Source organism: Vitis vinifera, chromosome 13 (genome assembly GCF_030704535.1).
Source record: "Vitis vinifera cultivar Pinot Noir 40024 chromosome 13, ASM3070453v1".
NCBI classification, from domain to species: domain Eukaryota; kingdom Viridiplantae; phylum Streptophyta; class Magnoliopsida; order Vitales; family Vitaceae; genus Vitis; species Vitis vinifera.
The window spans coordinates 26,059,940-26,132,028 of record NC_081817.1 but is presented as its reverse complement, the minus strand read 5'-3'; the positions used below and the strand labels follow the sequence as shown (position 1 = coordinate 26,132,028).

The 72,089-nt window shown below is 33.9% G+C and overlaps 5 protein-coding genes across 5 annotated transcripts; all 5 read right to left on the bottom strand.

The window, feature by feature from the left end:
- Positions 1-26,645: 26,645 nt before the first annotated feature.
- LOC100265450 (uncharacterized) lies at positions 26,646-27,383 on the bottom strand. The gene is made up of 2 exons (XM_002268691.4): positions 27,062-27,383; positions 26,646-26,671 (listed from the first exon to the last, which is right to left on the bottom strand). Exons 1-2 carry the CDS (start codon positions 27,381-27,383, stop codon positions 26,646-26,648), a joined length of 348 nt encoding a protein of 115 aa, XP_002268727.1.
- Positions 27,384-29,160: 1,777 nt separating this feature from the next.
- LOC100244776 (uncharacterized) lies at positions 29,161-29,870 on the bottom strand. The gene is made up of 2 exons (XM_002267873.4): positions 29,500-29,870; positions 29,161-29,356 (listed from the first exon to the last, which is right to left on the bottom strand). Exons 1-2 carry the CDS (start codon positions 29,819-29,821, stop codon positions 29,331-29,333), a joined length of 348 nt encoding a protein of 115 aa, XP_002267909.1. The 5' UTR covers positions 29,822-29,870; the 3' UTR covers positions 29,161-29,330.
- A 14,492-nt stretch (positions 29,871-44,362) lies between these two features.
- Positions 44,363-45,233, bottom strand: LOC100249909 (uncharacterized). Its single transcript, XM_002267782.5, has 2 exons — positions 44,875-45,233; positions 44,363-44,548 (listed from the first exon to the last, which is right to left on the bottom strand). Exons 1-2 carry the CDS (start codon positions 45,185-45,187, stop codon positions 44,535-44,537), a joined length of 327 nt encoding a protein of 108 aa, XP_002267818.1. The 5' UTR covers positions 45,188-45,233; the 3' UTR covers positions 44,363-44,534.
- Positions 45,234-47,460: 2,227 nt separating this feature from the next.
- Positions 47,461-49,848, bottom strand: LOC100253388 (sugar transport protein 8). The gene is made up of 4 exons (XM_002268575.5): positions 49,647-49,848; positions 49,066-49,385; positions 48,178-48,804; positions 47,461-48,072 (listed from the first exon to the last, which is right to left on the bottom strand). The coding sequence occupies exons 1-4, from the start codon at positions 49,762-49,764 to the stop codon at positions 47,617-47,619; spliced, it is 1,521 nt and encodes a 506-aa protein (XP_002268611.2). The 5' UTR covers positions 49,765-49,848; the 3' UTR covers positions 47,461-47,616.
- A 7,825-nt stretch (positions 49,849-57,673) lies between these two features.
- HT19 (putative hexose transporter) lies at positions 57,674-59,956 on the bottom strand. The gene is made up of 4 exons (XM_002268531.5): positions 59,770-59,956; positions 59,189-59,508; positions 58,301-58,927; positions 57,674-58,195 (listed from the first exon to the last, which is right to left on the bottom strand). Exons 1-4 carry the CDS (start codon positions 59,885-59,887, stop codon positions 57,740-57,742), a joined length of 1,521 nt encoding a protein of 506 aa, XP_002268567.2. The 5' UTR covers positions 59,888-59,956; the 3' UTR covers positions 57,674-57,739.
- Positions 59,957-72,089: the final 12,133 nt, after the last annotated feature.

Here is a 72,089-nt window from a genome sequence, read left to right as displayed (position 1 = left end):
CTCAGCAGGCGAGCAAAAACAAGCATGCCCCGGAGCCCCAATCAACAAGAAACAAAGTGATAAAGAGAGGAAGCAAAACATGGAGATATAATATGAACCTAGCTCTATTTTATGGGTAATCAAAGGAGCTAGGGGCAGGTATCATAAACAAGGGACAGAAGCATGTTTTCTTTTATCCATATCAAGTTCATGAATGAAGCCATGCGTCAAATATTTGCAGGGAAAGCCCAGGGAGCCAAAGAAAAAATAAACAGAGCATATATGTACACAAACAACCTTAGCAAAACAAATCAGTAGTCTTTGATGCCCAAACCAATCAACAGAGAATAAAACGTACCTAGGAATCTGGAGACTTTCCTCTGCGTGACAGCAAAGGCACCACTTCCTCGAAGGAAACTCCTCTAGCTTCCTCCTAAGGAATTCCCCGTATAGCTTACTTTGTTTCCCCCCCTTTTCTTTTTTTTTTCAGACCCTCTGTTGGTGTCTTCTTCAGCAAGCCAACCCTCCATTTCCTGTTCATCACATCAGCAAGCATGGGCTTGCAACCACTCCCCTGGCTGCCCACGTCTCTTGCCGTGTCTATGAAGCTGTTCTCTTTGCAGAAAGGGGTCCCCCCCACTCCTCACTGAATTCCACTCCCGGATCCCTCTTGAAATGCCACCTTGCTTCAACTTATCAAAATAATAAAATGAGGTAATAATGATAAAAATCATATCATTGAACCAATACACTTGGTTTAAAACAGGGGGTCTACATAATGACCAAGCATATTTTGTTTCAATGACCAAGTATACCTTGTTCAATGTTGAAACGTTCAAGCATTCCACACGATATCTTGGAAATCGACCCTTAATGCCCATGAACCATGGTTTAATTATAAACGGTAAACCTAACAATAAAAGGTTATGTAGTAAGAAATTAAGTTAGTTCACATGTTTTATCGCATTACTTTTTCTTTCAATCTTTAGTCTTTCACTTCTAAGGGTATATCCTTTTAGGTAATTGAAGGATTTAAGTAATTTGTTAATATTAAAATTGAAGTATAACATTATACTTAAAGGGTGTTTGATAAAACTTAACATTTAATACTTATCGACTTACGATAATTTTAAGTTAAATTATATTGAAGTTATTAAGTCATATTAAGCCATTCAACTAATTTAATAAAATTAATTTTAACTTTAAATTAAATATTAGATTACTTTACATAATATATTTAATATGTTTAATAACTTAAATTAAGTATTTAAGTTGATTTATCAAACATCTTTTTAGTTTAAGCAATTATAAAGACATCAATTGTATCTCTAATGAATCTAATTTATTTATATGGTTAAAAGAACAATTAATCAAATCATATTAATTTTTAATCACTAAAAAGTCATATCATATTAGCTAAATAAGATTGCTAAGAGCCAAAGTTGGCACTATATTATGATAGATTTGTCATGCAGTGCATGCATTAATTTCTTTTGATAGAATCAAAAAGTAAATGGTACCATATCGGGATGATGCCAAATAATGAGTTATATTTTTTCAAACTTAATTCTTTAAAATGATATTTCTACGAAACATAATATATAAATATCTTTTATTAAATATTCTTTTATATCTTGTCAAAAATTTCGACAATAACGACAATATACTTATTACCATATTCTAAATCAATCAATTGATAAATCAAAAGAAAACTATTGATGCAATTTTCGAAAAGGAAAACAACAAAATTCATAATCCATAGGTGCAATTCTTCTTTATGGGCCCATTATATTCCCTTAGCTTCTAAGATAATTCATCATAGTGGGCCCTTTTAAGACCGACCACCCTCTCTAGGCATTTCCTTTGTCTCCACTATAGCTAGACATTATCCCATGTGTTTCATGTTGTTACTCCCTTTAAAATAATTGTTATGGTGTTTAGAGATTTTTGATGATTATACGGTAAATTTAAAATTAATTTTTAAAATATAGTATATTAAAAAACATTTCTAAATCTATGACACTTTTTACTATTTTGAAAGGTGTTTCTTGAAAAGATATTTTCTATCATTTTTATATCAATGATACATGTTAAAAAAAATTGAATTTACATTGAAGATGTCTCTTTGCATAATTTTTCTATCAATAACACATGTTAAAAAAAATTTGAATTTATATTAAAAGTGTCTTTTTAAAAGACACCTTTTATAATTCTATAAAATTGAATTTATATTAAAAGTGTCTTTTAAAAAGACACTTTTTACAATTTTCATATAAGTTGTATAGTAAAAAAAATGAGTTTATACTAAAGATGTCTTCTGAAGAGGCACTTTCTATAATTTTATATAATTAAATTTATATCAAAGGTGTCTCTTGAAGAGATACCTTCAACAATTATTGTATCAGTCATCCATTAAAATAATTGAATTTATACTAAAAGTGTATTTTTAAAAAACACCTTCCACAATTTTATAAAATTAAATTTATATTGAAAAGTTTTCTTCAAGAAACATTTTTAATATAAATTTAATTTTTTCGATAGGTGACTAAAAAAAAATTGTGGAAAGTGTTTCTTTAAAAGATACATTTAGTATAAATTTAATTTTGTGGAATTGTAGAAATGCCTTCAATGTAAATTCAAATTTTTTTTTTCACTGTGTGACTTATATGAAAATTGTGGAAGATATTTCTTCAAGAGACACCTTTAATATAAATTTGATTTTATAGCATTGTGGAAAGAATATTTCTTTAGTATAAATTCAATTTTTTTAACGTGTATGACTAATAAAAAAATTATGAAAAAGTGTTTTTTTGAAAAGACACCTTTAACATAAATTCAATTTTATGAAATTATGGAATATGTCTTTTGAAGAGACATTTTTAATATAAATTCAAATTTTTATTTTTAATATGTATCGATGATATGAAAAATATGAAAGATGTCTCTTCAAGAAACACTTTTTAAAGTGACAAAAAATGCTGTAAATTTATTAATAGTTTTGTAACTATCATATTTTAAGAATTTTTTTTTCAAAGTACCATTTTTTAAGAATTATTTTTTAAAATAACGGTACAAGTTAAAAAAGCCTTGGTATTCAGCAGTTGTTGGTATTGACTAAAAAAATCATTTGTAAGATATTTTTGTAGGTATCATATCTTTAAAATCTCCATCTACAGATTTCTATGATTTGAAGTAGTTTTCAAAATATTGAGATATGATGTCTTTTTTGTCATTGTTAGAGAATCTTCATCTCCCATAGCTTCCTGGACTACCTCTCCACAAATCTTGACTGAAAGTCCGCTGAAATCTCTCTCTCAGTTCCACCAGATTTCTCCTTGTAATACAAGGAGCAACAAATGTATATCTCTATATGTAGTATCTGATGTAAATAACCTTTTCTTGAGTGTATAACAATCAAATTCAGATCAAATTAAACTTCTCATGGTATTGGAGCCCTTACTCCAACGGGCTTGATCCTTTAGTTTTTTCCTTTTTTTTCTCTTCCTTTCACAAACGGCCTTTGTGTCTTCCACCAATCATCCTCCCTCTCTTGTTGCTGCTGTTCCTTCAAATCCCGCACATAATTTAATGAAAGTCAATGTTGCTGCTCAATCAATATTGCTGCTCAATTGCCCTTCAAACTCAAGACCCTCAACCATTTTCCTTGGAAAGCTCAGTTCACTGCCTTATTCTTTGGTTTGGGTCTCCTCAGATATCTTGATGGCACATTCCCGTGCTCCTCTTTGACAATTGTTCAACATGGTCAAACAGTTCCCAACCTGGATCATCTCCTGTGGCGTTGACAAGATCAACTCATTCTCCATGCCACTCGAAAGTGGAATGAAGCTGTCATTCCACTCGAAAACCACTATCAAAACCATTTTGTTTTTTTATTTATATCAAAATATGAATTGATTATCTATAAAAAGCATTTATGGTAGAAAGAAACTTTTATTAAGAATTAGTCACTTTCAAAAAGCTCTAATATATTGAAATAATTTTCGAGAACTAAATGTGTTGAATTATATATATTGCATTTAATCACATCGAATTAACAAATGCTAATCCTAAGAATTTATAAAACATCTTTATTTATAAGTAGATTGGATTTCAAACACACATGAATTAAAAAAAGGGAAATAAGAGAAAAAAATTACTAATAAGAGAATAAATTTGTTCTTACTATTTCTTTATTCTCAGCTCAAAAACTAGCTACAAATTTATGGTGATATATAAAATAGATATGAAGATAACATAGAGGGTATCAACATCTTTTTGCTTGAAGATTTAATAGGTAAAAGGGGGCATTCAAAAGGAAGCGACTCTACACAAAGAAGCGGCTTCAACGTGTCATAATGTCTAAAGAGATTAATTCATAAAATAAAAATAAAGATTATGGCGGTGTTTATTTATTTTTAATTAATTTCAAATAGAACTTCAAATTAAATAGTGCTTAATATGATTAAGGATTAAGTTGCCTTGTTTTTTTTAATGTTTTATTTATATTAAGTATTAAAAAAAGTAAATAAAAACTAATATGTTTCTTTTAACATTCAGAAAGAGTTAAATGTTTTGATTTTTTTCATTTAACAAAAGTATTTTAAAAATAAGTAATAAGTTAATAAAAAGTATTAAGAAGTAAATAAAAACTAATATGTTTATTTTAATATTCAGTAAAAGTCAAATGTTTTGATTTTTTCCATTTAAGAAAAATATTTTAAAAATAAGTAATAAATTAATAAAAAATAAAAAACAAACAATTTAAAACATAAAAATAAATTGCTTTAAGCAAAAAGTTAAAAAGACGAACTACCACTACGGCATTGGAGATCATATGATTAACGTTGCAAATGATATTTCTACCTTCAAGGTAGTCGACAATTTCTACGAATTATGCTCTTCTTCTCTTTCCCATTTTAGATAAGTCTACTTCTTTGTAATGGTTAAGTGAAACATAGATTTCTTCTTAAATTTGAAAATTTTAAGTCCCTATAGCATTAACAGAAGCAAACTTCTCATTGTTTGACTGGTTTGTCAAAATCCAAAGGACTCATCAACATATGGAGTAGAAATGGCTTGAGATTTTGCAAATGTTGTATCAATTTATTTATGTTGTATTTTTCAATTTATGATGTACTTCTTATAATATGGTGAACCAAGAAGTACTAAGGTGCTTCATAATAATATAATTATAATTTTGACTTGGGTGTTCAGTACTTAGTGTGAGAGTGGCCATTATTTTTCATTATTTTTAATTTTTTAAATCAATTATGATATCTTAATAAAAAAAATTAAAATGTGTTAAAATAGCGTTACAATATATTTTCAAGCATGAATACTTAAAAAATTAATTGTAACATATATTATTAAAATACATGTACAAATTCATAATCTTCTTGTCTAATAATAAATTATATTGTTTTCATAATAATTTCAAGAGTTTTCTTAAAAATGTTGCTTCATTTTTTGTATTTTTTTTATAATTCTTACCTTATCAATAAAATAAAATATAGATAATATTAGTTTTATTAACTAATAACCTTGCACCTAGCTAGACCATATTTAGCATTAATAAAAAGAGTAAGAAAAGATAGATTTTGCCACTCATAAATTTACTAACATCCAAATTTCAAAATTTTGCATTAAACCAATGACAATTATGAATTTTTACAATTTGTTGGTTCTTACTTCCACATTTGGTGTTTGGTTTTGAGTTTGTTTGACAATGATGTTAGGAAGGTTTTTGGCCTAAGAAGTATATATATTTTTTTAAAAGTATTTACCAAAGTTAAGAAACACTTTTAAAAATCTGAAAAACCACTTGTAGTGTTTTATGGGAAAACATTTGATTGATGATTTTCCTAAAAACAATTTTAGAGAGGACATTTTCATTAAAAATATTTCGAATAAAAATACTGCCAAATGCACTCTTAAGAGGTTTGCTGTAGACCTCTAAGACATAGACTACGTACCTTGTGCATGTTGATTAGGTTTTCCATGACCGAAGATATGTGCTAGCAAATGTAGGGAATGTCGGCCCTTCCAATGGGGGCACAACATCCTTGTGACGGCCTAGCTTTTGGCCCTACCTTTTGAACATAGGGCAAACTCACCTTAAGGGCCTGATAGTCACATTGGCTGGAGACCATGGTGCTACAGGAGAATAAGATTCCGACAACAAAAAGGAAAGCCAAGTGATGAGACCAATGTTGGTAACTGTCATCACTCTCGTGTGTGTGTGTGTGTTTTGGTGTGAACTGCATGGGGATTATATAGGGTTTTAGGGGGCACTTAGCATGGTGCCTTTGCTTTTTATGCCTATGTTTCATGGACTGCATGAGGGCACTTTTTGTGCCAAAATTAAGAGGATTAGGAAGGTATACATATGAAGCATTTTGTTAGGTTTTTGAAAGGGAAAAAACATGAATGTTTGGATTTTTGAAGAAGAAAATGTTATTAACCATGGAAGTCAGATGTGAATTCCTCATGCTAAGAACTAAATTTTGAGTCAAATTAATTTGCCTAATCATTGCCAAAATATACAATAAATACATCAAAATAACTCTCGTTACATTAACAATCTGAACTTTATTTTTCTGTTGCTTCAAAGATCAATTATTGTTCTAAAATTGATTCATCAAAATTTCAAAAGTCGAGTTTAATAGAGCCGATACAAAGAAAATTCAATCTGCATGTCGACTAAATTCCAATGACATGTAAGATTCCGGCAAGAACAAGGGAAGCCAAAGTGATGAAACCAATGTAACTGCCATTACTCTTCTTCTAAGACCGTCTTTTTTCTCCCTCAAATTATTGTGGTTTTGGTGTGAATTGCATGGGATTATATGACTTCTCTTCACACTCTGCATTGTACGTTTCTTTTTATGTGCATGTGCCATGAATCGAATGAGGATTGTTTAATTTGGTACCCTCTGAAAAGGGCCAAGTCACATGCTTTGCCAAAAATGGAAACAGTCGTGTGAAGATTTACAAGAATTTTGTGGGCATTTTATTAGGGTTTTAAAGGAACAAAAAGTATGTTTGGATTGTATGAAAAGAAAATTTTATTACCAATAGGACTGAGAAGCCACATCCACATATGTCAACAAGTAAGTCTGATCCAAACAGATCTCATTTAATTTTGAGAACTCATACTAACATGTAGATTTATGAGCTTTCAGAACATTCTGGCTAGATCAAGTCTCTAGTGATCATAAAGATGAAAGAGGAAACTACATAAATTTATATGCTAGTATACTAGCTTATATATAGCTCTGCATTATCCCTCGTCTTCTGCTCAAATTGCTGGTGGCACGGTGTAACCTGAGTTGCATACAACAAGAAACATTAAGCAACCGAGTCTCGGAAAATTGTTTATTTCACTTGTATTACTTGACAGAGTAAGTAGTGGATCCATTGTGATAACCAAACACACCTAAACGAACCTCCTAACCTCCTTTCTCACAGTTGGAACTGAACAACTGTGTAACAAATCAAAACCACCTCATGTAGCTGTATATAAATACGTTTGTAATCTTGATTCTTACCTAATGAAAAATGGTTGAGTTCATTCTCTTCTTCTGCACATTTCTTCAAAGGTTATCATGGTATCAGATCTACTCAATCGTCTGAGCTTCAGCTGCCATCTTCAACACCCAACCCAGTCTCTCTGCAATCCCTCAATCATGCCCTTCTTATCAAGCTTGACCATAACAACTACATCCTCTGGAAGACCCAGATGGAAAATGTATTTTTCGCCAATGGCTTTGAAGAGTTCATCGAAGGAACCAAGCCATGCCCATCCAAGGAATTACCCACGGGAGAAATCAACCCTGAATTTGTGCAGTGGAGGTGTTTCGATCGAATGGTTCTTAGCTGGTTGTATTCCACTCTTACACCAAGCATCATGAGCCAAATCGTTGGGCACCAAACATCCCATGATGCTTGGATGGCTCTACAAAGGATCTTTTCTGCTTCAAGCAAAGCCCGTATTATGCAGCTTCGCCTTGAGTTCCAAACGGCCAAGAAAAGAGCTGATTCTATGCTAGAATACATTCTCCGCATTAAGACCATTTCTGATAATCTTGCTGCTATAGGGGAGCCTATCAAGGACAGAGATCATATCCTTCAGCTTCTTGGTGGCTTGGGACCCGAATACAATTCAATTGTGGCTTCCTTGACAGCCCGAGAGGATGATTTTTCTCTCCACTCTGTGCACAACATTCTTCTTACTCATGAGTAGAGGCTAAATCATCAACATACACCACCCACTGACCTGCATTTTGCTGCCCACATGGCCGCCATACCTAACTCAGTTCCACCTCAAACCTTTTCCAATTCTCATTCCCGGCACCACCCCAGACCTCCTCATCAAATAAGAAACCAACATAAAACACCAAGAAACCAACACCAAGGATCACCAGCTCCTAATAGAAATCCTAACAGACCATCTGCTCATCCCAGACCTCCTCATCTGCCTACTCGCCCACAATGTCAATTATGTGGCAAATTTGGACATACTGCTATGAAGTGTTATCACCGTTTTGACATCACCTACCAAGTCAACAATGGTGCCTCATCTTCAAAGGATTCTTCTCAGTTCCAGGCCATGTTTGCTGCTGCACCAGAACATCAAGATTCCTGGTTCTTTGACACCGGAGCTACCCACCACCTTACCTATTCTGCTCAGACCCTCTCCCATGTGCAACCATATTCCGGTGCTGACCAAGTCACCATTGGTGATGGTCAATCTTTACCTATTCACAACACAGGTAACAAACTCTTTCCTTTTCTTTCCAAGGTTTTCTGTTTAAATCAAGTTCTTCATGTCCCTCAACTCTCTACAAACCTCATCAGTGTTTCAAAATTTTGCACTAATAATGCTGTTTTTTTTGAGTTTCATTCAACATATTTCATTGTCAAAGATCAGGTCACCAAGAAGATACTACTCCAGGGCTACCTTAAAGATGGACTATATGAGTTTCCTTCATCCTCTTCCACTCGTGCATTTCTGTCTACAAGCTCAGATCCTACTGGTTCACTTTGGCATTCCCGACTTGGTCATCCTGCAACTCCCATTCTTTCTAAGGCTTTAGCCTTTTGTATTCCTCCTGTTTCTTTTCAGCTTAATAAAATGCTTCTGTGTACAATTTGTCCTTTGGCTAAATCTCATACTTTACCTTTTTCATTGTCTTCTTCTCATGTAACTCAACCCTTAGCTCTTATTCACACAGACTTATGGGTCCTGCCCCTCATCCCTTAACAACAGGTGCTTGGTATTTCTTAATTTTCATTAATGATTATTCCAGGTATACCTGGATTTATTTTCTCTCAATCAAGGACCAAGCCCTACCCACTTTCATTAGTTTTCATAAAATGGTTGAAAACCAGCTAACTACATCCATCAAATGCATTCAGTCTGACAATGGTGGGGAATTCCTAGCTTTCAAACCCTACATTGACGCTCATGGTATTGTTCATCAATTTTCCTGCCCACATACACCTCAGCAAAACGGTCGTGCAGAAAGAAAAATACGCCACCTTGTTGAAACCGGTCTGGTTCTTCTCATACAAGGCTCCATACCTTCCAAATATTGGTCCTATGCTTTTCAAACAACAATATATCTCATCAATATCCTACTAGCTAAACTCCTTAATTTTCAGTCCCCTCTTCAAGTTCTTTTCCATAAAATTCCCAATTATTGTCACCTCAAGGTCTTCAGATGTTTATGTTTTCCCTCCTTACGCCCTTACACTCAGCACAAACTCTCCTCTAGGTCCACTGCCTGTGTGTTCCTTGGTTATGCATCAAATCATAAGGGATACATATGCTTTGATGTCTCCTCTGGCCGTGTCTACATCTCCAGAAGTGTCATCTTTCATGAGACTTCATTCCCTTTCCAAACGTTACTTTCTAGCTCTTCTTCATTTTCTCAATCTAGCTTTTCTACTCCTGCTTTAATTTCTCAACCTAGCCCATCTACACCTCCTTCCATTTCTCAGCCTAGTTCATCTACACCTACTTTATTTCCTCAGCCCAACTCATATACACTTTCTTCACCTCCCACTTGCAACCCCACTACCAACACTACTTCAATTCCCACTAATTCAGAGTCTCTCCCTCCATTACTTCAGGTCCCATTTGCAACCAATTCATCTTCTATACCTTCTTCTTCCTCTCCTTTACCCTTCAACACTCATCCAATGGTAACCCGGGCAAAGTCCGGAATTTATAAGAAAAAGTCTTTTCTTATACAACAGACAGGAAAACCTCGCACCTACAGTCAAACATCTCAGAGTGATCCTTGGGTTCAGGCCATGAACCATGAATATCAAGCCCTCATCCGCAACTGCACTTGGAGCTTAGTCCATCCACCTCAATCAGCACACATTGTTGGCTGCCGATGGATATACAAATTGAAATATCGACCTGATGGTTCAGTGGAAAGACACAAAGCTAGGTTGGTTGCTCAAGGTTTCACCCAAACTCCGGGAGTGGATTATTTTGACACCTTTAGCCCTGTTGTGAAGCCTTGCACTATCAGTCTCATTCTTGCCTTGGCAGTCTCATTTCAATGGCCGGTTAGACAACTTGATGTGGAAAATGCTTTCCTTAATGGAGAGCTCCAAGAAGAAGTGTTTATGGCTCAACCTCAAGGGTTTGTTCACCCTCGCTATCCTCACTATGTTTGCAAATTACATAAGGCACTTTATGGCCTGAAACAGGCCCCTAGAGCTTGGTTTCATAAGCTTCGGGTCGTCTCAGTTGATTATGGGTTTCAGCCCTCACGTGCTAACATGTCCCTCTTCATTTATCACACTGCTTTAGAGGTGCTTATTCTCCTTGTATACGTAGATGACATTTTGGTCATTGGAAGCAGTCAGAAACTGATCTCTCACTTCATCTCCTATCTCCATGATAAGTTTGCACTCAGAGATCTTGACCCTCTATCATATTTCTTAGGTATTCAGGCTCACCGTCAAGGCTCAATCTTGTACCTCAATCAACAAAAGTATATTACAGATTTGCTCAGCCGCACTCACATGGAGAACTCCAAACTTGCACCCATACCAAGTAGCCTTGGACGCACACTCTCTCAGTCGAATGGTGTGCCTCAACCAGACCCCTCTGAATATCGTCGAACAGTAGGGGCTCTGCAATATGTCACTCTAACAAGGCCTGATATTGCCTTTGTCGTAAACAAAGCATGTCAGTTCATGTCTAAGCCCTCCGATGTCCACTGGCTTGCTATCAAACGAATTCTCTGATATTTAAAAGGAACACTTAATCTTGGTCTTCAGTTTCAACCAATCACTTCTATGGAACTTCAGGGATATAGTGATGCTGACTGGGCATCTTGTCCCAATGATCGTAGTAGCACCAACGACTACTATGTCTTCCCTGTTGAAGACTGATTCAAAGTGGCTGTTGGCATATTCCTATTCTTATGGTTGAGTTAGTCAAATAAGGAGCTTGTTGCTAAAATCGAGTTAGTGGGTGTAGTGGGTCAAGTATTAGTGGTGTAGTGGGGCAGATTGTGTCCTCTTTGTTTTTTTATAAATAGACATGTTTGCTGTAGTGGAATTAATGACTGCAATAAAATATCCAGAAGCATTTTCTTTGGTCTGGTGAAGCTCTGTTTTTTAGAGTTAAAGAGCTCTATTTTTTCCTTGCTATTGTTTTGCCTTGTTTTTTGTCCAACAATTTTTGGTATCAGAGCAGCCAGGTTCCTTCTGAACTGGGCGAATAATGGCAACAACCAACGGCAGTATGGTGAGTGTGTCTCAACCAGCAATTCCCATTTTCAAAGGTGAGTGCTATGAGTTTTGGAGCATCAAAATGAAGACTTTATTCAAGTCTCAAGATCTGTGGGACTTGGTTGAAAATGGCTATCCTTATCCGGATGAAGAAGCTAGGTTGAAAGAAAATACGAAGAAGGACTCCAAGGCATTGTTCTTTATTCAACAGGCTGTACATGAATCAATCTTCTCAAAGATTGCAGCAGCAACCACAGCAAAAGAGGCGTGGACAACCTTGAAAACTGCATTTTAGGGTTCCTCTAAAGTGATCACGGTGAAGCTCCAGTCCTTGCGCCGTGACTTTGAAACCTTGCACATGAAAAATGGAGAGTCAGTGCAAGATTTTTTGTCAAGAGTTGCTACTATAGTTAATCAAATGAGGTCGTATGGTGAAGATATTCTTGATCAAACTGTCGTAGCAAAGGTGTTAAGGAGTTTAACGCCTAAGTTTGATCATGTAGTTGCAGCCATTGAGGAGTCTAAGGATTTGTCAACCTATTCATTTGATGAGCTCATGGGATCCTTGCAATCTCATGAAGTGAGGCTGTCCAGAACAGAGGAGAAGAATGAAGAAAAGGCTTTTTACACGAAGGGGGAGACATCAGATCAGAAGAATGAAGGCAGAGAAGCTACTGGTAGAGGACGTGGCAGAGGAGGTGCTCATGGAAGAGGTGGTCGTGGCAGAGGCCGAGGTGATGCATAAGGTGACCAAAGGCAGTCAACTGAGAAGAGCAGAAACAAGAGTAATATCTAGTGCTACTACTGCAAGCGGTTTGGACATGTTCAAGCTGAATGTTGGAAGAAAGAAAGGCAAGAAAAACAAGCTAACTATGTCGAGCAAGAGGAAGATCAAGTCAAGTTGTTCATGGCCTATAATGAAGAGGTAGTATCTTCCAACAATATTTGGTTTTTGGATAGTGGATGTTCTAACCACATGACAGGGATAAAGTCACTCTTTAAGGAGCTGGATGAATCACACAAGTTGAAGGTGAAACTTGGTGATGACAAACAAGTGCAAGTGGAAGGCAAGGGGATCGTGGCAGTGAACAATGGTCATGGTAATGTAAAGCTCCTTTACAATGTGTACTTTATTCCTAGTTTGACTCAAAACTTGTTAAGTGTGAGGCAACTTATGGTTAGTGGATACTCCATTTTGTTTGATGGTGCTACTTGTGTGATCAAAGATAAAAAGTCTGATCAAATAATAGTTGATGTTCGTATGGCCGCAAACAAGTTGTTTCCTCTTGAAGTGTCAAGTATAGAAAAGCATGCTCTTGTTGTTAAAGAGACTAGTGAGTCTAATCTGTGGCACTTAAGGTATGGTCATCTAAATGTCAAAGGGTTGAAGTTACTAAGTAAAAAGGAAATGGTGTTTGGACTACCTAAAATTGACTCGGTGAATGTGTGTGAGGGCTGTATTTATGGGAAACAAAGCAAGAAACCATTCCCTAAGGGAAGGTCAAGGAGGGCATCTAGTTGTCTTGAGATTATACATGCTGATCTATGTGGTCCTATGCAAACTGCTTCATTTGGTGGCAATAGATATTTTTTGTTGTTTACAGATGATCATAGCAAGATGAGTTGGGTGTATTTTCTTCAATCAAAGGCAGAGACTTTTGAGACCTTCAAGAAGTTCAAAGCATTTGTAGGGAAGCAGAGTGGCAAGTGCATTAAGGTGCTGCGGACTGACAGAGGTGGAGAGTTCTTATCAAATGATTTTAAAGTGTTTTGTGAAGAGGAAGGCTTGCATAGAGAGCTGACTACTTCTTATTCACCAGAGCAAAACGGTGTGGCTGAGAGGAAGAATAGAACGGTGGTTGAGATTGCTAGAAGCATGATGAAGGCCAAGAACCTTTCAAACCATTTTTGGGCAGAAGGAGTTGCTACAGCTGTATACTTGCTGAATATTTCTCAAACCAAGGCAGTGTTGAATAGAATTCCATATGAAGCTTGGTATGGGAGGAAACCTTGGGTAAGCCATTTAAAGGTTTTTTGTAGTGTTGCCTATACGTTGATTGACTCACATAACTGTAGTAAGCTTGATGAAAAATCAGCAAAGTGCATCTTTATTGGTTATTGCTCTCAATCAAAAGGATATAAGCTATATAACCCTGTTAGTGGTAAGATAATTGTTAGCAGGAATGTGGTGTTTGATGAAAAGGCTAGCTGGACTTGGCGTGTAAGTGAAGACGGTGCTCTTGTGGAGATTTCAAGTGAAAGTGAAGTGGCACAGAGTGAAGATCAGCAGCCTTCTGTTCAGATTCCAGCAAGTCCAACTCCCTCTCATTCACCTAGTTCCCCAAATTTGAGTAGCAGCAGTTCTTCACAATCTTCAGAGGAAGCCCCTCCAAGGAAATTCAGATCTTTAAGGGACATCTATGAGACTACACAAGTCTTGTTTGTAGCTGATCCAACAACCTTTGAAGAAGCAGTGGAGAAGGAAGAATGGTGCAGTGCTATGAAAGAAGAGATAGCTGCCATTGAGAAGAATGAGACTTGGGAACTGGTGGAGCTTCCTGAAGACAAGAATGTGATAGGTGTTAAATGGGTTTTCAGAACCAAGTACTTAGCAGATGGTAGTATACAAAAGCACAAGGCACGGTTAGTGGCAAAGGGCTATGCACAACAACATGGAGTTGATTATGATGACACCTTCTCACCAGTTGCACGGTTTGAAACAATAAGGACCTTATTAGCCTTAGCTGCTCATATGCATTGGTGTGTTTATCAGTTTGATGTCAAGTCTGCTTTTCTTAATGGAGAGCTAGTAGAGGAGGTGTATGTATCTCAGCCTGAAGGCTTCATAGTTCCTGGTAAAGAAGAGCACGTGTATAGACTAAAGAAGGCCCTTTATGGGTTGAAACAAGCCCCACGAGCATGGTACAGTAAGATAGATTCTTACTTTGTTGAGAATGGCTTTGAAAGGAGCAAGAGTGAGCCAAATCTTTACCTGAAAAGGCAAGGTAAAAATGATCTTCTTATTATTTGTCTTTATGTAGATGACATGATCTATATGGGTTCATCCTCTTCTCTTATTAATGAGTTTAAAGCCTGTATGAAGAAGAAGTTTGAGATGTCAGACCTAGGGCTGTTGCATTTCTTTCTTGGTTTAGAGGTAAAACAAGTAGAGGATGGAGTCTTTGTTTCACAAAGAAAGTATGCTGTTGATTTGCTTAAGAAGTTCAATATGTTAAATTGCAAAGTAGTAGCTACTCCTATGAATTCAAATGAGAAGTTGCAAGCTGAAGATGGCACTGAAAGAGATGATGCTAGGATGTTTAGAAGTCTGGTTGGAGGCCTCATTTATCTGACACATACACGGCCAGATATAGCTTTTGCAGTTGGGGTGATCTCCAGATTTATGCATTGTCCTTCAAAGCAACATCTTGGAGCTGCAAAGAGATTGTTGCGATACATTGCTGGAACATATGATTTCGGGATATGGTATGGTCATGTTCAAGAGTTCAAATTGGTTGGCTACACTGATAGTGATTGGGCAGGGTGCTTAGAGGATAGAAAAAGCACTTCAGGCTATATGTTTTCTCTTGGGTCAGGTGCAGTCTGTTGGAGTTCAAAGAAGCAAGCAGTGACAGCCTTGTCCTCTTCTGAAGCTGAGTATACAGCTGCAACCTCATCCGCATGCCAGGCAGTGTGGTTGAGGCGAATTCTTGCTGATATTAATCAAGAACATGAGGAGCCAACTGTAATTTACTGTGACAACAAAGCTGCCATAGCAATGACCAAGAATCCAACCTACCATGGAAGGACAAAACATGTTGATATTCGAGTTCATTTCATAAGAGATCTTGTGGTTGAAGGTAAAGTTGTTTTGCAGTATTGTAACACCAATGAGCAGGTAGCGGATGTGCTGACAAAAACATTATCTAGAGACAAGCATGTCTACTTCAGAAGCAAGCTTGGAGTTTGCAACTTTGAATCAAGGGGGAGTGTTGAAGACTGATTCAAAGTGGCTGTTGGCATATTCCTATTCTTATGGTTGAGTTAGTCAAATAAGGAGCTTGTTGCTAAAATCGAGTTAGTGGGTGTAGTGGGTCAAGTGTTAGTGGTGTAGTGGGGCATATTGTGTCCTCTTTGTTTTTTTATAAATAGACATGTTTGCTGTAGTGGAATTAATGACTGCAATAAAATATCCAGAAGCATTTTCTTTGGTCTGGTGAAGCTCTGTTTTTTAGAGTTAAAGAGCTCTATTTTTTCCTTGCTATTGTTTTGTCTTGTTTTTTGTCCAACATTCCCGACTCAAATCTTATCTCCTGGTCCTCCTCCAAACAACGCTTGGTCTCCAAGAGCAGTGCCGAATCTGAATATAGAGGGTTAGTCTCCCTCACGGCTGAGTTGGTGTGGATTCAGTCACTTCTTCAAGAACTTTGCTTACCCACCTCTCCACCCATCTTATGGTGTGATAACCAGAGTGCATCTCATCTCGCTGCTAATCCAGTCTTCCACTCTCGATCTAAACACATAGAATTGGACCTGCATTTCATTCGAGATAAAGTTCTACGCCAAGAGCTTCATATCTGCTATGTGCCTTCAAGTGACTAGCTTGCTGATATACTAACCAAACACATACCTATTTCCCAATTTTGTAGTCTCCGTAGCAAGCTCACAGTCACCAACCCGCCTCTGAGCTTGAGGGGGGATGATAACCAAACACACCCTAAACAAATCTCCTAACCTCCTTTCTCACAGTTGGAACTGAGCAACTGTGTAACAGATTGCAACTGTGTAACAAATCAAAACCACCTCATGTAGCTGTATATAAATATGTTTGTAATCTTGATTCTTACCTAATGAAAAATAGTTGAGTTCATTCTCTTCTTCTGCACATTTCTTCAAAGGTTATCACATTGATCCAAACAAGACTCTGCAGGCCTCACCATGAAATTTGGTTTTAGAACTTCTACGTAATGGAAGTCAAAACAGTTCTTTATTTTGAACCCCACACAAACAAAAATGGAAAACTTTAGTAAGAGTCCTTCCAAACAAATTTTTTGAAAATTAATTTTCTTATTTCAAAAATAAGATGTTGTGGTGAATTATCCAATTTATTTTCTAAAAAAAAAAGGAGAATTTTCTTTTGAGATACAGACAAACTATTCGTAATACTGAGTTTGGTAGAAAAATGAAGAATGTCTGTGCTGTAGGAGATTTTGTGTTTGTATATCCTTACTTCCACATTTTGTTCCGAGCTCAAGAGGTTTACCACAGGCTTGCAAGACAATGGCTACTTTCTCCAAGCTGACAGTGTTGCTGATGCTTGGAGGTAGGTTCTGGCAGACGCATGGAACGTCCACCATCTGGACAACATTGTAGCATCCCATAGAGGGTGGAGTTTTGGGACCGGGCTTTTGAAGATATTGCATGCATTGTGCTACCAGACTCCTCAAGTCTTCTTTGCAATCTTGGCCAGAGACAACATTGTTACCGGAAAATAAGATTCCGACCACAATGAAGAGAGCTAGAGTCATGAAACTAATTTTGAAAACTGCCATTTCTCTTTGTGGCTTTTTCTATGAAACGGTGGTATTGATATGGGTTGGATGAACATTTATATAGAGATTTTGGGAGACAATTTGCATTTGTTTGGTATCTAGAATGAGGAATGAGATTCCATATTTTGATTACATCTTTATTGAATTTGGTAATTTCAATTATTGTATTTGGATGCATCTAGGAATTAAGGTTGAACTGATAATTTATTTCCATTTCAATATTAAGTAAAAATGGGAATAAAAAATGAAAAAAGAAATAAATTGTCAATAAGATTTAAAATAATTTTTATTTTAAAAAAAATCTCATATTATACATATTATACATAGTTTTGATTTAGATCCATTAGATAGGTCTATACACAAGTCTCATTTAGTTGACTTTGACCACACATGTAAATGGAAACACATAATATCTCTTTAAAAAATGACAAAAATTGAAGTTTGTTATTTAATTGATTTATTTGTATTTTGCAGTTGACTTCAGTCTTGACTTGTCGACAACATATATCTAGGTTTATAATAGAGTGGGAGATGGATCCTCACATTTGCCCTTATGTTATTCGATTTGGATTTTACGTTGCATATCGTATTGGACGCATTACATTAGATTGGGACTGATTACTAGTCTTATTGAGAAATGGCGTCCTAAGACACACATTTCACCTATCTGTTGGGGAGATGACCATTAGGTCACAAGATGTTGTCATCTTAGGAATTCATATTCACATGCCTCTCATCATTGGTACATGTGACTTAAATTGGTTACTGTTATGTTGCGAGATTTTAGGTGTGACCCCACTTGCACATGAGATTAGAGGGTCAACAATATTGACACGATGGCTATGTCATCAATTATCTCATCCACCGAGATATTCAAATGATGCACACATTAGAATGACATGCACGAGCTTTCATACTAGCATTACTTGGTTTAACATTATTTATAGACAAGAAGGGTACACATGTTCATGGGTTATCTTTTACTACTTAGAGACTTAACTAAGACACTATGTATAGTTGGGGAAGTGTAGTCCTAGCACACCTATATAAGGAGTAGTGTTGGGTGAGTTTGGAGGTGCCATCGATATTGCTAGATGTGTTACACTATTGTAGGTATCTAATTGTTCACATTAGATACACTATTGCTGGTTGTGTTATACTATTGCTAGTGTTATCTAATTGTTCACATTAGATAAGAATTTCTAGCTAGTTGCTTCAAGTTTATAATTTAAGTAACATTACTAATGTTATATTTTATCCAATTATGGTCTTGGTAGACACTCCACGTGGGTCGACCTGATTTTGGTCAACCACCAGCCCTTTCAGAAGCTCAACATTTAGATCATGATGTAGCCTATGATTTACTAACCAAGGGTCCTATTGGGGTACGCCACAGATTATTAGATGAGGACTAGAGATTATAGGATGAGGCAATAATAAGATAAGACTTCGGCACTTGATTTATTGGGATGTAGGTGTAGAGTACTTTTATCATGGGCTCATAAGCCATCACGTGTGTTGACATTTTATTAAGACCAATTAGATGCATAGACCCATGACTAGGTACATATAAAATGTATTGTGTTATTGTTAACCACATAAGCATTAAGATTATTGATGTCGAATGTTAATATTTAAAGGTTTTATGGGTGTCTTACATGGGAGACTTGGTTGCCCATCTTCTAGTGATTTCTTTAGCAAATCAAGAGATTTGGTGGATGATGTCACCTTTTATTTGCTTTAACACTGTCGAGTGGCATCGCCTGAAGTGAGTATTGTCACAGTTTGGCCTTTAACAAGAGATACCCACATCTTGTTTGATAAAGCATTCCGTGGGCATGCAAGGATGCATAAGTATCCCATGCATAGTATATTACCTTATGGGCTAGTCGTGTGGAACGTATTGCAATGAAACCACCTATGACTAGTACTAGGGAGTTCTATGATCCATATATGGAGTGGTATTGACATATTACATGACGTTTGATCATACCCCCTCTCCATAGGGATTAAATGAGGTACCATAGTACAATAGCAACCGCTCAGTTGCTGGTAAGATTTTTTGACTTAGAAATGGTTTCTCAAATTATAATTAATAGAAAATCATCTTCCTAGTAGATTTGATAAGGTTACTTTAGTTGCATTAGGTGACATTCACCAGATTGTTACTGATATTTTGCATGTTATTGGAGAGGAACATTGAATATGTTCAATCCATAAGTCATCTACATCATCAGGCCCATCCATGAGACCACCTATCATAACCACTATTGTTAGGATGTAGTCAATTAGAGGCCAAGGGAGAGGTGGTAGGCGAGATGGTGGCTGGGCTAGATGGTAGCCTCAATTGCTAGGAATATTTGGATTTCTCTATTCCCTATCCTTGGATCTCGTAGGGTGCATGCAAACTATCCTAATATGGACCTACATTTTTCATGGGTGTTCCCACTCGATGACGAGATTCATTTTCTTAGTGAAAAACTGATTTTTATAAATTGGAATCACCACTTATTTTTATTTATTTTTAAAATGGAAAATAAAATAAGAAATAATACCCTAAAAAAAAATGACTCTTTATTTTTGGAAAAACATGTCTTTAAGAACTCAAGTCTAGGTTCGGAGGTTAAACTACCTATCAAGAAGGTACCATAAAGGTAGTACCCCTTTAAACCCTGAAAATAGGTCACGACTGACTAGGTTAAGATACAATTAATCAATAAATCAAGGATACTAAGGATATCAAAGGTATATCTAAAGTCAAACAACATGCTATACACATCCAAATGATCATACCAAAGCAATCAGTGACATGAGAGAAAAATATAAGCATACTTGAGCTGCATCCCAAAGCGCTTTTATGGAAATATCAAGGTTAGTTTGACAAATAGTACAATATACAACATGCATTCTATCCATTCAAGAAAACCAAGCAATGATCAAAGTAGACAAGATGATATCAAGGCAAATTCATACATTAGATAATTCACAAACAAGGTTTGCATATTTAAACAATTATAAAGATAAAATAGGTGGGAAACATACTTGGATAGCATAAATAACTACAAGATGCTTCCATAAGACTAAATAGGTTAGGGCAAATATAGTGATAAATAAAATGATACCAAACTCTAATATAGATGATACTTATATAGAGCTCAAATAAGATGGCATGAATTCAATAAAATAACAACTATCACCTAGGGCTTGCAATACAATTCATTATTGAAGCTAAAGTAAGGCACAAGAGAACTAGAAATACCAAAATTAACTCTTAAGTCAAAGCATGCAAGCATGCAGCAAGTGGTCAGAACAGTGCATCCACATGAAAAATCCTAAATAAATATCTAGAAGCACTATTTCATCATGGAAAAAATTAGACAAAATCCTCATTATGTATATATTATAGAAAAAAAAGCTAATGTCGTAACAAGATATGTCAACTAACACTAGATGAAATAATAAGTAAAACACTATGCACAAATTTTAGCATGCAGTCAGAACAAAAAGCTTTACAAAAAAAATCATAAAAAATATCTAGAATGAGAATTTAATCATAAAAACTTTGAAGGAACATCTCTTATATGTCTATATTAACACCCAAGTGACCAAAAAATTCATAGAAAGGTCCAAAACATGACAAAATTCAATAGCATGCTTAAACTAATTTTTTTTTAACCAATATAGAAGTGTGGTAAAATCAATAAAAAAAATCATAAAATATGTTTAGAATGTCTAATTTACAAGAAAAATGTTGTCAAGGCCAAAAGGCACATGAATCAAATTTAAAAACAAGAAAAGTGCCCCTTGGTTCAAAATTGGGGTAGTGTAGTGGATGAGATAAGGGAAAATTATATCTTTCAATTGAAAAAACATTTTTCAATATTTTGTGTCTAAAATCAATTTTAGGAAGTCCAGAATCTAGAAAAAAATAGTAAAACAAATTTTCAAAGTTATCTAATAATTTTAAAAACACAAAAGTTGTTCAACTGTCTAGAACCGAGCAAAACTGGGACATGATAAAAGATTAATTCATAACTTTTATTTGAAAAGTGTTTTTTTAAACTCAAACAAACTTCTAAAATTAAGTTAAAGGAGTTTAAAATATATAAAACCACTAGAAAATTTTTATAGCTAGGTATTCCAAGTAAGCCAAATCAAAATTTTAATTCAAATGCATAGTAAACCGAATAGGTTGGCAATAAAAAATTTTAAAAATATGATTTTTGTGTTGGGGCCTCATCAAATTCCCAATTGATATATACAAACCTAGCTTACACAATCCCAACCTTGCATGAGAATTGATAAACTTGTCAAAGTTGAGAATTATCCCATCCATTTGGGACTACAAGTTTGGATTCATGTTTTACTCAAAACAAAATTTTATTGAAAATCAAAGAAATGTGCAGACCGATCAAAACATGGTCGCATGTTTTGTAAGACAAAGATTTTTGAACCTAAGGGCTCTAAGTGAATTTTTGAAATAGGTTTTCAAAGGGGTCTTTTGAGAAAAGATTTTCTTTATTTCTAAAAGGGAAGAGTTGCATTTTTAAACAACAAAACACAAGGATCACAAAGTAAGCAAACTATGAGAAAAACAAAATCGCAAAGTGAAATTTTTGACAACCAACCATATAGTGAGAATAGAGACCGATCCTCATGATTTTCCGAAGGCCTTAGAAAAATCAAATTAAACGAAGGATCGCTAAAGCAACAAGCAAAGCATTTTAGATTAAATACACTAACAAGACATCGTTTCATGAACTATCCACTAGGATTCTAAAAAAACATATAAACTAAGATAAGGTCAAGAAAGAACTAACATAAAACCAACCAAACACCTAAACATGCGAATATAGTAACACGAAGACGTAGAATTCCAATCAAACACATGACATGGGCAAAACAACATAAGAATTAACTAAAATTTTGGATAGCACATGAACTAAACTACGATCTAAACTACGATCAATCAAGAGTTGGAAGTAACAAACATAAAACATGAAAATAATAATATGAGATCAATTAACTAGAATTTTGAAAAGCATATAAACCGAATAGGATGGATCAAAGACTAAAATTAACTATTTTCTAAAACATGAATATCATGAAATGAGATCAATCAAATTAATAAACTAAAATTCCAAAAAAAAAAAAAAAACTCAAGCTAAATAAAATGAATCAAAAACTAAAGTTTAACAATTTTAAAATTAAAATATCATAACATGGAATCAAACAAAATAAAAACTTCTAAACTAACTAAAATGAAGTAAACTAAATCAAAACAAATTTTAAAATAAGAGCTTTATCACATGACATCAATTAATCTAATGAACTAAACTTAAAAAAGTACCTAAACTAAACAAAATGAATGAAACTAGATCAAGACAAATTAAGAAAAAAAGAACTTTACCGCATGGAATCAATTAATCTAAAATTATAAAAAACTTATAAACTAACTAAAATGAATTAAACGAAATCAAAACAAATTTTAGAAAAAGGAACCTTATCACATGGAATTGATTCATCTAATGAACTAAAATTATTAAAGCATCTTAAGTAACTAAAACAAATCAAACTAGATCAAAACAAATTTTTAAAAAAAGAACCTTATCACATGGAATCAATTAATATGAAATTATAAAAACATCTAAACTAACTAAAATGAATTAAACTAAATATATATATATATATATATATATATATATTTAAAAAGAAACGTTATCACATGGAATCAATTAATCTAATTAACTAAAATTATAAAAAATTCTAAGCTAACTAAGATGAATTAAAACTAAATCAAGATAGGATTAAAAAAATGAACTTTATCACATAGAAGCAATTAATCTAATGAACTAAAATTATAAAAACATTTAAACTAAACAAGATGAATCAAAACTAAGTAAATAAAATTTTAACTTACTAAAATAATACAACGAATTAAACTTTCAAATCTATGACTTTTCAAACTAACATAATGAAGAATAAAAAATAAACTAAATAAAGCTCTAACCTTTCAAACTAAAACAAAGAATCGATATTAGTTCAAAACAAAGATTACGACTTCTGAATCTAAACCAATGAATCTAAATTAAATTAAAGAAAGTTCCAATTAATCTTAAAAAAATCCAAGATTAATTCAAGATCATATTAGTATGGAATTCAACAAGAAATTATTTATTTAAATATGAAGGCTCAAAATCCAGACAACTTTAAAAGAATGGAATTAAAAAGATCTATCCAAGAAGATTGATAGTAAGAAGACTCAAGAGGAAGATTGTCAATTATAGCAAATAAGAGTTTCTCATCAATGGTAAGAAGTAGAACCCCTTGCCATATTAATTTCCTCGAGCAAAAGGTTACGGGAGAGTACTACGGTGACCACCACTTATGACTATGATCAACTTGGAATATCAATTACATACTTACTTGATCTGCATACCAATTACATGATTGATTGACTACTAACTTGACATAAAAACACAAACTTAGTGGAAAGAAACAAGTATAAAAACAAATTGATTAACTTGCCTGGTAACCATTTTGGATCCTACATTATGAAAATGTAGAAAAGTTAATGTATGATGTTTTATGATAACAGTGTCATGCCTAGAGCCCATTTAGGAACTAATAACATTTTTTCTATGTCAACTTGGACGATGAACTCTACAAATAGTTGAATGAAAAACAAAAAAAAGTAAAGACAAGATAGCTTTATCCAATAAAAAAATTTGTCTTACCACTAATATTTTTATCAGTGTGAAGAATTTGAAGAATTTTTTAGCTCCTATAAGTACTTTATAATTTGAAAATTAGTAATTTTTATGCTAATTTATGAATGAAATCAGACATATATAATTAAAAGATAAGAGTATGTTTGATATTGATTCTAGGAGGGTAGAATTTTTTTTTAATGTTGAAACTATTTTCCTTATAAAAAATAAACATTTGACATTTTAAAAATCATGTTTTGAAAATCTAAGATATTTTTGAATTAACACTTGGTTGGTATTTATTTCGAAAAAAGATTTTTTATTTTTATTTTTATGAATATATTGTTGGAAACCACTATAAAAACCATTTTTTATTTATATTAAAATATGAATTGATTATCTATAAAACGCATTCATGATAGAAGTGTTATTAATAAAAGCAATAACAACAAAAAGACACTTTTATTGAGAATTAATCATTTTCAAAGGACTAATCAACATATGGGGCATACATGACTTGAGATTTTGCAAATGTTAAATAATTTTTTAAATATGAATTAATTCCTTAGTTGTGTTTTTCAATTTATGATTTACCTCTTGTCATATGGTGAACCAAGAACACTAAGGTGGTTCATGATAATATAATTATAATTTTGATTTGGATGTTCAGTACTTAAGTGTAAGAATGGCCATTATTTTTCATATTTTATTTTCTATTTGGTTACCATCAATTATGATTTCCTGAAACAAAATTAAAATTTGTTACCATCTGGATCACAAGAAAAACATGGAATGGATAAAAGAAAATTTAATTTACCTAAACTTAATTTAATTTAATTTGTTACTCTCTCTCTCTCTCTCTCTCTCTCTATATATATATATATATATATATATATATATATATATATTGTATCATGGACTAACTAATTTCTATTAATAAATTTTTGAATAAAGATAACTAATACGTATAATGTTTATTTTACCAAACGTAGCTCCTTTGAAACAATATTGTTATGATATATTTTCAAGCACAAATACTTAAAAAAGATGTTTATAACCTATATTATCGAAACAATAATCATGAAATATGTGCAAATTCATAATCTTCTTGTCTAATAATAAATTATATTATTTTCATAATAATTTCAAAAGTTTTCTTAAGAATGTTTCTTCATTTTTTGTGATTGATTTTTATAATTCTTACATTATCAATAAAATAAAATTTAGATAATATTAATTTTATTAACTAATACCTTGCACCTAGACTATATTTAGTATTAATAAAAAGAGTAAGAAAAGATAGATCTTGCCTCTCATCAATTTACTAACATCCAAATTACAAAATTTTGCATTAAACCAATGAAGGTTATGAATTTTAAAACTATTCAAACATTAACTTTTTGTTTGGTTCCTTGAAAGTACAAGGAAAAGAAACTATCCCAACAACTTTTTCATGGACAACCAAACAATAATTTATCTCGCATATTTTTCTTGTCTTATATATTTCCTCTCTATTTTCACTCCAAAATTTCAAACAACTATCTATTGCCTTAAAATAGTGAAACAACTATCTATTGCCTTAAAGGAGACTTTTACAGCAGCATCTAGATTCATGACCTTTATTTCATATCATTTCCAGTAGAAACAAGTTTCCACTCCTACAAGATCGAAGTGGAAGTCACATATTTATTTACCATATATGATAATCGCTCACGACCCTGCTTTTTCACTTGGCGTCTTCTAAACTTGTGGAGGAACTGTGAAACCTGGAAATATCTATCTTCTTATCTATCTATCTATCTATCTATCTATCTATCTATCTATCTATCTATCTATCTATATATATATATATATATATATATATATATTATGTTTTGTCAAAAACAACCAAGAAATTTGTTTGTTCTTACTTCCACATTTGGTGCCTGGCATAAGAGGTTTGCGGCAGAACTTCAAGACATAGACCACCTTATCCATACTGATCAGGTTTTCCATGGCCGGAGTTATGTGCTGGAAAATGCAGGGAATTCAGGGCCTGATAGTCACATTGGCTGGCGACCATGGTGCTACTGGAGAATAAGATCCCGACAACAAGAAAAGGCAAAGTGATGAAACCAATGTGTGTGTGTGTGTGTTTTTTTTTTCTCTCAAATGGTATGGTTTTGGTGTGAACTGCATGGAGATTATATAGGGTTTTAGGGGACACTTTGCATGGTGCCTTTGCTTTTTATGTGCATGTGCCATGAATGGAATGGGGACACTTTAATTTGGTACCCGGCCCTCTGAAAAAGGCCAAGTCACATGTTCTGCCAAAAATGGAAAAAGTCGTGAAGATTTACAAGAATTTTGTGGGCATGTTATTAGAGTTTTGAAGGAACAAAAAGTATGTTTGGATTGTATGAAAGAAAGTTTTATTACCAACAGGACTGAGATGTGACATCCTTAGTCTAATCCAAACAGATCTCATTTGATTTTGAGAAACTCATACAAGATCAAAGCAAGAGAGCCAAAGGATTCTTTACTAACATGTAGATTTATGAGCTTTCAGAACATTCCCGCTAGATCAAGTCTCTAGCGAGAAAGATGAAAGAGGAAACTACACAAATTTATTTGCTAGTATAACTCTGCATTTTCCCTTGTCTTCTTCTCAAACTGCTGGTGGCACGGTGTAATCTGAAAGTTGCATACAACAAGAGACATTAAGCAAATGAGTCTCGAAAAATTGTCCATTAATTTCACTTGCTTTACTTAAAAGAGTAAGTAGTGGATCCATTGATCCAAACAAGACTCTATAGGCCTCACCATAAAATTTGGTTTTAGTACTTCTACTTCAAAAATTTCTTGCCAAATTGGTAATGAAAATCAAAACAGCTCTTCATTTTGAACCCCACAGAAAAAGGGAAAACTTTAGTAAGACTCCTTCCAAATAAATTTTTGAAAATTTCTTTTCTTTCCTAAAAAACAGAATTTTCTTTTAAGATAAAAACTATACTATTTGTAATACTGAGTTTGGTAGAAAAATGAATGTCTTCTGCAGGAGATTTTGTATTTGTATATACTTACTTCCACATTTGGTTCCAGGCTCAAGAGGTTTGCCACAGGCTCGCAAGACAAAAGCTACTTTCTCCAGGCTGACAATGTCGCCGACGACTGGAGGCAGGTGCTGGCAGACGCATGGAATGTCCACTGTGTTGATAGCGTTGCAGCATCCCTCAGAGGGTGGAGTTTTCGGACCGGGCTTTTGAACATATTGCAAGCATTGTTCTACCAGACTCCCAAAGTCTCCTTTGCAAACTTGGTCGGAATCAACATTGTTAAGGGAAAATAAGATTCCGGCCCCTATGAAGAAAGCCAGAGTCATGAAACTCATTTTGAAAACTGCCATTTCTCTCAGTGGTTTTTTCTATGAACCGGTGGTTTTGGTATGGGTTAGATGACTGTTTATATAGAGATTTTGGAGGACAGTTAGCATTCTCACAGGCCGTGTTTGGTACATGGGAATAAGGAAAAAGAAAGATATTTTGTTTCCATTGTTATTCTCCTAGTATAAGAATGAATTTAGTAATTCCAATTATGCACATAGGAGTGTAATGTTATAATAGCAAAAATAGGAATAAAAAATGAAACAAAGAAATAGATAAATGTTAAATGTTAAATGTTAATAATATTCATATATATGATTTAAAATAATTTTTATTTTAAAAAATCTCACATTAATTGTATTTATTTGGAAATAACTTTTTATTTTCATTTAAAAAAATCATTGAGAGAATTTTTTTTTTGTGCTAAATAATAAAAACCTATTTGGGCATGTGATTTAAAAACAAAGTAAAATAGATAGATATTATTATGATTTTTTTATTAGAGAAAATGAATTTCAAATCAAGTGAGACTTTGTATTGAATTTATTAATAAATGTAATAATTTTAAAAATTAATTTAAAACTAAAAAATATATGTATAATGAATATAAAAAATAATAGACATAATTACTATTTTAAATTCTTTAATAAATCTTGTAATTATTAAGAATAATTTGAAATTAAAAAAATTGATTAATTAATTATAGATTAACTAAAATAATCTAGAATGTCATCTTCATAATTGATCAATAATTAATTCTATGCATATAATGAAAATTTTGGCTAATTATATCTTAAAAAATTAAATTTTAGTTGTTTTTACATTCATTTAAAATGAAATAATTTCATAAATGATTAATTTTGAATAATTATTATTATTATTTTTAAAATAAATAAATTATGCTTTTATAAGATGTTAATATCCATATTTTTTTAATATTTATAAAATCATTTAAATAGTATTAGAAATTATTAATTTTGAATTATTATTATTTATTTTTTAACAAAATAAATCAATTAATTTTAATATCTATATTTTTATAATTTTTATAAAAAAATTACAACATATGATTTATTATATTATTAATATTCATATTTTATTAAAAATATTTATTTTAAATTTATTTGTAAATTAACATTTGTTTTTCTTTTTAATAAGATAAAAATTAAATATAGTTTACATTATATAAATTGAATTTACAATTTGTGTTTTTTACAAAATAAAAATAAAAAATTATTTTTAAAAAGAACTTATCTGATAAAGCCTTTAATTTTAACTTTTTTGAAAAATATTTTTAAAATAACTTGCACTGGGGAATCAAAAATATTTTTAAAAAACAATTTGTGTGAACTGCATTTTGGTGTGAATTGCTGGCAATAACAAGGGAAGCCAAAGTGATGAAACCAATGTAACTGCCTTTACTCTTCTTCTAAAAGTGTCTTTTTTGGTGTAAGGATTATATGACTTTTCGTCACACTCTGCATTGTACGTTTCCTTTTATGTGCATGTGCCATGAATGGAATGAGGACACTTTAATTTGGTACCTTCTGAAAAGGGCAAGTCATATGCTGTGCCAAAAATGGAGAAAGTCGTGAAGATTTACAAGAATTTTGTGGGCATTTCATTAGAGTTTTGAAGGAACAAAAAGTATGTTTGGATTGTGTCCATAGAAAATTTTATTACCAATAGGACTGAGATGTGATATCCTCATGATCATTTGTTAACAAGTCTGAGTCTTGGGGGATCATGATCAATCCTTGTATCCAAACACTCATTTGATTTTGAGAAACTCATACAAGATCAAACCAAGAGAGCCAAAGGATTCTTTACTAACATGTAGATTTATGAGCTTTCAGAACATTCCCCCCAGATCAAGTCTCTAGTGACATAAGATGAAAGAGGGAACTACACAAATTTATTTACTAGTGTACTAGCTTATATGTATCTCTGCATTTTCACTCGTCTTCTTCTCAAACTGCTGGTGGCACCGTGTAACCTGCAAGTTACATAGAAAAAAATCAATGTCCAAAAATATGTCCATTTCACATGCATAAAATATGGGATTAGTACTTCTACTTCAAAATTTTCTTGTCAAATTGGTAATGAAAATCTGCTGCACGATATTTTGTATATACTTACTTCCACATTTGGTTCCGGGCTTAAGGGGTTTGCCGCAGACTCGCAAGACAAAGGCTACTTTCTCCAGGCTGACAGTGCCGCCGACCCCTGGAGGCAGGTGCTGGCAGGCGCATGGAACGTCCACCGTCCTGACAGCATTGCAGCATCCCTTAGAGGGTGGAGTTTTCGGACCGGGCTTTTGAACATATGGCATGCATTGTGCTGCCAGATTCCTGAAGTCTCCTCTGCAACCTTGGCCGGAGACAACATTGATACCCGAAAATAAGATTCCGGCCACAATGAAGAGAGCCAGAGTCATGAAACTGACTTTGAAAACTGCCATTTCTCTCTGTGGTTTTTTCTATGAAGCGGTGGTTTTGGCATGGGTTGGGTGACTGTTTATATAGAGATTTTGGGGGGACAGTTTGCATTCAAAGTTAACGTTTTCTGCACTTGTCATGCATTGCATGAAGCAGTTTTTATTACGCCCCTTGAGGAAAAAGGTGGTGGAAGTTTTGGGCCCATTGAATTTAAGATCTTTTTGGTATCGAAACAAAGAAAAATATCATGGTACTAAATGGATATTATACCAAATATGTAATTTGGTCCATTTAAGTGTATGCTAAAACATGAAATATTGAATAATGATACGAATACATTGAGCTTCAAATACAAAAGAAATGAGATAAGATTAAAAAAAAAAAAAAGTGTACATACAAAGCAATAAGACTATTTACAAAATACAAAATAAGGAAACTTTTATTAAACACTTTGACATTTTGAAATTAGTTGGATATTGAAAACTACCTTTTCAACACTCCCGAATAACCCAAGGCATGTCTCGAAAATTAATAACAAAATCTAAATTCTAAGAATTTAGTAGCATTTTTTTTAATCTTCAAAACATTGTGTACAATTTGAGGGCAAAATCTTTGATGATGGGATTTTCAAGATGGTAGTTTTTCTCTTTGTGGTTGCTTGAAGTTTTAATGCAAACAATATTAGTTTAATTAAGAGTACAAAGATATCCATACAAATATATACGAGGTTTTGACGTAATTTAGGAAGCCATATTTTTATCCACGAGTGAGAGAGAATCATTCCACTATATCATAGAAAATACTAGAGAGGATAAAAACCATATAGAACTATTAGGTTTCTAAAACATATCATGTTTCTCCATTTCTTGTATCTATAACCCCTTACTCTACCAGGTGTCTTCTATTTTTTCTCACATAAAAAATTAAGCAACAAAATTTATACCATTGCTTGCTTACTTGATTTTTTTCCTCAACATGCTATTAGAGCCAATTGAAAGCAGTCAAATCCTGTCAAAAATGGCCAGCCAAGATGACCCCGACCAATCTTGCTATCCAATCTTTTCGCCAGTGCACCAGCCTCGTATTAATCAAGTTAAACACTTCTAACTTTTCTTCTATGGCGTTCACGAGTTTTGCCTTTGATTAGAAGTCTTCGAAATAGCATACCACCTCACAGATGCTAAGAAGCTTGAAGAAGAAAAATATGGTGAAAATGGAGAAAAGCTTTGGAATCCTCAATATGTTGCCTAGATCAACGATGATGGGCTACTCTCTTCTTGGCTACTTGGAATAGTGATTGAAGAAGTAATCGGGATGATTGTTGGAGTGGATACAGCTCATCAAGTGTGGTTTTCACTTGAAGAACATTTGTTGCCTAACACCAAAGAGAAGGAAATACGCCTAAAAGACAATCTATGGTCTTTGAAAAAAGGATCCTTGTCCATTAAAGAATATGTTAGGAGATTTAAGTCAATCTGTGACAATTTGGCAGCCATAAATAAACCAATGGCAGATGTTGACAAAGTTTTTCAATTAGCTGGAAGTCTTGGACTTAAATACCAAGACTTTCACCTAGCAATGCTAGCTTACAAAACCTCCTTACTCTACTTCTAATCAGTTTGTTTTTTCCTTGCAAAGCCATGAACAATGGTGTTAGGAAGTGTCCCAAATTCCTAATTAGTATAGATTCCTTTTTTGTAAAGAATATTATATAGAATATTTCTAAGTTGATATATTATTGAAATATTAGACTTCCTTATAGAATAAGGAAGGTTGTTGGAAATATCTTTATAAATATTCTAGATCATGAGGGGAAAAAGTTATGAGATGGAGATGAACCTGTAGAGATTATATGAGGTGGATAGAGATGTGAGGAAGAACGGGAGGTACTCGGTGGAGCAAAAGAGTTTGTAGTAGGGTATGGATACAAGGAATGGGGAAACATGAGATGTTTCGGAAACCTAATAGTTGTATCTAGTTTTGTCCTCTGTAACATTCTTTATTGTATAATGGAATCATTCTCTCTCATCTGTGGACGTAGGCATGGTTGACCGAACCACGTTAAAACCTCGTGTATCATATGTGTGATTGTTTTATCTTTGTGTTCTTGAACTAACATTGTTGGCATCAAAACTTTCGTTGTCACTACAATTGGTATCAGAGCTTGGGTTGAAGATTTTTGGAAGAGTAAAAGATCACAAAACACACAAGATGAAAACAAAATGAATTTTCACTGAAGGTGGAGTCGATTGCTCTTTCGTGGTGATATGATACAAAAAGGTTTGTGTCATGGAGAGCTTGAAGATTAACTTCATGAAATTTGGTCCAAGGTGGAGATTGTTAGGAAGTGTCCCAAATTCCTAATTAGGGTGATATGATACAAAAAGGTTTGTGTCATGGAGAGCTTGAAGATTAACTTCATGAAATTTGGTCCAAGGTGGAGATTGTTAGGAAGTGTCCCAAATTCCTAATTAGTATAGATTCCTTTTTTGTAAAGAATATTATATAGAATATTTCTAGGTTGATATATTATTGTAATATTAAACTTCCTTATAGAATAAGGAAGGTTGTTGGAAATATTTCTATAAATATTCTAGGTCATGAGGGAAAAAAGTTATGAGATGGAGATGTACCTATAGAGACTATATGAGGTGGATAGAGATGTGAGGAAGAATGGGAGGTACTCTGTGGAGCGAGAGGGCTCGTAGTAGGGTATGGATACAAGGAGTGGGGAAACATGTGATGTTTCGGGAACCCAATAATTGTATTTGGTTCTGTCCTCTGTAATATTCTCTATTGTATAGTTGTAATGCCAGTGAAAGCTTTGATGCCAACAATGTTAGTTCAAGAACACAAAGATATAACAATCACACATACGGTACACGAGGTTTTAACGTGGTTCGACCAACCATGCCTATGTCCACGGATAAGAGAGAATGATTTCACTATACAATAGAGAATATTACAGAGGACAGAACCAAATACAACTATTGGGTTCTTGAAACATCACATGTTTCCCCACTCCTTGTATCCATACCCTACTATGAGCCATCTCGCTCCACAGAGTACCTCCCGTTCTTCCTCACATCTCTATCCACCTCGTATAGTCTTTACAGATCCATCTCCATCTCATAACTTTTCCCCTTATGACTTAGAATATTTATAGAGATATTTCCAACAACCTTCCTTATTCTATAAGGAAGTCTAATATTACAATAATATATCAACCTAGAAATATTCTATATAATATTCTTTACAAAAAAGGAATCTATACTAATTAGGAATTTGGGACACTTCCTAACAATCTCCACCTTGGACCAAATTCCATGAAGTTAATCTTCAATCTCTCCATGACACAAACCTTTTTGTATCATATCACCACGAAAGAGCAATCGACTCCACCTTAAGTGAAAATTCCTTTTGTTTTCATCTTGTGTGCTTTGTGATCTTTTACTATTCCAGAAATCTTTAACCCAAGCTCTGATACCAGTTGTTGTGCCAGCGAAAGCTTTGATGCCAACAATGTTAGTTTGAGAACACAAAGATAAAATAATCACACATATGGTACACGAGGTTTTAACGTGGTTCGGCCAATCATGCCCACGTCCAAGGATGAGAGAGAATGATTCCACTATACAATAGAGAATATTACAGAGGACAGAACCAAATATAACTATTGGGTTCCTGAAACATCACATGTTTCCCCACTCCTTGTATCCATACCCTACTACGAGCCCTCTCGCTCAACAGAGTACCTCCTGTTCTTCCTCACATCTTTATCCACCTCGTATAATCTCTACAGGTCCATTTCCATCTCATGACTTTTTTCCCTCATGACCTAGAATATTTATAGAGATATTTCCAACAACCTTCCTTATTCTATAAGGAAGTCTAATATTACAATAATATATTAACCTAGAAATATTCTATATAATATTCTTTACAAAAAAAGGAATCTATACTAATTAGGAATTTGGGACACTTCCTAACAATCTCCACCTTGGACCAAATTCCATGAAGTTAATCTTCAATCTCTCCATGACACAAACCTTTATGTATCATATCACCACGAAAGAGTAATCAACTCCACCTTAAGTAAAAATTCCTTTTTTTTTTTTTTTTCATCTTGTGTGCTTTGTGATCTTTTACTCTTCTAGAAATATTCAACCCAAACTCTGATACCAGTTGTTGTGCCAGCGAAAGTTTTGATGCCAACAATGTTAGTTCAAGAACACAAAGATAAAACAATCACACATATGGTACACGAGGTTTTAACGTGGTTCGACCAACCATGCCTACGTCCACAGATGAGAGAGAATGATTCCACTATACAATAGAGAATATTATAGAGGACAGAACCAAATACAACTATTGGGTTACCGAAACATCACATGTTTCCCCACTCCTTGTATCCATACCCTACTATGAACCCTCTCGCTCCACAGAGTACCTCCCATTCTTCCTCACATCTCTATCCACCTCGTATAGTCTCTACAGGTCCATCTCCATCTCATAACTTTTCCCCTCATGACCTAGAATATTTATAGAGATATTTCCAACAACCTTCCTTATTCTATAAGGAAGTCTAATATTTCAATAATATATCAACCTAGAAATATTCTATATAATATTCTTTACAAAAAAAGGAATCTATACTAATTAGGAATTTGGGACACTTCCTAACACAATGGTTCCTGTTTCAACGGGAGGAAGAAAAACAATTTGTAAATATGACACAAGCTTTTGTTGTATAAAGAGGATGTAGAAGAAATTGCGGAGGAATACAACAATTTAGAGGCAGAGGAATCTTCAACTTCACAGGAAGGCATACCAATCAAAGTGGAAATTCAACCTAGAAGCCAAGTAAGAACCATTGGGGGTGTAACAATCATCAGTGGAGCAACAATAGCAGTCATTGGAGAAATACGAACACAAACCCTCAATAGCATAACAAGAAAAATTCTGAAGGTTTATTCATTGCCAATTCTATGGAAAGGATAACCATTTTACCATAAATTGCTGGAATAAGTACAATTATGCTTTCCAAGAAGAAGATGCTCCACAAGCCTTAGCAACACTAAACATCAATGAGACTAATGATCAAAATTTTTATGTTGATTCTGGAGCAACCACACATGATAAATGACACGGGTAAGCTTCACAATGCAAAAACATATAGTGGATTAGATGTTATATATGTTGGAGATGGAAACAAATTATCAATATCACATACTTTATCTACCCATGGAACACTGAAATTGAAAGATGTAGTGGTGGTTCCAAAACTGAAAAAGAATTTATTGTCTGTAATCGACTTACATCTGATAATCATTGTGTCTTTGAATTCACATCATCTGGTTTTGTGATTAAGGACCAACAACAAAGAATAGTTGTAAAGGGGCATAGGAAAGGACACCTATATGCACTTCAAGAAGTAGATCATGAAGTTTAGAGGATGGGGCACCCTCATTCCAAACTTTTGAAAATACTCATTACAAAGAATGTCATTGGCATCTCTAGCTAGATAAGCAAACCCTCCATTTGTACTAGTTGTTAAATGGGGAAACGCTGTAAACTTCCTTTTATTAATTCAAATAACGTTTCATCATTTCCTCTTGGAAAAATCCACTACTGACCTTTGGAGACTAGCTTCATTGACTTCTACTCAAAATTTTAAGTATTATGTTATCTTTGTTTGCACTAGATTTACATGGATTTATCCTTTAAAGAAGAAATTGGATTTTTTGGTTGCTTCTTGAAATTTCAGAAATTAGTCAAAAATCAATTTGAAAGGAAAATCAAAGTGTTCCAAAGTGATGGAGGAGGTGAATTCAGTTCTACACATTTCTTGATTCATTTAAGTCATTGTGGAATTTTCCAGCAAGGTTCATGTCCGGGAACGCCTAAGCAAAATGGTCTTGCAGAGAGGAAGCCTAGACACAATGTAGAAACCAGCCTTACAATGATGTTCCATTAAAACTTTGGGTTGACTCCTTTCTAACTGCAGTATGTCTGATAAATAGATTGCCTTCTTCTACCTTAAAGATGGAAACTCCATAAACAGGCTATATGACAAACATCCAAATTACAACAGTTTGAAAGTATATGGCTGCAAATGCTTTCCCTACTTGAGATAATGGACACTAAAAATTTGAGAAAAGGACTTTTCCATGTGTATTCATTGGTTATAGTTCTTTGCACAAAGGGTATAAGTGCTTGCAACTGGAAACAAATAGAGTTTACATACTAATATATTTAGTCTTTGATGAAAAGGAGTTTCCTTTCTCTACCAATCTATCTTCTAATGCCACTTCCAAATTGCAGGAATCACTCACTTTGACAACATTTCTAATGAAAAAGAATGGTTTTAGAAGAAGCATTTTGAGACACAATCACAGAAAAATTCAACAAACACTGTAGCAGTTCCTAGTGCCTCACAGCCAACTTATTCTGATTGCTGTTATGAATCAATACCAACTAAGGGCAACACTCCACAACCATATATTTTCAAATCATGAATGCAACAATTTCTCACCTGCCAATGTTGAAGTTCATGATCCACAAGGCTTAGAACTTCAGTTATCAAATTCTGCAGTAGGAAGCTCATCCCAACAGGTTGAAACACCTTTTGGCAACAAAATCTTCACACTCCTTTCACCTTCATGAAACAAATGTTCAACCCATGATCACAAGAAGAAGGTTACTTAAGAACCCTTCCTTAGCTTCAAAGTTGACTCTCAACACATCCAAAATTTCGGAACCAAAAAACTTTGAAGACGACTCTAAAGTCTCCAAAATGGTATGCTGTAATGCAAGAAGAGGTTTCGGCTTTACATCAAAACAACACATGGACTTTAGTCCCTCAGCCTCTTGTTACAAATATTGTTGGCTCAAAATGGGTGTTTCATACCAAGTAGAGAGAGAATGGAAGTGTAGATAGGCTCAAAGCTTGACTTGTTGCCAAGGGCTTTGCACAAATTCCAAGAATGGACTTTTATGAGATTTTCAGCCCTGTGGTAAAACCTACAGCCATTAGACTTACTCTCTCAATTGCAGTCACTTTAAATTGGACAATGAAGCAACTTGACATCAAGAACACATTTCTTCATGGCTTTCTCAAGGAAACAGTTTACATGGAACAACTTCTAGGTTTTATTGATCCAACTTATGCTTCCCATGTTTGCTAGCTCAATAGAGCTCTTTACGGGTTGAAACAATCACCATGTGCTTGGTTTGATCGGTTGTCCAAATATTTGTTTGATTTGGGATTTTCATTTAGCAAGGCTAACACATCTCTATTTATTTATAGACACAATGTAAAAATCATATTGCTCTTAGTGTATGTCAACGATGTTATTATGATAGGCAACAACTATCATCTCATACAAACTTTTATCAACAAGCTCGATATGGAATTTGCATTGAAAGCCCTTGGTTCACTTCACTACTTTCTTGGAGTCGAAATTGGGTCCTTTGCTGGTGGCATATTTTTATCCCAAAATAAGTACACAAAGGATGTGTTGAATCGTGACTAAATGCTTGATTGCTCCAAAATGGCCACTCCAATCGCTTGTAAGCAAAACCAATTCAGTTCCAATACTTGTTGATGCTACTGAGTACAGAAGCATAGTTGGAGGATTGTAGTATCTCCCTTTCACCAGACCCAACATCACTCATATTGTTAACAAGGTCTATTAAAATTTTCTAAGTCCTACCTCTATTAAGCGCATCCTCCACAATTTAAAACGTATCATGGTCTATGGTTTTTGACCACTTGCCCAAAGTATTTTCACTTTCTTTGGTTTTTGCGATGTTGATTGGGCTGGTTGTATTGAAACAAGACGTATCACTTCTGGTTTTTACATATTTTTAGGTGCCAATTGCATTTCTTGGTCCTCTAAATTGCAGCCTACAGTGGCCTGATCTAGTGTTGAGGCCAAATACAGAGCCATGACTACAACAACTGAATTAACATGGATTTTGTACCTACTACACAATATCAACATTCCCCTCAATCGACCTCCTCAGCTCCTGTCTGACAATATTAGCACCCTACACATGTCCACGAACTTGCGTTCTCGGCATTCACCAAGCATATAGAGCTGGATTACCACTTTGTACGAGAAAATATCACTATTGGAGCTCTCATTATAAAATACATGTCCTCACCCTTGAAAATTGTTGATGTCTTCACCAAATCTCTACCAGATTTTCAATTCATCAACTTTCGTTTCAAGATAGGAGTTTATCCCATTCTACTTGCTAGCTTGAGGGGGCCGGGCTTGATAAATTCTGTGAAGGGAAGGCAATAATCAATCAGATGTTTACATGGAAAGTAAACAATCTGCAAATGGCAACGAAGAATATTAGTCACCCATCAAGAACCAAACTGCTGCCACACATCTTACAAGGAAAGAAATCACCTACAGTTGGAAGAAATCAATCTGACACTGGAAAGGAAAATTAACTAGCTAGCTACCGATATGACTGATATTGCTCCATTAATTTTGTTGTTTGTTTGTAAAAAGTCTCCACACATTTGTGTATATATACAACTGCATAACCTTCAAGAAAAAAAAAAAGAAACACATCTCATATACCATTACTTGCATACTTGATTTTTTTCTTCAACACAAACTTGATATAAAAGACTCATGAACTTCATTTATAACCTCTCAGGCCTACTTGAAAATCATTAGTGATCCTATTGTGTGAGTTTTACTCATTCAAATATAATTATTACCATACTTGTATGCCATATACATTGATTGCACTCGTAGGGTCCAACACCTTTCTTTCTTATACCTCATTGATTATAACTAGCTCTTGCTTTGGTTTTAAAACTTTCCATTGTGTCTTTGTGAGAGAGTAAATCCAAGTCTTGGAAGAATATTTTGTGAGTTGTAAAGGTCTATCGTAACCTTAGAATTCCAATGTATAAGAACATGAAGAACATTGGTAAAGGAAGTTTAGACATAGTGAATATATCTCCAAGCTTGGGGAAGGAGTTTGAGGCAGTTTTTGAACCATCACTTTTTGTAATCTCTTTTATACTCTATCTCATTTTTGTTGCTATAAGAAGAAAATTTTTTTAATACATATATATATATATATATATATATATATATATATATATATATATATATATATATATATATATATATATATATATATATATATACATGAAATCTAGTTTAGGATTGCCATTTTGATGGATATAAATAATAATATATGAATTAAATATAAATAGATCATAGAAGAATAACTAAAAGAAAAGAGTTCTAAAATCATATAATCTAATAAAAACTTAAGTTTTTAGATAATGAACTATTAATATGTACTTGTTTAATATGGTATATATCAGAACTATTAATATGTATTTGTCTCTCATCCCTTTGGACTCCTATTGAATTTTGAAAAATAGTAGGAAAAAAAAAACAACTAATAAAATGAAGATTCAAATTGGTTCATTAATCCATTCACCATAAAAAATAAAGGAGGGTAAAATCAAATATAATAACGCTTAAACTTTTAAAACCTTTCATTGGAAAATGATTTAAACTTACCTTTATTTTTCTTTATTCTCATTTTTATTTTTATTTTTTTTACACAAATTTTTCATGAAATAAATAGTCTCAAAGAATGAAAAAAATTCTCATTAGAAACAAATTCATGAAGAAGACTACAAAAAGAATGAGAGAGAAATTCTCATTAAAAACAAATTCATGAAGAAGACTACAAAAAGAATGAGAGAGAAATTCTCATTTGAAACAATTTCATGAAGAAGACTATAAAGAGAGAGAGAGAGACAAAAGAAGGGTCGTCGTAATAAGATGCAGATTTTTAACATTGAAATTATTCCCACTAAAAACAAACTCTGCACTCATACAAGGTCAAGGCGGCAGATACACAAATTTATTTACTATTTCTAGCAGCTTGCAGCTCTGCATCACAACTTCTCATCTCCTAAGCTGGCAATATGTTTGGTGGAACTGTATAATCTGAAAAGAAATAATAAATAAATAAAAATAAAAATAAAAAAGAAAAGAAAGAAAGGTAAAACAAGAGACATATTTAGCAAATAAAGCTAAAAAGCTAGACCCAATATTTCACATTATTTAGAGTAAAAAATCTTAGCACAATCATTTTTGTTTATTAAATATATGAAGAGCTTTTAGAAATTCTATTTAACATTTTTCTTCATGTGGTTGGATTCTGGTCCATTAATTTTTCAATAACGACAACCATAATGATCAGACAATTACAGTAAAAATATATATTATGTGGAGTAGCATCTTCATAAAGATTAAAAAACATATCATATTCTACAAAGAGCATAATTACCCATGAGTTTGAATAATTTCTTAAAAAATGATGATGATGAAAAAATATAAAAAAAAAATTAGAAAAATATGGATTTTCAATATATCCTTTAAATTACTTTTATAATAAATGAAACGGTTATTTGATTAAAATGATGAAATAATTCCTAAGTTATAAATTTAATCCTTCATTTATTTATTTTTTACCTAAAAAATATCTATTTTTTACCTAAAAAATATCTATTTTTGATAAAAATACTCTTACTTTTTTCTTATAAAAATACTCTTACTTTTTTCTTATAAAAATAATGTTCTATTTCAAAACTTACAAATCAATAACCGAAATAGTGGAAGACATTTATGTAAAAAAGAAGAAGTTATTTTTTAAGTTCAAACATAAGAAAGATTAGATTTACAAATTTCACATCATTTCATCTCTTTTAATAAATTAATTCTATTAAACAATATATACTTTAAGAAACATATCATCTTTTACAAAGAGCAAAATTACTCATGAGATAGAATAATTTCTTAAAAAATGGTGACTATGAAAAGATATAAAAAAAATTTATAATATATAGATTTTCAATATATCATTTAAATTACTGTTATAACAAGTAAAATATATTTTAAATTCTCATTTATGCTAATCGAAATAAGTAACATTAGATAAAAGAGCTTTTACATACTTAATAGGCTAAAAAGAGAAGTAACTTACGATAAAAGAGCTTTTATATTCTTACTTCCACATTTGGTCCCGGGTGCAAGAGGTTCTCTGCAGACTTGTAAGACAAAGACCACCTTTTCAATGCTGATCAGCTCGCCGATATCCGGAGGCAGGTGGTGGCAAACGCATAGAATGTCGACACCCTTGATAGCATCACAGCATGCCTGAGATGGAGGAATTTTTGGTCCTTTCTTTTGAACATATGGGACACATATCTTTAGGTCCTGAATGCTACCTTGGCATTGGCCGGAGACAATGTCACTACCGGAAAATAACATTGCGGCGACAAGAACCCAAGTCATGTAGCTAACGTTGGTAGCTGGCATTTCTGTTATCTCTAGTTTTTCTCTCAAATGGTATGGAATTTTAGTGTGAGCTGCATGGGGTTTATATAGGGTTTAGGGACACCTTGAGACATTATTAAGTTAGATATCTGGTTAGAGTGATAGGTGAAAACCTTTTTAATAGAGTATGGAGATGGAAAGTTTGCATATTTTGTGTCTTGAAAAAAAATCTTAACTAAGAGAGTCTATGATCGGATGTGATTATATGGTTGAAGTTCGTTAAATCAAACTATTGGTGGTTTATTTATAACTACTAATTTTGAGATGATTTGAAAACCTAAATATATAAGAGTACATTTTATAGTGATTTTAGAAAGTGTTTTTAGTTTAAAAAGTGTTTTTAAACACAAAAAATAGGTGTTTGGCAAATTTTAGAAAACACTTCTAAAAATCTAAAAAATCACTTATAGCGATAACAAATCACTTATGGTATTTTCTAGATAAATACTTGATAGATGATTTTCTTAAAAAAAAGCTTCTAAATAAAATATCTCCATTGAAAGCACTTTGAGTCAAAACACTAACAAACACACTTTAAGAGTATATTTGATAGTAATTTGAGGAAGTGTTTATATTTTTTTTAATACTTAAAATTTTATCTTTCAAGTATTAAAAATACTAAAAATATTTTCTAAAATAACTACTAAATGCACTCTAAGTATCAGATGATTTAAAATTTTAATTTAAAAATAGGAGTAAAATTTATTTATAAATTTTTTAATGAAAAGCTTATTATTAACATATAAAACCTGAATATGAGACAATTTAATTTAATATTAACTTATAAATAAAGTGAGAGACGTGTTAGTCCTATTTAGTCCCAATTTGAGAGTTCTTATGGTAAAAGGCATGTTGTGCTTCTTTTTTTTTTTTTTTTAGTACTTTTATTAGAAATGTTAGGAAGAATCAATTAATATTTAAATATAAACAAAAATATCTTTAATTAATAATGCCTTAGAAGTATATTACAAGTGAGTCCAAGCATTACAAATGCTTAATTTTGAATGCTAATAAAAACAAATTATTTAGATTTTTAGAAATAATTTTTAAAATTATATTACATGTTTAATTCTTATAAGAAAAATAATTCTAAGCATTAGAAAATCCTTTTAATTTTTCAAATGGAAAATTTAAAAATGAAAATCCCCTCCGAAGCGGCTATAATGCCCATTACCCTACAGGCCTACACTAGTTTTCTACCTAACCTGTCCTTATCTTATAAAGTTTACAAGGGTAAAAGCAACATACATTGATTTCCACAGTGAACAGTTGTATTTCTCTTCTTCTAATAAAGAAAAAACTTTCTAAATTTTTTTTCCTTTATTTATATTGAAAATTTTTAAGGGAGAGATAAGCCAAGGATTCCTTACTATAATGGTGTATAAACTTATAGTTTTCAAGTGATTCTCAATGTTAATGAACTAATTTCTTCTAATACACTAAGTCCAAGTGACACATTCATTTTTGGAAATTTCTACTTTCCAAAAATGAAAAATTGGAAGCAAATTTCTCTCGAGTGATGAGAAATATTTTTCTTCTCATTTTTAGCTTATAGGTTAATGAGATATCATCCTCAAAATAAAAATTCTATTAAAAAAAATCTTATGCTTGAGAATGCCGAAATCAATTTGTTTTGGATTTTTGGACAAAAACAATTTATAAAAACTTGATTCTTTTTATGGGTCAGTCCTAAAATTGAGCACAAAAGGAGCTATTTTAAAAAGGCATTACATAGGGATATTAAAAACTATATTTGGGGATAAACATAGAGTGAATATTTTTGTGATATCTATCCTAATATAATCGGTTTAGAAGAAGTATAAATGATTTTGAGGCAAGTTTGAGGTTTTTTTTTCCTTTAATCATAGGTAGGGTTTAGGATAAGTTTGGGTATTGCTTTGTTTTGTCCTGTGCTACCCTCATTATATATATAAAACAAAAAATTAGTTCTTATAAAAATAATTAATTACAACATTTTAAAATTATATTTATTTTAATATAATCATATTTTAAAAAAATAAAAAATAAGGATAAATAAATAAAAAAAGCAAAAACCTTTTGTACTCCTAGTTCCTAAAGACTTCCGAATTGGAGTTTATAGATGTTCAAATGAGCATACAAGTTGAAAAAAAAAAAAAAAAACTAGAATAGGAACATTAGAGTTTGAAAAGCAAGAAGAAATATGTTGATAAGGGAAAGTAATGGAGAAAGAATACAAAGAAGAAACAATAAAAAGAAAGAAAAAAGTGAATGAAAATCGAAAAAATAAGTTGAAGAATAAAAGAATTGAAATCTAAAATATTTTAGATAATTCTCATTATATTCAATATTTCTTCATACCTTTCAACGTAAAACCTAAGATGGAATTTCAATCCCTTTCTAGTTTTTTTCCTCTCACTAGTATTTCCATGATTTAAAAGGAGCTAACTCTCTTATACAATGTCAAATAATAACTATATCATCACTCTTATTTTCTTAACATTTACATTCAGGTCTTCGAGACCTTTACAAATAGTTTTACCTTACAATTATATTTTATGAAAATAAGGAGATTAGACCAAATCTTAGGAATTTATAGGTAAAACCCCTACACATATTGACTTTGAAAAAGAGTTGAAGGCGTGATTTTGGAATTGAAAAAACGATTATTGAAAAATGGATATAGTAAATAAAAAGGATTAGTGGCCTTGATCTCCTTAAGAAATATTTTTAGCAATTTAAATTATGATTTTTACAAGTTAGAAATTAAAACTTATCTTATAAATTAAGTAATTATTTAAAAATAATACTTTTATGGATTAAATATGATGCTGTTTTTATCATTTTTCTTTACTATTTTCTATAACTTGTTTAGGTTGTGGTGTTTGGTGCACCTTACAAGTGAAAAATTAAAAGAAAAAAAAATTAGAAAACATTTTCAAAGAGTGACCATACCTTAAGACTTACGTATGAGATAGATAAATGAAAACTTGTAAATCTTCCTTTATCACCATAAATTAGACAAGATATTACTCAATGTACATTTATATCATAAGAATTTTCTTCTAAAATGCTATTTTTATTGAGTTCTAAGGTCTACCAAGCATTCAAAAGTTTTTCCTACCATAATAATATCTACATTTATAGCTTTGATCATATCATCTGTTACAAAATATTTTTCACTCACTGGGATTAAAGCGAACGAAATTTCTATCTTTATAATATCATCTAGCTTTATTAAAAACATTTTGAAACTAGAGACAACTTTTCACTCCCACAAGGTCAAGGTGAAAGCTACACAAATTTATTTACTATAGTAGCTCTGCATCAAAAGTGCTTCTCTCTCTTGGATCTCCAAAGCTTCTCAGAGTGGGCAAGCTGAAAATACATACAACAAACACATCAATCAAATTATGTTTATAAATAAACCTATTTCACATTCTCTAAATTGAGTGTATATATAATGGATCCATGCATTGAAGTACTTTAGAACCCGAGATTGTGTGGATTCAAAATACAAATCCAAATGGCATTGTTGTTTTTTATAATAAATTTTTAATTAAATATATTTAATCAAAACCTCAAAGGAAATGAATAAAATTAACTCTATATGGAAATAGTACGGTTGAAAAAGTCCCTTGTAGAGTGTTTTGTAACAAAGAATTCAATATTAACTTCATTTAAAAGCGATTTATATATCTTACATCCACATTTCTGTCCGCTAAGTGGTTTTTTGCAGTATTCCGCGACATAGGCCACCTTCTTCATGCTAATAAGAGGACACACCGCGGGAGGCAAATGCTGGCAGATGCATTGCACGTCCGAGTTCTTGATGGCGTTACAGCATTCTGGAGATGGTGGAATCATGTCACCTTCCTTCTTAACGTAATCCCAGCACACCTGCAGGGCCTGAAAGTCGCATTGACCTTGGCTGGACACAAAGTTGCCATCGGAGATCAAGATTCCAACAATAACAAAGAGAACCCAAGTCAAGAAACCGATCTTGCAAACTGCCATTTCTCTAATGTGTGTTTGTTTTTTCTATCAAATGGTGTGGTTTTTTTTGTGGGCTGCATGGGGATTTATATAGGGTTTTTGGGACTGTATGCATTGTATGTTAGGAAGGATTGAAGTCAGTTTCTGTGTCCAACTAAAGAAAATTATGAAGATAAATATTTGGTCAGCAGGGTAGGTGAAACCCTTTAAATTGTTCTCTAGATAAATAGCATTTTAGATTGTGTGAAGGGAAAAAATTATACCATCTATAAAGATGAGATGAACATGTGAAAATCTCCTATTTCGGAGATAGCATTTTGATGTCTTATTAAGTTAGATAGTCACCTAATTAATATGGGGAGGCATCATATATTATCAATCTTGTTTTGTCCAAACAGATGTCTAAATTTTAGCTAATGTAATCTCACACTCAATCTAAAATTATGAACAATTCCCTCTTTGTAAAAACTCTCCTAAATATGCTTCCATATGTAAAAGCTAGGAATATTTGCTCTCTTTGAACTCTCTAAACTTGGAATTAAAGAGAAATAAGGTATTATGCAATTATTTGAAGTGGAGGAGTCTAGGACTTTTCAAGTTTCTAACATCTTAAAATTTTGTGAACAAGTCCATGAGGAACAAAAATGTTGAATAGAATAACATGCATGTTAGAACATTTTTTTATGGAATTAAAATTTACCTCTTTGTGGGGCTTCAATATAGCATATATTTAGGAAAAATAAAGCCAGGCTCAATATATATGAATAATGGTTAGTAAATTTTATTTGAATACAGTAAACTATATGAATTAAGCCTTACCGTTTTTCTTATTGCATCCACAAAGGTCTGCAATGAGAAAGACCATATTATCAACTTTGTCTTCTATCTAACACCAGCCTGATAATTTCTTATACCAATAAATACTAGACTCTCATATTTGTTAAGAATGATGAACACTAAAAACGAGTGAAATTTTGAATCTTCCATTTGTAACCTGTCCAAAAGTTTCCCTTGCCGTGGCATGTGGATTTATAGCTTTTGAATTAAGTTTCCACTCTTTACGACCAAAATGAGAGGGTGTAGGGGAAAGGAAGTCCCAAAAAAGGTTACATCCTTGTAATGAATAGTTGATCTATAACTCTCATATTAATCCCATTAGAAAGAATTTTCCATGCGTATAAAGTGAAACTTAGAGGATTTTCCAAGTCATTCACTAACCCAAGCATATACTTATTCTCCAATTTTGGGTATATAAATTGATCTCCTTGTCAAATAGAAATGCTTAACTGCCTTGTCTTAAGTTCTTCAACATGGAAGAAACATTCACCTCCGTTACTCTTAGATAAGAATGTTGGCAAGCATGCTCCACTTAGATGATGTAAGGATAAATGTTGATGTTTGAGAAGGACATCGTTATTTTTATGTCTGTTTGAAAGTAAACTTGATTTTGGGGAGTTTCCAAAAATTAGATTTTGATTTGGTTTCCAAAAAAATAATTAGAATATTTTTAGTAGGAGTGATTGATTTAGTTTCTATATTTTAGGACTTGTGCTCTTTCATGTCAGTAATTGATCCTGTACTGTACTGCTGCACTTCCATCAGCCAAACCAACCAGCACTAGCACCCGAAACAATTCATTGCGCTCTTTGATGAGCCATTACTGTTCTACCTAGTTCAGATTTATTTGCTACAGCACGCCGTGGAAGAAAATACGCATACAAGGTTGCTACATCCTAGGAAAAAGCATTTTGTAACTTATTACTTCCAACGTAATAGCTAGAATCATCATTCTCAGCAGAACTATTTGTTGCAAAAAAACTAAACGAGAAGAAAGCAACTCACAAAACATATTATGCAACTTTAAACATAATTTTAACCCCTGAAACAATGCCAAAAATAGCCCAAAAGTTAGCTTGATCTCGACCATATGAATCCAACCAAAAAAAAGGGTTCATAATTTTGACTTACGGTTTGAAAGTTATGACAATTTAAAGCAGCAGTGCACGAAAAATTGATGATTTTGATGCAAAAAGGAGAAGGATGATGATAAAAACTGTTGTTAAATCTAATTTAAAAGGGCTTCGGAATTAGGAACACAAAAGGTTTTGCCTTTTTGTTTTCCTTTCTATTTTTAATTTTGGGTCAAAGGGTTTGACATTATTTTTCAATTTCTCTTGATTATTTTAGAATGTCCAATAGAAGATTGAAAATTCGGAGATGAAGCTGAGTAATGTTCTTCATGTCATTTAGTTGTCATAACAAAACACATTATTGCTAAGGGGGATGCTGTTATGGTTAATGCATTTTAACTCAAGCCGATGGCATGAGCAACTCCACAAATTATTCCAAGTGCACGAAGATTTGCATCTCCTCTTGTTACGGCACACAAGTTTTTATTTTTTCTTCTTCAAAAAGAGGCCAAATAGAGTGGCACAAGTCAGATCCCATCGTCATATGATCATCCCAACATTTTTTACGCCTTCTTTACCATCATAATCATCCATGAATCTCTTCCAGACCGGGTGCTGCTTCCACACCCTCTCAACCATGGCATCAATTGGCACATTCTTTGTCTCAGGCAAGAGGAATAACACGAACAACCCCATGACCACAATCCAAGCAGCAAAGAAGAAAAATATGAAGGCACGCATGTGGCACATCATCGACAAGAATGCCTGAGCAATGATGAAGGTGAAGAGCATGTTGGAGCTCACTGCACATGCAAACCCGGAAGTTCTTATCTCCAGAGGAAAAGTTTCGCTGGGTATCAACCAACCAAGAGGACCCCATGACCATGCAAAGGACATAACAAACAAACACACTAGCACCACTACAAGCCCTGCTAGTCCTTCGTCCAGAGAGTTCGAACCTTTCAAATGAACTAGTAGGATTGCTCCAATTGCAGTCTGCATCATATAGCATTGCAAATGATCCACGGTCAATACCAATATGTGAACAGGCTACTTGGAAAAGTTAAGAAAAAGCAGGGTTATGCCAATTCAATACATCACCTGACTTATGAACATCTGGACGCAAGCTTGGAGAAGCAGTTTCCTCCTCCCGACCCTGTCAACACCATAGATCGAGACCAACGTGCTGAAAACATTCACAAGTCCGGTGATGACAGAGGACAACAAAGATGCGTCATTCTTAAACCCGACGGTCTGAAACAACACCGGTGCATAAAACATGATAGCATTGATCCCCGTAAACTGCTGAAACACTTGCATCATAACGCCAATGATTAGTGGGGGCATGCTAGAGCGCTTCATGAGTGTCTTGAATGGATCCTTGACCTCTCGTGCTGCCTCGCAAGCCATTTTAATCTGTTCAAACTCCGCATCAACATCTTCTACTCCCCTTATCTTCTTAAGCGTCGATAGCCCTTGAGATTCTTGATTACGCTCGACCAGGCTCGCCGGTGTTTCAATGATGACCACAGAGCCTACAAATAGGAAGGCAGCCGGAAGGGATGCAAGGCCTAAAGACAGTCTCCATCCCCATGGATGAATCTTGGACGCGCCATAGTTTACCAAATTTGCGAACAAAATCCCTATTGTAATGAAGAGTTGGAAGAGAATGTTTACAGCTCCTCGATGCTGGACTGGTGCAATCTCCGACAAAAATAGAGGAACAGCCTACAAAATTTTCAAGATGTTGATGTAATTAGTTATAATTAGCAGTCCACGCTGGTGTTTCGTACCTTCAAAGCAATGCCTAGCATTTGATGATCGAAAATCTCGACGATGTGAATCCAACAAAAAAACGGTTCGTAATTTCGATTTATGATTCGAAAGTTACGACAATTTAAAGCAGTAGTGCGCGAAAAATTGATGATTTTAATGCGAAAAGGAGAAAGATGATGATAAAAACTGTTGTAACTGGTGCAACATTCATACCTCATTGCCAAAGCCCACCCCAACACCTAGAAGAACCCTGGCAAGGATGATCATCCAAATTCGTTGAGCGGCCGCGCTCAAGAGACTGCCACACAAGAAAAAGGCAGATGCCACGAAAATCGTGGGCTTTCGACCCAATTTGGAGCACATCTTTGAGGCAGCAAAGCTGGAAACGAGAGCAGCAAGATAGAGTGAAGATGTGAAAAGCTGAAGGTATTGATTGTCATACTTGCAGTAGTTGTCTTCCTTCGCACGAAGCTTTCTTTGATAAACGGCCGGAAAGAACTTGATGAGGAAGTCATCCATGGCCGTCACTCCACCTGCCACACCCATGACAACAATGATTTTAACGTAAGCTGCTGGATTACATCTTCAATGATTTAAAAATCGCTACTGTCATCCAGTGGTTTGAACGACTCATTCATTGTAGGATCATGCTGACAACTTGAAAAACGTCCAAGGATTGGAATTGGATTATACCATCATCTTCAAGGGCACGCCTTAGATTACCAAGAGAAAGCTCATAAAAATAAAATAAAATCGGAATAATGAATTACTTAACACATGCAAGCATTTTGCACCTGAAATTCCGATGTCGTAGCCGAACATCAGGCCTCCACAGGCCGCTAGAACCCAACAAACTACCACATAAACGGTGATTTTCGATTCAAAGCTACCAACCTTTTCGATCTTTGTCATCTTTGCCTTTTTCAATAATAAACTCAATCACACCACATAAAAGGAAAAACCAAAAGACACGAAGTTCAACTCACGGTAAAGAGATACAAAGAGAGTGGGAAAATTGAATGAGCGAGATTACAAATCCAGAAGTGTGAATTTTATAGTCAAGCATTTCACTAATTTGAGATTTTTCTAAAATTGTTAAAAGACTCTCTGGATAAATTAGACAGGTAATGCCGACACGAAAGTTGTGAGTTGGGACCAGAGGGGATTTTGAAGATCTTTATGTGGCAAAATAAAAGTTACAAAGTAGTTTTTCTTTAAGTAGGTTGTTGGCGATTTAATTAAGGAGTGTGGAAAATATTAGGTTGGATGGGTTGATGCTTTAATTTTAAGTCCCCTTATTTTACTTCAAGAAATTTCCCCTCTACAACCAAAATCCTACACATCTTACAATCAATGAAGTAAAAATAAATAAATAAATTAGAGAAACATCCTTTCCAAATTTAGACATTCAAAACTCCAATTCTCTTGTTTTTGGCCACTTAGATATTTATGTTAGGCAATAACTGATTTATAAATGTCTCGAATGTTTATCCACATTTCTTTCAGACCAAAATATATATCCATGTTTCATAAATTAACATCAACCTTATCCAATACCATTTACCTTCAAATCTTCTACAAAACCATTCTATTACTTGCAATTTCTAAGATTAGTTCTAATTTCCCACTCGTAAAAACCATAATTGAAATTATTGAAAAGGCTTTTCAAGAAAACCAGGACCATTGACTCCTTTTTATCCACCGTATTCATCTTCCAATAATCAATTTTCATTTCCAAACTATGTATGTGCCTTCAACTCTTCATCAAAATCTGTGTAAGTGTAATTGCGTTGCCGCATTTTCTATGAGCGTCCCCACTAGACTGGCGAGACCTGCTTATGATTAAGGTTAAAAATTTTATTTTTGTAAAAACTTGAAGTCATCACTTACTTTTATTTATTTTTAAAAAGGAAATCAAGTAAGAACAAAACCCACCCTTGATTTTTGGAAAACTTGTCTCTAAAAAACCTAGGTCTTGGTCCGAAGATCAGGTTACCTATTAAAAAGTTACCTATTAAAAAGTTACCTTCAAAGAGGTAGCACCTCTGTATGCCCTAACGAGGTCTCTTCTAGCTTAGTTGGGGGAAATCTGGCAATTAGTAAGTTGATCATGGATACTTAGATGGCCTAAGGTGATTTCAAAATTCTACTATCACTATCATGTCAAACAAGAATTCAAAGCACAATCATAAAGAAATAATAGTATGAGTAAAAACGCAACTTAAGCGCTATCATAAGACATCAATGGTTAGTTAAAAAAATAAGATACGAAACATGTAATTTACCCTAGTCTCTTAATCATACATGGCAAGTCAAACAAACAATAAAAAAAAAGATGTGTTAAACATGTTGACAATCACATTCAAAGTAATACATAACGATCGTACATAAAGCAAAACATAATTTATGGGATCAATGATAATGACATAGGATCTAATAAAAAATTACTCTGATCGTACATAAATCAAAACATAATTTATGGAATTAAGATGTGAAGGTAAGAAGTGTACCTGAATAACATTGATAACTTATAATGCGTTTCCATAAGACATGGAGGATTAGATAAAAATTATAGTAATAAATAATAAAAGAAATAAATCCTAGCATGCTTGGTGTCTAAATAGCATAACAAAAATGATCAGAGTATATAGAATCATTAATTATCACATACATCTTGTACATAATTTCTAGAGAAAATTAATGGTTATGATTACAACAAATAGCAAAAGTAGCAGTAAAGATGAGTTTTGCAAAGATTCTTTTATGTTGAGGTTCCATCAAGTCCCCATTCAATATCCATAAATTTAACTTGTGTATTCTCATTAGCTTGGGACCACAAGTTCAAACATATGTTAAGAAAAAAAAAAGTTTTTGGAAAACCAAGAAAAAAGAGTGCAACTTGGATAAAACTAAGTTGCATATTTTTAAAAGAAAGTGAGATCTTTGTCCTAAAAATCTAGAATGGATTTCTTTAAAGTTTTTTAAATGATCTAAATTCCTTTGAAAAATGATTTTAGGAAAGCAAAAGGAACCATGTGAATCAATAAATCCAAAACATTGATACAAAATAGACATTTTTTTATTTATAACTTCAAATGGTTTTGAGAACAAGAGAAAATCAACTTGGATCACTTTTTTTGCTACCTTTTAATTATTTGGAATCAAGGAGCCTCATTGATGATGGAAGGAAATTTATTTTTACAAAAAGAAAAAATGATTTTTACTCAATCCAAAAAAACCAATTAGATAATTTTAAAAGGATTACAACTCAAACAAATATTCTATTTGAATTATTGAATCAAGAAAATGTTAAAACAAATAAATAAGATTCGATTCAAAACAATTATTTTTTTTAACTCAAACTACAAATTAAATATCATGGGATCAATCAAAATAATAACCAAAATTCCAAAAGCAAGTAAACTAAGAGAGGAACACATAAACTTAGTATCATGGGATCTATTAGATTAATTTACGAAAACCCAAAAAACTGTAAATTGAAATATGATAAATAGCAAATTAAAGTTAACAAGCCTGGAACATGAAAGCCATAACATGAGATCATCTAAACTAATCAATTAAAATTCTAGTAAACATGCAAACTAAATGCGATGGATCCAAAACCAAACGAACTTAGAACATGAAAATATTGACATGAGTTTAACAAAACTAATCAAAAAAAAAAAAAAAAAAAAACACAGACTAAATATGATGAATCAAAACTAAAGTTAATAAGCTTAAAAAAATATGAATATAATAACAAGAGTTCACTAAAACTAGTAAACTCTAGAAAAAATATGATCTAAAATTGGACCAATTAAGAATCAACGTGAACAAACTCAATATATGGACAAAATAACATGGAATCAATGATAATGACATGGAATCAAATAAATTAATCAAATAAAATACTAAAGCCACACATAAGTCAAATAGGATGAATCTAAAAACTAAAATTAAAATTTAACAACTTTTGAAACTTACCTCAAATTTTTTTGAAATTGATGTTGTCTTCACGTTGCCAAACTCAAGCCATGTGCATCGATTAACTCACTTTAAATTTCAACAACTAGATTATACACATATATAACCACTTTTCCTCTTGAATTATAAATAACTTTCAGCCATGGAATCACGCACACATGCAGCAACAATTCCACTTGAACCACACTGAATTTTCAGCTATGGAATCATGGACGCATGCATGCAGCCATCACTTGTAGTCTCAATTCATGGCTGCATTTCTATTGATTTTGCAATAAAAAATTCAGCCACCAGAGAACCATTGGATGGCGGCCACTTTCATCCATTAAACTTCCCATATTATATCCACTTTAAACAATTACAAGAATTCTCCATTATGCAACCACAACTTTCTTAATTTTCATCCACAAGAATCTTCATTTATGGAGCCACAATTTCCCCTTAATTTTCGACCGAAATTCTGCCTCCAAGAATCCACTAACAACGATAAAAAATTCAGCAAGCACAATTGGAAGAATGGAACTCCACTTTCAGTGAATAAAAAAAAAATATATATTTTCTGCATCCATAGTCGTGCCTCCATCATGAAATTCCTTACTTGCAGCCAATAAAATTCAGCAATCTTTAAACTTAATTCTCCATAAATTTTCAGCCACAAAAGTTCCATATTGCATTCACTTTATTCAATCATATATCCTCCATGATGCAGCCACCATATTTGAATTGTTAATGCCACAAATTCATCTCATCTCCATGGCCACAAACTTGCATTTAAATTAAACCTTTCAAGCCCCCATTAACAACCTGCAATTCAACAATGAGTTTTCTTCTTCATTAAGCTCTCCACTAAGTGGAAAAAGTGGCTACTAATGTTGTGTGCTAGAAGTTTCTAACAATAATCTGGTACTCATCTCAAGTACCTCCACGTAGCCATTAGTCAAAACCTTAAGATCCTCCCTTTCTTCCTTCCATGCCATCATCTAGAGAGTCATCTTAATCTCCAAAGTCCTCAAGTCGTGTCTTTCATTATTTGGTAGCCCCTTTCCCCTAAAGTCTCAATGTTATTTGTCTCCAAAAAAATGCTCACCAAAAGATGTCCTCTCCCATCTCAAATTCTCCAACATCCCTAAGTCTCCTCGAACTCCATGCAATAACATGGTCCTCCCTAATGGATTTTAAATTCTGACCCCATGGCCTCCACGAATAGAGAGAGAAAAACAAAAACAGAAAATAGAAAACAAAGTAACCTAAGAAGTGCTGAGCAAGCAAACAAACTACTAAATCAGGTCCTTTTTTATGTTTTAATCAAATGGCCAAAAACAAGTGAAAAAAACAGTGGGCAAAAGCGTTATTATTTTTCTGAAATTTGTACCCCTTGCACTACTACAAAAATAATTTATGGTGTCACTTTTAAAATAATGACACCATATGACTTAAAATTCATAAAGGTGACACATCATGTAAAAATTTTCAGTTAGGATAGATGATATTAATTTTAAGTTTACAGTGTCAGTTTTCGAAATGTGACACCATATAAAATAAAAATTTTAAAATATTATAACTTAATGGGCCCACTTTGAGAATAATGATAGTATATAAAAAAAAAACTCATTGTTTCCACATACCCACAATCCAAAACAAATCTCATTTCATAACCCTAACCATAATTTTTCTTCTACCTCTTCTCACACTCATAGTTAACACACAATTGCTCTCCTCTACTTCGTGGATTCTCAGGTAACCCAAAATCTCTTAGATCTATTATTTTCATTTTTTTTTATTAACACCAAAATCTTTATTAGCACAATCGATTTACATTCATTGATTTGGTATATCTGTAATGTGGATTGTGTAAATAGTTTTTTTTTATTGAGTTATAGGAAAGTAAAAATTAGGTTTAACATTCCACAATATCTTCCGTTTCATTGTTAAGTTCATAAACCCCAAAATGAATGAAAATAAGATAAATGAATGATTTTTTTAATATATTTCATACTCAGAATGAGGGATAAACATTTTACAGTATGAAATTTTCTTTTGATCTTATAAGAAATTTCCTTTAATGGGCCTTTATGTTTATTTTTAGGAATATTATAGTATATTGTGATGAGGATATGTATGGGTGATATTTGAAAAATAATTCTTTAGAAAATTATTCTCAATATTGTCATCTCCCACAAAAGTAAAAATGAAATAGTTTCCATATAATGTTGGAGTTGGTTTAGAATGTTGGAATTAACAATGAAAAATTAATTTTATTTTTATTTATTAATGTAAATGAATTGATTTTAAAAATTTAAATAGGAATGATAATTTTTATAATTATAAAAATGATCAAATCTTATATTTTGATTTTTTTTTTAATTCTTTTACATGGTATTATGGTTAATATCTCATCTTGTTCTATTCATATTTTTTCTATTTTTAAAGTATGTTTTTTGTTTTTTGTTTTTTGTTTTTACCTTTGTTTTTATTGTTTTTATATGTGTTGAGCAAAATTTAGAGTAATTTGAGATTGATGATGAAATTTCCCTTTCAAGGTTAGAAAATTTCTATAAAATCCTTTTATTATATAAATTTTCCTTCCATAAACTTTTTTTTTTTTTTTTTTGAAGAAGATGTTTTTATAATTTTCTTTTGATTTTCTATGAAATTTCCTTTAATCAAACTGTTTGTTTATTTTCTAAGAATATTATAGTATGTTGTGATAAAGATATTGGTTGATCATATTTGGAAAATAATTTTTGAGAAAATTATTCTCAATATTGTCATCTCTCTCAAAAGGATTCTAAAAATACTTTTATTTTTGTCTTCTTTTCTTATTGTTTTTATATGCATTGATCAAACTTTGGAGTAATTTGAGATTGATGATGAAATTTTCCTTTCAAGGTTAGGAAATTTTCATAAAATCGTTCATTATAAAAAAATTTCCAATCCCTTCCATAAAACTCTTCCTTTTCTTCATTTTTCTTTTTTGTTTTTTTGAAAAAGATGTTTGATAATTTATTAATCTAAAGAATAATACAAGTAAAAAATTTAAAATATTGAATATCTTTTCCTTTGATGTTTTTAATTTTTTATTATTTTTATTTGAACATATTTTCATATCCAAATTTTTTATTAATTATTTTAATTAGAAAAAATAAATAGGAGTTATGACTGAAAAATCAATAATTTTTATGAAATATTCTTTAATTCTTTTTCATACTAATTTTTCTCTTAACATTTTTTAAGGAAAATTTTATCATCAATCTCAAATTACTCCAAAATTTGGTCAATGCATATAAAAACAATAAGAAAAGAAGGTAAAAATAAAACATATTTTTAGAATCCTTTTGCGGGAGATAACAATATTGAGAATAATTTTCTCAAAAATTATTTTCCAAATATGACCAACCAATATCTTCATCACAACATACTATAACATTCTTAGAAAATAAACAAACAGTTTGATTAAAGGAAATTTCATAGAAAATGAAAAGAAAATTATAAAACATCTTCTTAAAAAGAAAAAAAAAATGAAGAGTTTTATGGAAGGAATTGAAAAAATTTATGTAATAAAAGGATTTTATAGAAATTTTCTAAACTTAAAAGGGAAATTTTATTATCAATCTCAAATTACTCTAAATTTTGGTCAACGTGTATAAAAACAATAAGGAAAGAAGGTAAAAACAAAAGACAAAAAACATATTTAAGAATAGAAAAAATATGAATAGAACAAGATAAGATATTAACCATAATACCATGTAAAAGAATTAAAAAAAAAAAAAATCAAAATATAAGATTTGATCATTTTTATGATTATAAAATTTTTCATTCCTATATAAATTTTAAAAAACAATTCATTTACATTAATAAATAAAAAAATAAATTTAATTTATCATTGTTAATTCCAACATTTCAAACCAACTCTAATATGATATGAAAACTATTTTATTTTTCCTTTTGTGAGAGATGACAATATCATGAATAATTTTCTAAAAAATTATTTTTCAAATATCACTTATACATATCCTCATCACAATATACTATAATATTTATTGAAAACAAACAAAAAGTTTCATTAAAGGAAATTTCTTATAAGATCAAAAGAAAATTTCATACAGTAAAATGTTTATCCCTTATTCTAAGTATAAAGGATATTAAAAAAATCATTCATTTATCTTATTTTCATTCATTTTGGGGTTTATGGGCTTAACTATGAAACAAAAGATACGGTGGAATGTTAAACTTAAATTTTACTTTCCTACAACACAATAAAAAAAAACATTATTTATACAATCCACATTACAGATATACCAAATAAATGAATATAAATCAATTGTGCTAATAAAGATTTTGAAATTACTAAAAAATAAAATGAAAATGATAGATTTAAGAGATTTTGGGTTACCTAAGAGTCCACGAAATAGGGAAAGACAATTTTGTGTTAACTATGAGTATGAGAAGAGGTAAAAGAAAATTATGATTAAGGTTATGAAACGAGATTTTTTTGGATTGTGGGTATATGGAAACAATAAGTTTTTTATATAATATCATTATTCTCAAAGTGGGCCCATTAAGTTATAATATTTTAAATTTTTTATTATATATGGTATCACTTTTCGAAAACTAACACTATAAACTTAAAATTAATATCATGTATCCTAATTGAAAATTTTTATATGATGTCTCACCTTTATGGATTTTAAGCCATATGATATCATTATTTTAAAAGTGACACCATAAAAAGTGACACAATACATTATTTTTGTAGTAGTGATGGTTCCAACACTGTATATACAATCATTTACATTCAGATTGATAAAGGGCTCTACCCATGCATGAGAACAAAAACTTTCATTTGGAGTAGTCGATCCTCCCACATTTGTGGCGAAAAAGAAAATATTTTTCTGTGCAATCGTCATATGATCATCCCAACATTTTTTACGTCTTCTTTACCATCATAATCATCCATGAATCTCTTCCAGACCGGGTGCTGCTTCCACACCCTCTCAACCATGGCATCAATCGGCACATTCTTCGTCTCGGGCAAGAGGAATAACACGAACAACCCCATGGCCACTATCCAAGCAGCAAAGAAGAAAAATATGAAGGCACGCATGTGGCACATCATCGACAAGAATGCCTGAGCAATGATGAAGGTGAAGAGCATGTTGGAGCTCACTGCACATGCAAACCCGGAAGTTCTTATCTCCAGAGGAAAAGTTTCACTGGGTATCAACCAACCAAGAGGACCCCATGACCATGCAAAGGACATAACAAACAAACACACTAGCACCACCACAAGCCCTGCTAGTCCTTCGTCCAGAGAGTTCGAACCTTTCAAGTGAACTAGTAGGATTGCTCCAATTGCAGTCTGCATCATATAGCATTGCAAATGATCCACGGTCAATACCAATATGTGAACAGGCTACTTGGAAAAGTTAAGAAAAAGCAGGGTTATGCCAATTCAATACATCACCTGGCTTATGAACATCTGGACGCAAGCTTGGAGAAGCAGTTTCCTCCTCCCGACCCTGTCAACACCATAGATCGAGACCAACGTGCTGAAAACATTCACAAGTCCGGTGATGACAGAGGACAACAAAGATGCGTCATTCTTAAACCCGACGGTCTGAAACAAAACCGGTGCATAAAACATGATAGCATTGATCCCCGTAAACTGCTGAAACACTTGCATCATAACGCCAATGATTAGTGGGGGCATGCTAGAGCGCTTCATGAGTGTCTTGAATGGATCCTTGACCTCTCGTGCTGCCTCGCAAGCCATTTTAATATGTTCAAACTCCGCATCAACATCTTCTACTCCCCTTATCTTCTTAAGCGTCGATAGCCCTTGAGATTCTTGATTACGCTCGACCAGGCTCGCCGGTGTTTCAATGATGACCACAGAGCCTACAAATAGGAAGGCAGCCGGAAGGGATGCAAGGCCTAAAGACAGTCTCCATCCCCATGGATGAATCTTGGACGCGCCATAGTTTACCAAATTTGCGAACAAAATCCCTATTGTAATGAAGAGTTGGAAGAGAATGTTTACAGCTCCTCGATGCTGGACTGGTGCAATCTCCGACAAAAATAGAGGAACAGCCTATAAAATTTTCAAGATGTTGATGTAATTAGTTATAATTAGCAGTCCACGCTGGTGTTTCATACCTTCAAAGCAATGCCAAGCATTTGATGATCGAAAATCTCGACGATGTGAATCCAACAAAAAAACGGTTCGTAATTTCGATTTATGATTCGAAAGTTACGACAATTTAAAGCAGTAGTGCGCGAAAAATTGATGATTTTAATGCGACAAGGAGAAGGATGATGATAAAAACTGTTGTAACTGGTGCAACATTAATACCTCATTGCCAAAGCCCACCCCAACACCTAGAAGAACCCTGGCAAGGATGATCATCCAAATTCGTTGAGCGGCCGCGCTCAAGAGACTGCCACACAAGAAAAAGGCAGATGCCACGAAAATCGTGGGCTTTCGACCCAATTTGGAGCACATCTTTGAGGCAGCAAAGCTGGAAATGAGAGCAGCAAGATAGAGTGAAGATGTGAAAAGCTGAAGGTATTGATTGTCATACTTGCAGTAGTTGTCTTCCTTCGCACGAAGCTTTCTTTGATAAACGGCCGGAAAGAACTTGATGAGGAAGTCATCCATGGCCGTCACTCCACCTGCCACACCAATGACAACAATGATTTAAACGTAAGCTGCTGGATTACGTCTTCAATGATTTAAAAATCGCTACTGTGATCCAGTGGTTTGAACGACTTATTCATTGTAGGATCATGCTGACAAATTGAAAAACGTCCAAGGATTGGAATTGGATTATACCATCATCTTCGAAGGCACGCTTTAGATTACCAAGAGAAAGCTCATAAAAATAAAATAAAATCGGAATAATGAATTACATAACACATGCAAGCATTTTGCACCTGAAATTCCGATGTCGTAGCCGAACATCAGACCTCCACAGGCCGCTAGAACCCAACAAACTACCACATATACGGTGATTTTCGATTCAAAGCTACCAACCTTTTCGATCTTTGTCATCTTTGCCTTTTTCAATAATAAACTCAATCACACAACATAAAAGGAAAAACCAAAAGACACGAAGTTCAACTCACGGTAAAGAGATACAAAGAGTGGGAAAATTGAATGAGCGAGATTACAAATCCAGAAGTGTGAATTTTATAGTCAAGCATTTCACTAATTTGAGATTTTTCTAAAATTGTTAAAAGACTCTCTGGATAAATTAGACAGGTAATGCTGACACGAAAGTTGTGAGTTGGGACCAGAGAGGATTTTGAAGATCTTTATGTGGCAAAATAAAAGTTACAAAGTAGTTTTTCTTTAAATAGGTTGTTGGCGATTTAATTAAGGAGTGTGGAAAATATTAGGTTGGATGGGTCGATGCTTTAATTTTAAGTCCCCTTATTTTACTTCAAGAAATTTCCCCTCTACAACCAAAATCCTACACATCTTTCAATCAATAAAGTAAAAAAAAAATAAAAATTAGAGAAACATCATTTCTAAATTTAGACATTCAAAACTCCAAATCTCTTGTTTTTGGTCACTTAGATTTTTATGTTAGGCAATAACTGATTTATAAATGTCTCAAATGTTTATCCACATTTCTTTCAGACGAAAATATATACCCATGTTTCATAAATTAACATCAACCTTATCCAATACCATTTACCTTCACATCTTCTACAACCATTCAATGACGTTACTTGCAATTTCTAAGATTAGTTCTAATTTCCCACTCGTAAAAACCATAATTGAAATTATTGAAAAGGCTTTTCAAGAAAACGAGGACCATTGACTCCTTTTTATCCACTGTATTCATCTTCCAATAATCAATTTTCATTTACAAACTATGTGTGTGCCTTCAACTCTTCTTCAAAATCCGTGCGAGTGTAATTGTGGAGCTACATTTTCTATGAGTGTCCCCACTAGACTGGCGAGACCTACTTATGATTAAGGTTAAAAATTTTAATTTTGTAAAAACTTGAAGTCGCCAATTACTTTGATTTATTTTTTAAAAAGAAAATCAAGTAAGAAAAAACCCCTAAAATGACCCCTGATTTTTGGAAAACTTGTCTACAAAAAACCCACGTCTTGGTCTGAGGATCAGGTTACCTATTAGGAAGGTACCGCCAAAGAGATAGCATCTCTGTAAGCCTTAACGAGGTCTCTGCTAGCTTAGTTTGGGGAAATCTGGCAATTAGTAAGTTGATCATGGATACTTAGAGGGTTAAGGTGATTTCAAAATTCTACTATTACTATCATGTCAAACAAGAATTCAAAGCACAATCATAAAGAAATGATAGTATGAGTACTCGAACCGCAACTTAAGCGCTATCAAAAGACATCAATGGTTAGTTAAAAAAATAAGACACGGAACTTGTATTTTACCCTAGTCTCTTAATCATACCTGGCAAGTGAAACAAGCAATAAGAAAAATATATGCAAAACATGTTGACAATTACATTCAAAGTAATACATAATGATCATACATAAAGCAAAACATAATTTATGGAATTAAGATGTGAAGGTAAGAAGCGTACCTGAATAACATTGATAACTTACAATGCGCTTCCATAAGACATGAAGGATTAGATAAAAATTATAGTAATAAATAATAAAAGAAATAAATCTTAGCATGCTTAGCGTCTAAATAACATAGCAAAAATTATCAGAGTACATAGAATCATCAATTATCACATATATCTTGTATATAATTTGTAGAAAAAAATTAATGGTTATGATTACAACAAATAGCAAAAGTGACAGCAAAGATGAGTTTTGAAAACATTCTTTTATGTTAGGGTTTCATCAAGTCCCCATTCAATATCCATAAGTTTAACTTGTGTATTCTCATTAGCTTGGGACCACAAGTTCAAACACATGTTAAGAAAAAAAAAATTTGGAAAACCAAGAAAAAAGAGTACAACTTGGATAAAACTAAGTTGCATATTTTTAAAAGAAAGTGAGATCTTGGTCCTAAAAACCTAGAATGGATTTCTTTAAAAGATTTTAAATGATCTAAATTCCTTTGAAAAATGATTTTAGGAAAGCAAAAGGAACCATGTGAATCAATAAATCCAAAACATTGATACAAAATAGACATTTTTTTTATTTATAACTTCAAATAGTTTTGAGAACAAGAGAAAATCAACTTGGATCACCTTTTTTGCTACCTTTCATTTGGAATCAAGGAGCCTCATTGATGATGGAAGGAAATTTATTTTTATTAAAAGAAAAAATGATTTTTACTCAATCCAAAAAAACCAATTAGATAATTTTAAGAGGATTACAACTCAAACAAATATTCTATTTGAATTATTGAATAAAAAAATGTTAAAACAAATAAATAAGATTCGATTCAAAACAATTATTTTTTTAACTCAAACTACAAATTAAATATCATGGGATCAATCAAAATAATAACCAAAATTCCAAAAGCAAGTAAACTAGATAGGATCTAATAAAAAATTACTGATTGAGCTCAAACACGTAAACTTGGTATCATGGGTGTGAGTGTTTAGCTAGGTTGGCAATTCCGGACAAAATTCCTAAGTGTCCCCTAACTCGGCTTTCCTATTCCTATTCGGACTACTTGACTTTGAAGACTAAGACTTTGCTAAGAGGCTGAGGTATGTAGTCGAGTGTGGAGTGATTGGGTGTGAATTAACCTGGTTTTTAATCTTTAAATGTGTTAGAAAGTTGGGAAAAATGGTTTTTGGTGCAAGGCTTTCATTCCTCTGTTTCTGGATCGATCCAAGTGTAGGGGTGGATCTATCCAACTAATGTTTTTTTGATCAAATCTTAGCCATTAGATTAAGGGTTTCTTTTTACACTTTAAAAACCAATCTTCTCTCATTTTCTGGTAAGAGAGACTGCTGAAAACGTGGGGAGAGCAGCCACACTCCAAGGGTTCTTCATTTCTCATTTTTGCTTTCCTAAATTGGGGTTTTTGATTGCAAAGAAAATCCATTTCTCTTAATGTTTTCAAAACTGTTTTCAATGGATTTTCTTGTGTAATAAATGGGTTGATTCATTCCTTCATTCACATCTAAATCTCTCATTCTATTTGGGTTGTGCAAAAACCCATTTTCTTCTTGTGTGGATTCAAGAAGAGGCCGAGATTGAGCTTGGTGCGGACTCCAAGTGTGCTCCAAAAGGAGAAGCTGAAAATGAAGGTACTAGTCAAGTATTCCGGGAAGGATTGGTTGGCTTGAGCTAGGTAAAACCTTGTACTCAGTTTTTATTCTTCATAGTGGAGTTTTCAATCGATGATAGGCCCGTGGTTTTTGATCTCTTCGGAGGTTTTCCACGTTAAAAATCTTGTGTTCATTGTCTCTTTCTCTCACTCTATATTTTGTTTTATTTTTTAGGAGTGTTGAAGCATTTGCATGTGTTTTGCATTTATAAATTGTTGGGAGAGTGTTGATGCATACATTGTTGCTTGTGGATGTTTTACTAAGGTTAGGTAATCTTTGTTGGGAGAATTTTAAAATTGTTCTACAACACCTATTCACCCCCCTCTAGGTGTAGTTCATTATTGAGATTCACATTTTCAATTGGTATCAGAGCGGGTTTTTAAAAGAAAAATCATTTTCGGTCCTTGAATCTCAATCATGGAACCTCATCAAGAGGGAGCTTCTATTGGGAGACCACCATTTTTAACCGGCGAAAATTATTCTCATTGGAAAGTGAGAATGCAATATTTTCTCAAAATGCAAAGTGAAAAAGTTTGGAATGCTGTTGAATTTGGTTGGTCTCCACCTAAGGTGTTGGATAGAGAAGGAAGACCAACTAATGTTATCAAGCCTAAGTTGGAATGGGATAGAGGTGACAATGAAGCTAGTGAGAACAATGCTAGAGCCATGTATTCTATCTTTAATGCCATTAGCACGGATGAATTTCGTAGGATAGCCACATGTACTTCGGCTAAGGAGGCTTGGGATATCCTCCAAGTGACTCATGAAGGTACTAATGCTGTGAAAGTGTCCAAACTTCAAATGTTAACCTCTAGGTTTGAGACAATTAGGATGGAGGATCATGAGAACTTTGGAGAGTTCTATGCAAAACTGATGGACATTGTGAATTCTAGTTTTAATCTAGGTGAGCCCATCCCTAATTCCAAAGTGGTTAGAAAAATTCTAAGATCTCTTCCGGAGAGATTTAGAGCAAAAGTCACTGCCATTGAAGAGTCTAAGGATGTGGATTCCTTGAAAGTGGATGAACTTGTGGGTTCACACCAAACCTTTGAAATGACTCTTGGATCACCTAGGAAATCAAAGGGCATTGCCTTGAATGCCATTAAAGAGGAGTCCTTAGGTTCCGAAGGTGAGGGTAATGAGAAAATGTCGGATGGAGAGGTTGCTAGATTTGCTAGAAAATTCAAAAAATACATGAAGTTCAGGAAATATAAGAAGAAGTCCAATGAAGATGCTAGAAAATGGAATAATTCAATGGGAAAATCAAATGTAAAAGACAAAAATAAAGACAAGAGTGTCAAAAAGGACCTTGAGGTTGAATGCTTCAAGTGTGGAGGAAAGGGACACTATGCCACAGAATGTCCCTCAAAGAAAAAAGGAAAGAAAGCCATGCAAGTCACTTGGAGTGACTCAGAATCATGTCAATCTAGTGAAAAAGAATCCAATGCCAATGAGGAATGCACTAATTTCACAGCCTTTATGGCAAGTGTCATTGATGAACCACTCAAAAAGGAGGTACTTAGTGAGTCTTGTGAGTCAAGTGACTCAAATGGTGATGAGATGAGTTTTGACTCTGCATATGAGACTTTGTACAAGGAGTGCTTAAGTCTTAAACAGGAACAAGTTGAGTGGAAGACTTCTAAAAGGAGTTTAATCAATGAGATTAAAACTCTAAAGGGAGAGAAAAAATCTTTGCTAGATAAGATTGCCTTTCTTGAGGGTGAACACTTTGACATGAAGAAAATGTGTGATGAATTGAAGAGTGAAAATCAAGTGTTTAAGAATGAGTTGAGTCTTAGGAAAGAAGAGTCACATCCTAGCTCTAAAAGACTTAGTGATTTGATCAATTTAGGGAGGAAATCATTTGATAAAAGAGGCTTAGGTTTTGTTGATGAAGCTACCACTCCAAGTAGTGGTAAAACAATTTTTATCAAGTCTTGTGAAGAAGTGGTCCCTAAGAAAATTCCTCCAAAACTAAAACTTCATTGCACTCATTGCACTAAAATGGGACACACCATTGATAGATGTTATGCTAGGATGTTTGAGAGTTTCCAAAGAAAGTTGACCAACCTAATGAATGAATCATTCACTTTGAGAAATAGGTTGTTACAAGGAGGCAAGAGAGTGTTCATGAGAGATTCAAATGTCCCTCATTATAGTGGCTTCCAAGGAAGCACTTCAAATGGAATGACCAAAGTCACAAATGTAAAACAAATATGGGTGAAAAAGAGTGAGCTTAATTGCCTTGTTGTTCACACTGCACTTAGAGCTAGTGAGTTACACTCATGGTATTTTGATAGTGGTTGTTCATGTCATATGACAGGTAATAGATCATTCTTCACTAATTTCACTGAATTTGATGGAGGAAATGTGACTTTTGGCGATGACAATGTTGCTAGTTGATTCATGCCCAATTGGTGTCTCAGCTGATTTGTGTTCAGCTGGTGCTCCTTGATTGAGGAAGTGATCAACAAAATTTATTACCTATAACACCATACACTAGGGTAGCAAAGAAAAAGCTACTATAGTATAGTGGCTCTAGGGTCGTTCACTGATGCAACTTGCAATGGTTTAAGCCTCTCACTAAGCCTTAGCCATTTAAGGTGATCTTTAACCTAGGATTACCCGTCAAAAGCTCGCAAGAGATAACTAATGGATGTCTCCTAGGAGTCCAAAAGCTTATCAAGTGTTGGCTATTCTAGAAAATCCTACCCTGAAGTCACCTACCAGAGGCTCGCAAGGGGTAAACTAGTGCATTTCCATGGTTGGAAATCACTTGCCTTACCAAGTGTTGGCCCAGGTGACTCTAAGGTGTTTTAAGTTAACTAAAAACATAGAAATCATTAAAGGATTTCACTTCCTCTTCATTACTAGCTAAAACCATAGAGCTTTGCATTCTTGCACTTGGAACCTTCCCCGGCAACCTTAGCTCCAAGGAATTGGAGGTTTAGTTACTCATTCTCTGGGGAAAACTCCTCAGAGAATTCATAACTTAGAAATAAAATGAAAATACAAAGTGAGAAGGTAAGGCAGTAGAAAGAAAATAGGCTTTACTTGCTTACCCAAACGGTTACAGAAGGAACTCCTCCCTGAGAACAGGCTCTCGAGAGGTATATATATCAAACCAATATAAAACTAATTGTTACAAAGATATTTAGTTTTTTTACTAACTTAAAAACTAAGGAATCATGTAATTGGTGGTTTACAAGGAGTATTTTGGGATTTAGACAACAAAAATCTAATGGAAAATATCTCCCAATGTCGGTAGCAACTTTTGGAAGGCTTCAGGAACCATTTCGCAGGAGAAAAATGGTGTCTGCGAGATTTCGCAGACACCCAAGAGGGCTGCGAAATTATTTCGCAACACCGAGCTATCTTCACAGGGCTGCGAAGTTGGCTTCCACCTTGAGGTTCCCAGCTCCCTTTTCGCGGCATGGTTCGTGTATCGTCAGAAGGAGAAACACCTTATTGTACAAAAGTGCTGCGAAATCACTTCGCAACAAAAGGGTGATTTCGCAACACTTTGCAAAATGCTTCCTTCAGCTCGGAGTGACTGGCTTGTAATGGCTGCAACTTCTTCGTTTCAACTCCGAATTGCACACCGTTTGAAGCATTGGATTGTTGACTTCCTGAGATTTGAAATGGTATATAGCATGCATCATTTGGACTTCAGAAAGTGCTCCAAAAGTGGCTGCTACGACTGTCATCAAGAATAGGCTTTATGGCAGATTCTCTTTGCTTTTTCTCCTTGCAATCCGGATTCACTCCTGGCAAATGACTTCTCAACTTTGCCCAAGATTCCTCATAGCTCTCCTCATTCTTGACTTGCTTTGGTGATCAAAATACTAAAAAAAACACCAAAACTTACACAAAGTGATCAAAATTGCTTTAAAGGGTCCTTAACATGCCAATTGAGTTAAAAGGCCAAAACTACTACTCAAAAGTGTTTAAAAGGATTAATTATAGGCTATCAAATAACACTTTTTGAGTAGTAATCACTCCCCCAACCGACATATTGCTAGTCCCTTAGCAATATAGGAGAGAAAAATGAAAATAAATAACAAACTAATCTAAAATTTACAACATCATGCTAAAGGAAAATAATTCTTAATTGGCATGATGATTTACTTCTCACATGAATCATTAAAGAAATACAAACCCAAATCTCAACAAGAGTCATAACACCTATGCTAAACACTGTCAATCAAGGGAGTGCATTATGCAAACTGAAGTTTTAAAATCATTTCCCCTTTCAAAGAACTAAACTTCAATCTTCCACAAAAATCTATGTGTATTGGCTCTTTAGGTTCCGAGAATAATATGCTAAACTAGTCTCTCCCCCCAACCTATCTCTTTTCAACACTTTAGCAAACTGACCAAAATCAATAAGAAAAGAACACACTTTCATCATCATCTTTTTTTTTTTTTTTTTTTTTTTTTTTTTTTTTTTTTTTTTTTTTTCAGGGCAGCTTTATGGGGTACTCTTTCTGACTTGTCCATGTAATGGGGGTCCATCGATGACTCCCAACCAATTGAGGTTTAGGGCACCAAGTTTTAAGGATCTTTCAACCACTAACTCCTCGGATTTTTCCCCGGACTTTTAAGAATGAGTTTCTAATACCCAAGCATCTACCATATGCTAACTCTACCTATTCACCCTTGTAACGAGCATTGAGGTCGGTGACTCCCAACCAATTAAGGCTTAGGGCACCAGGCTTTAAAGGCTTTCACCATATGCCCCTCAGACCTTGCTCGGGTTTCAAGGCAAGCAAACAACTTTCTTTATTTCAAAGGCTCATTGGCCTTTTGCAGGGTGTTTCAATTTTTATCAAATGAGGTCAAGTATACCAAGTCCCAAAATTATCCTAAGTCAAGAGGGAAATAGCTTTTCATCTTATAATCGGAAACTAATGTGCACAGTGTGTGGATAGCTTAAAGTGGAAGAACTCAATTCAATTTCAGTAGAAGTTTCAACAATTGAACCACTTTAGTAAGCATAATCCATACTCTAAGTCAAGTGAAAAACAACAGTTATATTTCTCTTGGTTTAATTTGAAAATTTTTCCTCAAAATTCATGGAGAGTAGAGTAAATTTTTCCTCAAAATTCATGGAGAGTAGAGTAACAAGAGTAAAAAGTAAAAACTACAACTAATTAACCAATATAATTGCAATACCAAAAAGGTTTAGAATACTTCCTTCCTCATACCCCCCAACCGAACTGAGCATTGTCCTCAATGTGATTTGAGTGACTGTAATAAAAGGGAGGAAGTGGTACCTCCTTGCTGATATCAAATTCGAATATTGATTGGGGAAAACCACATGTTTCAAAAAGAATAGAATATGTGAGAAAAGGAAATAAGGAGAACTTAATGCTAACTTTTAACAAGAAATATTCAACTTGTATTACTTTGAGTTCATTTAATTACAATGCTAAAGACAAGTAACACAAGGAATCCCATATATAGTACCAAAATACTGGGACTTCTTTTCAACTAAAAAAAACGAAATACATAGAAATATTAGATAGATAGTAGTCTGATGAGTGGTGCTGGGGCTAGAATTAGGCAGATGGATCTGCCTCTTCAGTAGGTGGATCAGCTGGGGCTTCGGGCTCTGGAGGATGAGACTCTGAAGGTTGAGAGTGTGGCTCTGGTGGAGTATCAGTGGAGGGCTCTACAGCTTGTGGCAGATCGAAATGGACTTGGAGCTGCCTTAAGATGGCAGCTTGTTGAGCCTGAGAGGCTAACATATGCTCTTGGCAAGCTCTGATGGCTGCCATCTCCTGAGCAAGATTGCTCTGAGAAGCTGTAAGAGTCTCCAATGCACGGCACAACTCTCGATATTCAGATAAAGGAATGGCCATCCTCAGCTCAGCTGATGTGGATGGTTGTGATGGAGCAGGTGCAGCTGGTGGAGCTCTAGGAATGGCAGGAGCAGCAACTGTTATACCTTCAGGTATATGTCTTGGGGAGGCTCTCCTTGCAGCTGGTTGAGGCTGCCCAGGCTGATCAATTTTGTAGGCCGTCATATTATTCCATTTATCAAGAGTGAATGGCTCATGACATATTCTCTTTCTCTCCAGCTGAGGCTCAGAGGGGTATCCCAGATGCTCCAAAATTTGGCATAACAGCCGTGGGAAGAGGAGGGGAATGCAATATGCTCTCTAAAGCTTCTTCTTGTGAACCTTCTCTTCAAAATAGAGAAGGGCTGCCATGATCAGATGATGAGGCCCAAAGAAGAATCCTTCTGACATCTTGTACAGGGCTTCCAGGAGAACTCCCCTTCTTTGGGTCCAATGCTGCAGGGGATAGATATTATGCCTCAAAAAGGCATCAATCAAAAACATAACTGGAGGAAGCTCCCCCCTCAGCAGATGTGATCGATTTGCAGCTCCTCTGGAAAGGGTGCGAACCATCTCTAGCTCAGTAGGATTTGCCCAAGCTCTAAAATTATCGAATTGGGTTGGCTCAAAAGGAATTTGCAGGGCTTCAGCAATATGTCGTGCTCCCAATATACCATGTTTCCCATCAATTGTGAAATGAATCAAGGTTGGATTTCTTACCTCTTTGGTTGTCATGGACTGGTAGAAATCCGTGGCTATCCGAGGATAGAAAAAGTCTCTTGGAGCTAGCAGTTGCTCCATATGATATCTCCTCAGCAACTGGAATGATTGGGCAAGCTCTGACCTTACTCTGAATGCTGCTAAGTCGAAGCAAAGCTCGGAATGAAATGCCCGAGTTCGACAATCCAAGTTTCCCTCAATTGGGGGCTGAGGTAGCATTGGCCTCCTAATCACTTCTTCCAGAGGTGTTTCCGCTTGAATTTGGGGCTCAGGAAGTGGCACTTGAGGCTCCTGAGATTTTTCTTGGGGTGCCGGAGATGGTACCGGCGATGGAACTGGCAAGGGACTCTGCGAGGGAACCGGAGATGGCACTGGAGTTTGAACTGGTGATGGAATTGGAGAATGCTCTGGAGATTGCTCAGTCAAATCGATGGGTTCTGAGCTCTCCACCCTGGGTTTCTTCTGCAATGGCCGACCGCCTGACCTGGTAAGGTATCGTCTTGCCGGCGGCTTTGGTGGTACGGGCTTGACCGGAGGTGGAATTGGCCTTGACGGCGAAGGCTCTGGAGCAGGTTCTGGAATTGACTCCTTTCGCAGACTTCTTTTGCGATTCGAAGGAGATGAGGACTTAGCTCCTCATGTTCGTGCCATTTCGGGCTATCGAACTTTGGCCGGCGTTACTGATCGGAGAAGATGACTGGAGGCTCGAACGGCATGGCTCACTAAAGAAGACGAACAGGCTGCGAGAATGGTGCTCTGATTTTTGAAACCCTTTTTGCAGCTCAAATGACCGGTATAAATAGGAAAAACGGAAGCCTAAGGGTCAGTTTAAGTTTCGCAACAAAATGCCAATTTCGCAGCAACTTCGCAGTGAGTTTCGCAGCTGCGAAATTGATGTTACTGTGCTGCGAAGTGGCACTCGTGTGTCAAAACCACTTTCGCAATTGCGAAATACCCTGCGGAATGGGACTTTCGGTGCGAAATCATGCTTTTCCACTTTGCAATGCGTTTCGCAGCTGCGAAATGGATGCCACTGTACTGCGAAGTGGCACTCGTGTGCCAAATTCACTTTCGCAGCTGCGAAATACCCTCGCAGAGACTTCTACAGTGTTGCGGAATGGTTTGGCAACAAAATGTTCATTTCGCAGAAGTTTCCTTCACTCTGCGAAATTTCGCAGAGCTCTGTTTTTCCCCTGTTTTTGCTCTATTTCGGCTCCAATTTTGACCCGATTTTTTTTCTTTCAATCTCCTTGAAATTTCTTCCACCTGGGATCATTCAAAACGATTAAAACACACCTAAAAACATGATTTAAGATAAAAAACTAAGATAAAAAACATGGAAAAAAAACTTGAAAATTTACAAAATTTACAAAAATTTTGGACTGTGGTAAACCACGTCCAGCAAACCCTTTTTCACTTGGTTTTTTGAGGTTCAAGGAGGTTGATTGCCTCATTTTCTGATTTGAATGGCTCCATGAATGGCTTGAGACGATATCCATTGACTTTAAAGCTATCCTTGCCATTGGAATTCAATAATTCCACCACCCCATTGGACCATACTCGGTGAATAATGAACGGGTCAATCCACCTTGACTTGAGCTTCCCAGGAAAGATATGGAGTCTTGTGTCATACATCAAAACTCTTTGCCCTTCCTGGAATTCCTTGTTGGAGATGAGTTGATCATGCCACTTCTTCATCCTTTGTTTTGCAACTTTGGAATTGATATAAGCATTATTTCTTAATTCCTCCATCTCATTAAGGTCTAGAAATCTCTTTTCTCCTGCCTTGATCAAGTCCATATTCAGCTTCTTTATTGCCCACCAAGCTTTGTATTCAACTTCCACAGGGAGATGGCATGCTTTGCCATAGATAAGACGATAGGGAGACATCCCAAGAATAGTCTTATAAGCTGTTCTATATGCCCACAATGAATCATGAAGCCTAATAGACCAATCTTTTCTGTTGGAATTCACCACTTTCATCAATATGTTCTTTATTTCCCTGTTAGCTAGCTCAACTTGCCCGGAAGTCTGAGGATGATAAGGTGTGGCCACCTTATGTTTCACTCCATACTTGGATAACAGAGCTTCAAAAGGTTTGTTGCAAAAATGAGCACCTCCATCACTGATTATGGCCTTGGGCACCCCAAATCTTGAGAAAATGTTCTCTTTAAGAAACTTGAGAACCACCCTGTGATCATTTTGTTTACAGGGGATTGCCTCAACCCACTTAGAAACATAATCCACCCCCACCAAGATGTAAGAATTACCAAAAGACATTGGGAAAGGTCCCATGAAGTCAATGCCCCATACATCAAATATCTCAACTATCAGAATGGGGTTCATAGGCATTTGATTTCTTTTTGTTAGCTTTCCAAGCCTTTGGCATCTATCACAATTCCTACACATGATGTGGGCATCTTTAAAAAGAGATGGCCAAGTAAACCCTGATTGCAATACCTT

Coding starts and splice junctions, on each gene's coding strand:
- LOC100265450 (XM_002268691.4), bottom strand. CDS start 27,383: ATGGCAGTTTTCAAAATGAGTTTCATGACTCTGGCTTTCTTCATAGGG. Junction 26,672..27,061: donor GCCTGGAACCAAATGTGGAA/GTAAGTATATAC, acceptor TGCAACTTTCAG/ATTACACCGTGCCACCAGCA.
- LOC100244776 (XM_002267873.4), bottom strand. CDS start 29,821: ATGGCAGTTTTCAAAGTCAGTTTCATGACTCTGGCTCTCTTCATTGTG. Junction 29,357..29,499: donor GCCCGGAACCAAATGTGGAA/GTAAGTATATAC, acceptor TGTAACTTGCAG/GTTACACGGTGCCACCAGCA.
- LOC100249909 (XM_002267782.5), bottom strand. CDS start 45,187: ATGGCAGTTTGCAAGATCGGTTTCTTGACTTGGGTTCTCTTTGTTATT.
- LOC100253388 (XM_002268575.5), bottom strand. CDS start 49,764: ATGACAAAGATCGAAAAGGTTGGTAGCTTTGAATCGAAAATCACCGTT. Junction 48,805..49,065: donor GGGTGGGCTTTGGCAATGAG/GTATGAATGTTG, acceptor AAAATTTTGTAG/GCTGTTCCTCTATTTTTGTC. Junction 48,073..48,177: donor TCCAGATGTTCATAAGTCAG/GTGATGTATTGA, acceptor TATATGATGCAG/ACTGCAATTGGAGCAATCCT.
- HT19 (XM_002268531.5), bottom strand. CDS start 59,887: ATGACAAAGATCGAAAAGGTTGGTAGCTTTGAATCGAAAATCACCGTA. Junction 59,509..59,769: donor CTACGACATCGGAATTTCAG/GTGCAAAATGCT, acceptor TTGGTGTGGCAG/GTGGAGTGACGGCCATGGAT. Junction 58,928..59,188: donor GGGTGGGCTTTGGCAATGAG/GTATTAATGTTG, acceptor AAAATTTTATAG/GCTGTTCCTCTATTTTTGTC.